The 72,089-nt window shown below is 30.6% G+C and overlaps 6 protein-coding genes and 1 pseudogene across 7 annotated transcripts; 4 read left to right on the forward strand and 3 right to left on the reverse strand.

The window, feature by feature from the left end:
* Window positions 1–10,370: 10,370 nt before the first annotated feature.
* Window positions 10,371–11,693, reverse strand: LOC124822879 (adenylate isopentenyltransferase 3, chloroplastic pseudogene; annotated as a pseudogene).
* A 6,610-nt stretch (window positions 11,694–18,303) lies between these two features.
* LOC124822881 (putative aspartic proteinase GIP1) lies at window positions 18,304–19,706 on the reverse strand. The gene has a single exon (XM_047294961.2). The coding sequence runs from the start codon at window positions 19,689–19,691 to the stop codon at window positions 18,408–18,410; it is 1,284 nt and encodes a 427-aa protein (XP_047150917.2). The 5' UTR covers window positions 19,692–19,706; the 3' UTR covers window positions 18,304–18,407.
* A 499-nt stretch (window positions 19,707–20,205) lies between these two features.
* Window positions 20,206–30,063, reverse strand: LOC124822880 (uncharacterized). The gene is made up of 17 exons (XM_088116116.1): window positions 29,852–30,063; window positions 29,038–29,155; window positions 27,325–27,473; window positions 26,348–26,431; window positions 26,210–26,272; window positions 25,879–26,010; window positions 25,580–25,780; window positions 24,975–25,094; window positions 24,380–24,429; window positions 23,116–23,278; window positions 22,850–22,987; window positions 22,057–22,179; window positions 21,864–21,962; window positions 21,455–21,544; window positions 21,271–21,352; window positions 20,891–21,021; window positions 20,206–20,768 (listed from the first exon to the last, which is right to left on the reverse strand). Exons 1-17 carry the CDS (start codon window positions 30,002–30,004, stop codon window positions 20,625–20,627), a joined length of 2,040 nt encoding a protein of 679 aa, XP_087972242.1. The 5' UTR covers window positions 30,005–30,063; the 3' UTR covers window positions 20,206–20,624.
* Window positions 30,064–39,265: 9,202 nt separating this feature from the next.
* Window positions 39,266–45,907, forward strand: LOC148197983 (uncharacterized). Its single transcript, XM_088115117.1, has 2 exons — window positions 39,266–39,690; window positions 45,701–45,907. The coding sequence occupies exons 1-2, from the start codon at window positions 39,294–39,296 to the stop codon at window positions 45,730–45,732; spliced, it is 429 nt and encodes a 142-aa protein (XP_087971243.1). The 5' UTR covers window positions 39,266–39,293; the 3' UTR covers window positions 45,733–45,907.
* A 2,345-nt stretch (window positions 45,908–48,252) lies between these two features.
* On the forward strand, window positions 48,253–51,582 carry LOC124820348 (small nuclear ribonucleoprotein SmD1b-like). The gene is made up of 4 exons (XM_047292018.2): window positions 48,253–48,391; window positions 48,504–48,580; window positions 50,929–51,120; window positions 51,239–51,582. The coding sequence occupies exons 1-4, from the start codon at window positions 48,378–48,380 to the stop codon at window positions 51,298–51,300; spliced, it is 345 nt and encodes a 114-aa protein (XP_047147974.1). The 5' UTR covers window positions 48,253–48,377; the 3' UTR covers window positions 51,301–51,582.
* A 1,504-nt stretch (window positions 51,583–53,086) lies between these two features.
* LOC124820349 (outer envelope membrane protein 7) lies at window positions 53,087–53,635 on the forward strand. Its single transcript, XM_047292019.2, has one exon. The coding sequence runs from the start codon at window positions 53,236–53,238 to the stop codon at window positions 53,452–53,454; it is 219 nt and encodes a 72-aa protein (XP_047147975.1). The 5' UTR covers window positions 53,087–53,235; the 3' UTR covers window positions 53,455–53,635.
* Window positions 53,636–57,057: 3,422 nt separating this feature from the next.
* LOC124820347 (F-box protein At2g27310-like) lies at window positions 57,058–60,449 on the forward strand. Of its 2 annotated transcripts, none has more exons than XM_088092108.1 (2): window positions 57,058–57,099; window positions 59,191–60,449. In XM_088092108.1, exon 2 carries the CDS (start codon window positions 59,207–59,209, stop codon window positions 60,326–60,328), a length of 1,122 nt encoding a protein of 373 aa, XP_087948234.1. In that variant the 5' UTR covers window positions 57,058–57,099; window positions 59,191–59,206; the 3' UTR covers window positions 60,329–60,449. The 2 variants fall into 2 exon arrangements, with proteins under 2 accessions (XP_087948234.1, XP_047147973.2); XM_047292017.2 differs by lacking the exon at window positions 57,058–57,099 and adding an exon at window positions 57,144–57,278.
* Window positions 60,450–72,089: the final 11,640 nt, after the last annotated feature.

A 72,089-nucleotide genomic window follows, 5' to 3' on the forward strand; every position in this document is an offset into this window, starting at 1 on the left:
TCAACAAATATCTTTTCCTTCAAAGAAATAATTATAGAAGTGGCTAATGATGCATGTATAGTTGAATAATAATCGAATAGAACAATATAAAAACTTGGTTATTATGTTTGACTTATTAAATTAATAAGTGTTAATTAAGATAAAAATCTCTCTTTGATTTTTTAGTGTATCTTTTGGTTTCTTCTGTTTTATTGTCTTGATTTCAACATGGATTAAGACTCCAAGAAATCATATACATCAAGAGTCCTTTTACATCTTTTTCTCTGTTCGCATATGTCGCATATTTCAAACTCATTGAACAAATCATCTTCTATGATCGATGACAGGATCACTACATGTTATTTAAAAGTTTTAGTAATTCAAAAAAAAATTCATCTATATTTTGCCTTTAAATTCATGTGTCCTGACGTAAACCCAACATATCGTATTTAGATAACATTTAAAAAATATTATATAATACCTTTTTAATGCATGACTGATGGTATTGTTAGATGATTTAAATAATCTTATAAACTGTACGAGTACCACGAACAACAGAAGAGTTGCTTCGAAATATAAAAATATTTTGAATTGTGTTTCAGTTATGTATCGAATTTATATGTTTATTATATAATTAATACTATATTTCCAAATTTTACAATGATTCTTTGATCAATACAAAAATTATTTCACCGTGTATTTCTTAACATATATAAATAATAAAAGAAACATCAATATAAGTATAAGTATCATCACTATTAAAGTCTTGATCATAAGTATTATTACCTCAATCTCAATGCTAAGATATCCTAGAATACGAGTTTGGCCTTTTATTAAAGTCAATCTAAATAGTCTCATTAATCAATTTCTTGAAAGTTGAGAGTCACTTGCACCCACCGCCCATTACACTCTCCGTAGTCAACAGTCGGCAAGCCCTTTTGTTGCTTAGAACATTCCCATGTGAATAAATCAAAATATGTAAAAGAACTTGCTTAAGTCTAAAAAAAAGGAGTAATAATACTACGGAGTACTATTAACAAAAATTCCAAAAGCTGGTTGGCGCTTTAGCAACAACATTCCCATACTATCCGCTTAATTCGTTTGCGTTTCAAGCATTTATGAAATTACACCGACAACCATTTTACAATTATGAGGTCGACACAACAACATTAATTACCTCTGTTTACATTAATATGGCGTTTTTCCTTTTGCAGCTTTGATGATGACAAAGGTGAAAAGCACTGGTGGCTCGTAATCTTAAATGGATCCTGTTTGGTTTCAATTGTTTCCAATTCTCTTTCGTTTCTTTTCTTCTTCACCATCATTCCTTGTCTACAAAAAATATGCAGTTATCTTGGTCAAAGTCCTCCAAGAATAGCAGTAATGTTTGACCACATCAAATTTTGTTCTAAATTTATTATATTATTAATGTCTGGATTTTAAATTTAACTTAATTTAAAAAATAATTTATAAATTAATATTTGTATTAATTATATAATATAATTTTTAATTATATTATATAATTTTATCATATTTTTAATTAATATGAGATATATAATATATTTTATTACATTAATACAAAAATGGCTATCACATTGGTAATTTTATTTTTAATGTCCAAAAATTACTCATCGAAAGTCATTAATTTATATTAAAATGACTATTTTGAGATATTAACGGTTGAAAATAACTATTTATAGACGTCAAAAAATGATTATCTTGGATCGTCTGAAAATGTTTATTTTTTTGTGTTAATTAATGTCTCAAAATTGTTATTTTAGATGTTAAATAAGTTCATAAAGGCACTTCGACATCATTTTCATTTTTTTTTTAATAAATAAATCATTTTTGAGTTTTATCAATCTGAAAAACATAAAACCAACAAATGTAGTCTGGTTTTGATGTCTAAAACTAAGGTTTCAACATCATATTGTCAGAAATTAGGAATTCTGACGCCAATTAATATTGTAATTTAATATTTATTTACAAAACTACCATCAGTCATATTTTTACGTTAATTACCATGTTGAACAAAAAAATCTTTTTAATACTAAGTTATCTTGAAATATATATTTTCATTACACAATAAATAAATAAATAAATAAATAAATAAATATATATATATATATATATATATATATATATATATATATATATATATATATATATATATACCTTTAGATAATTTAGATAATATTAAAATAATCACAAATATCAATTTTATATTATAACAAAAGAAACTATCTAGAAAAAGAGAAGAAACTAAAGTAGACAAAATTACTCATCTTTTCGCTTAGATAATATTTGTGGTGAATAATTGTGGATATATCATATGTGAATAATAAATATTTTAATACCGATTAATTGATGTATTAGAGTAGTATCATATTATCTGTACCTATAGATATTTGTTCTCCATAAAAATATAAATTTAAATTTAATTTAAATTTATTAAGTTAAATTTAATTAAAATTAAAAGTTAATTTATATTTTATTAGATTAAATATAATTTATATTATATTTTATATTTTTTAATTTCATTTATATTTTATTTTAAAAGTTTATAAAATGTCTTTTTTTAAATATTTACAAATATCTACATATATTTATGTTTTTAAAAAATTAAAGAATATTCTAATAAATAAAATATTTGGTAATATATTAATTTTTTTTACGAATCACGTAACATATGGACACTATCATACCATTGTCATCTCTAATTAAAATAATCAACCAACATTCTCATTATTAATTATAACGAAACTAACAAACTAAAAACTATAGAAATTATTAAGACTATTATTACACGAGTGATACATATTATACATTTTTTTCAGACTTTACATAAAAAAATTGCATCCCTTCAAAGTTCATGTTAGAAGAACAAAAAACTCGGAGAAGTTGAGGCATTCTTGTTTGGTTTCGTGAAACATAAGCTTATAAAACAAGAAAGAGAGACACCAAAACTTTTTGCAGAAAATATAAAAGAAATGCGTAAAAAGTGTTAACAATGGGATTAACACAATTCACTATATATATAATCATAATTCATTATATCTTATAATTGATTAACATTACTTTTTGGGGCCCTTTTAGAAAATGTTTTAAAATCCTCTTTACGTGTATTTATTCATCGAATGTCATTTGTAATCATTTTACACTTTCACTCTATTTATTTATTTTTCTCTAAGAAGAATATAAATGTAATTATGTAAAGATTAATTTCTTAGAATTAAGATGAAAATTTTGTGACAGAGCGGTTTGTAAGTTCAGCGGCACGGAAGTGGATGCAGTGTGCGGATGACCTCCCATCCCCGGAAGAGACCTATGTCATACGTTACATAAGAAGATCGTTGCTCCCTATACCTCACATCTCTCATCTCCACCTCCCAATTGACAGTTTTATTCTTCTTCATTTAATAAAATAATAATTTTTCAACCATCAACAATCCTTAACTCTGATGTTTTAATCCCTACATGCACCTCATCTTATTAACAAAATTAAATTTAATATACTAAAATAGTATTTCATACATATATTTTTTAAACAAAATTAATATTAAAAATAAATATAAAAAATACTAAATAATATATAATATCTAAAATACAAATTCTAAATTTAAAACAAATCAAATAAAAATTCAATTAAATATAACAAAGTAAAAAAAAAGAAAAGCAATAAAAAAACACTAAATTCCAATTCCAACTCCCAGTAGTAGCTCCAAGTGGAAGACAGACCGCAGCTCCAAGTTCGGAGAAGGAGAAGACGAACCGCAGCTCCAAAAGCGGAGAAGGAGAAGGCGAACCGCAGCTCCACGTGCGGTGAAGACGAACCGCAACCCTCTCAACCGCACTTCCCTGCGCACCACCTATATGCTCGATCTCTGCCGACACCTTCTACTGTTGAATTCGCATCTCCATCAACGCCCTATTCTCCTCCTCCAACCCCACCGCCTCTCTCCAGCACCCCACCCTCATAACCTGTTCCAAAAAAATCTCACCTTTAACAAAACATTTTAATTGTCTTCAAAATGCCACAAAGAAAAAACACTACAACAAGTTAATGGCGGAGTAGTAGGTTTCCATATGTCTGACTCAATAACCATAAAAAGAAATGGTCATGGAGGAGGGGAGGAAGGGAGAAGCCCCAGTAGAGAGAGAAAGAAAGGGGGTGTAGGGTTTCAGAGATGAAATGCGACAAAGAAGAGATGAGAAGAGAAAGGGGTGGAGGATTTTTACAATTATTATTTTATTAAATGAAGAAGGGCAAAACTGTGAATTGAGAGGTGCAGGGCGAGACAAGTGAGGTGCAGTGAGCACCGCTCTAAGAAGAATTTTAAAACCCTTACTAATGAACACATAAGTAATGGTCTTTTATATTATTATAGTAATGATAGTTAATAATTAAAATCAATATCCAATAATGAATGAACTATTTTACTTTTCTTTTTTATTTATTTAACCTAAACAATTTTAATTTTTATTATAATTATTTTTTACTTACAAAAGGTATTCTGCAAAGATTTTTTTTCCATTTTACAAACTTATCGTACTCAGTATTAGTCCTTCAAACTTTCCTCGTTATCTTGGTACTCGTTCGTTAAAGTCACAAACTTTTCTTACTCAATATTATCTTACAAACTTTATTCGTTCTTCCTTACTTGTCCTCTACAAGATGAGTAGGTAGAGTGCTCACATAAGATTTTCTTATGCTTAAATCAGTGTTTGGAGTTAAAGTATGATTAATGAAAAAATGAAGTCAAAACTTGATTAAAATAATATTTATAAGAATATTTCACTGACCATGGACCTTTACTTGGATGGGTCTCGAATATGGGCCCATTGTTCCAATGGTCATTTTACTTGTGGCGTTCTACAATCAGCTTTGACTAAGTTACATGGTATGTTGATGTCTTTGTAGGCAGAGATAAGTACCGGTAGCCAACACTCGACTCCGGTGAAAAGCACGTCGTCTATCAGCAGATGACACCTAGTCTTTGGTTGAGAACCTGACACTCAGTGTCTAGCCATCGATACGCGCTATAAGACATATTGAGCTTACTCTTTTAAAGTGAAGTTCCTCGTCTTCAATAGTAAGTTTATCCTTTATAGAGTATTTGGTAACCAGCATGCGGCCTTTATTGAATATAAAGTATCTGATAGAGGGTATTCAACATGAAGTATCTGATATGTATTTGGTTAGTCAATCATATTAAGGTCATAGTTAATAGGGTTGAGGGATATTTGACCACCTACACTACAATTTTTCTTGTTTTAATTTTTATTTTCTCACTTTTCATCATCTAAATTAAAGAAAAAAAAGTGAATGATCATACATAATTCAACTATACAATAATCAATCTTCTTTATATTCAGTCAAGAGTCACAATTTATGAAAAAAAGAAAGTCAAGAGTAATCAAGTAATAATCATCTTGACTGTATGTCCAAAATACTTTCACATATATTCTCTCTATCTTAATTCGTCGAAATTATAGTAACCACAAAGTAATCATATTTCAGGTACCACTACCTAAACCAGACGTCTAGTTAAAACAGTTTTGGGACATCAACATCATAACATGTAACCAGTTAGCCACTTTATACTAAACTGGTAAAAGGAACAAAAAGATACATGTTTCTTCATTTTAATTCCAAAATACTCAAAGCTTCATCCGATGGAAAATGTCCCAAAACACATAAATTTGTCACCCAGTTAAAAATCCTTTTCCATAAAAAGATGTACCTTAGTCACCTTTTATATCTATGACTTGGGAGACAAAGACACCTTTGATTTTACCTTTGTTGATCAGTTAAAAGAGTAATTAATTTTTAAGTTTTTGTGGGTTGATGAATTTAAATCTTAATAATGTTTTTGTTCACATGTTAATTATTACTATGATGTACTTGGTCTATTATTAAACAAACATTTAAAAACAAAACCTTTACATTCGGTCAAATTTCAACACAGAATATATATTAGGCCTTAAAAATTAATTGTTTAGGTAAACATAAATTCAGTTTAAATGTTTTGAAAAATAAATCAGGTGTAATTATTTCCGTTGAAAAGAATGAATTTTTGTAACCTTTTGCAGTGTAGAAATAACTAATATCATATTAAAATCCCATATATTTGCAGGCCTTTTTTTCTATTTTGTAAATAAATACGTTTTAATTAAAATATTATTAAATTATTTTATATTTACTCTTCAACTCATAAGAGAAAACAGTTCGAGGTATATTTTTTATTGGAAAAAAAATTCATTAAAATTACAATATTTGAATCAAGCACATGTTCCAGCACAAGATTCATATACACAAGAAGTGGCAGTTATATACCATAACAGATTGCTATTAATTATGACTATCAACATCAAGAGAGCCAAATTAAAATTAAAAACTTTTTTTAGTTTCCAAAATTAAATATTCATATATAAACTGATCGTATTAAGTTGACTTTAATTCTTAGACTAAGATATATTTGCCTGTATTTTGTGTGACACTAGTGGGTATACACCATATCATACATCATTTACATACAAAATTTATATTACACAACAATAAAATATAAAAGTTTCTAAAATGATGGCCTAAAAAATAAAAAGAAAAAACTCTTCACTACAACCTCTAAAATTATCTCTTCCTATATCGCATATAGGAATATAACAGTTCGCACAAACACATAAAGAGATGAAATAATTTAGAAAGAATTATCATATAATATGATACACATAAATCATACACATCATACCATTAACATACTATTTACACAACCCACCACATATACAAGCATGTTATGATAAGTAGATCAAATGTGCATCAAAATCCTTACTTTCAAAGTTCATACTTGGAGGATATCTCTGAAGAAGATAACAATCTTATATGTATACAATATTTTTAGATTGATTTATACATACGTTGGGGTGCCAAAAAAATGTAAAATAAAATAATAGTAATAGTTATTATTATTATATATTTGTTGATAAAAAAAACTCGGACTTTCCTTAATAAGGACACATGGTATGTTTTCTAATATGGAAAATTAGTGTAATGCTAAAAAAGAATAACTTTGTATTAATAAATTTAACAAATTGAGGATAATTAGAATTATTTACTGTAAATTACATTTGAATGTAAATTAATAACTAAATATAAGAAGAATAAAAAAAAAAAACAGAAAGTGGTCAATGGTCAGCTGCGGTAGATAATCCACGCCGATTTCTTTGTTTCTTCTTTTATTACCTTTTTACCCATTTTGTTGCTTTAAGTTACATGCATGCTATACTATCAATGTTCGAGCGTACATTTAAGTCTAAAAGTATTCTGTGACAGAACTTCTTTTCTAACTTTTCTTCTAAATATACTTTTTTACCGATTGTAAAAACCTTTCCAACATCTATTTTATTGGTAATTCAAAATAAAGACTAAACTTTCCCTGTCTTGTTTGAAATGTAAGCTATATGATTGAAACACCTTAGAAAACATTTTCCAAAGCGTGTTGGAAACTTAACCTCTTGTATATTATTCTTTTCTCAACTTTGGAAAAGACTCATCAAATTGTTATAAATATATAAAAAAATGTGAATAAAGAATAAAACTTATAAACTGATAGAAAATTGTTTATTTCAATGTGGTACGTAGTTCATTAAGCCAATGTTGTTTAGTCTATTAGGATCATTTTCAATTGGGTCATGAAGTTAATGATGAATGTTAAACTTTGTTAATGTTATGACGAAGGATCTAAGCAGAGTGTAACTTTACTTGTGAAATTCAAGTGAAACTTTCGATAGTTACTTGTAAAGATTCTCAATAAGATGCAACACATTTTTTAGAGACAAAAAATTGTGTTTTTCTTCCAAATTTGATAAAGATGTTTAAGACAATTAATTCAAGAATTTTCAAGATACAAAACTTGTTGGTTAAAAAAATATTATAAGGTTAGTATTATAACTTTATTATGTATATTATGAAACATTGATGGGTGTTTCCACTGGTGAAATTTCATAATTAATAGATGGGTAACATTTTAAATTCTTTAAGTGGAAATAATCTATTTTTTATAAGGTTTATATATTTATTTTGTAACCTTATAATGGACTAAGGATAAGAGGTTGTGTGAAAATAGGTAAAATGCCGATTGATTAATTAAACCCAATATTGTTTAGTGGATAATTTTCGATTGGTTCGTCAAGTTGATTCTAAATATTAACCTGAATTTTTTTATCTTCTTAAAGTTATGATAAATAGTGTAATTAATCTTAAAATAAAAAGAAAAAAATAATTTTAAAGACTCTTAAATTCTCACAAATTAAAAATTAAAGAGTCGGGATCACAGTGTAAACAAAGAAAAAGAAAAGTTTAAATTATTTTTTCTCTTTTCCCATGTCATATGATTTAGTTAAAAAAGAAAAAACATTTGCATGAAAACTTTGTAATATTAATTTGACCAATCAGGATTCCAGTAATCATACTTGGTACTCAAAGTCTAAAGGTTGAATTTTGCCGAAATGAATATACATTAATTTTCGTGCTACGAAACATTTTCCTCTCATTTACAGCATCTTTTTTTTTTTTCTAAAGAAAAAGCCATCGAATTAACATAGGAAAAGTAGAGTAAAATTATCAACTAGTTGATTAACTCCACCTCTAAAAAGCTAAATCATACGTGTTTTTCTCTGTTTGTTTGTCTGTTCGTTTAACTTTTTAAGTGATAATAAAACGAAAGGAGATTGTTAAATCACTTTTTTTCCTCATAATTATGAGTAAAATTGAAAAAGAAAACTTTAAATATACAAATTTATCGATCAACGCTATGTTATATACTTTTATGATGTTTTCTTATTATGATGTTTATAGAAGACTTAATCACATTTGTACCCATCAAATATTGAAATGATGGGATTTTCGTATTGTTTTAATTGTGTTAATAAAAAAATTTAATTATCTGAATTTATAATTACTTTTTGAGGATTTGATTCGATGCTTGTTTAGTGTATTTTTAGTGAACCAAATAACTTTGATGTGGATTTTTGTGATAATAGAACTGGCAAACAAACTGTTTTTTTAATCTCTAAATTAGAATATTTTAATTTAAGATTTTATAATTAACATAATTTAGGTGTAAAAACTATTTACATTATGGACAAATTTTAAGAATATACTTAATTCACTAAATTGTCTTTTTATATGAATATTAGTTTAGAATTTATGTATTTCTCACCGATAATTAATTGATGTGAATGAAAATATTGTCAAAGATGAACTAAAACATAATATGTTTAACGAGAAAATAAGTAAACCAAAAAGATAAATTCAAAAAAGGTAAAATGTAAGGAAAATAAATTGTCAAAAATTAAAAAAAGAAATTGATAAAAGAAATTAACCAAAACATTTGACTCAAATTGTTACAATTATCATGACTAGAGTTGTCATTATTCTTTGTGATCATTATCTTTGTGATGTTTTTAGAATATTTTTGTTATAAATATAATTTGTTATACTTTTTTTTATCATAACTAATAACTTATTTATATTTTCCTATCATTTCTTTTACAGTTAAGTCAAAATAAAATAAAAAAGAAATACATAATAATTAGAATAATTGAAAAAAAAACCATCCCGTTGCATCAGTTGCTTTTACTTAATATTTCCTCTTCCTTTGTGTAACTTCTTCAATTTTTGTCTCATGAATTTTTTTGATACACTTTGAGTTTTCAATTATCTCATAATTTCCACTCCTGACCTGTTTCAATATCCTATACACTCATCCATTCCTTACTCTTTTCTTTGATTTCTTTATTATTTCTCTTCTATTTAATTACTATTTTCTTAATTTCGATACCCTCAAGACTAGTTTTATCCCTTAGAGAATGTTTGTGTTCAAAATGTTATTATTTAAAATTTTGTTTTTAGCTAAATTTTAGAATAGTTGGTTAGATTTAAACATTTTGAAATTTTAAAACATTGAAAATATAATTAGTCACTAGAATGAAATTTACCAAGTGTCACCATTAGAACGAAATCGAAATAAATCTTGTTATAATCTCACTTTCTCGAGAATGACCATCACCCAAGAATATTTTCTTAGAACTCCAGACAAATTAAAGAGTACTACATTCTCAAATTTATATTCCTGGAATAATAGATTTGACCTTCATCAAACAAAAGCACCCTTAGATTCTAAAATGGCATGCGTGATCTAGACCAAAAGTACAATTATATTTATGAAACTGAAAGCAAAGTAAATATATTTATTATCTTAAAAAAAATTATAACAAGAGTTTTTCCAACAGATAAAACAAAAACAGATGAGTGGGAAGATGATATAACTTGAGACAACCATTCAATCCATTTTATATAATTGATTGACATGTTTTATGAACACAATAATATCTGGAGTATAAATAACAGAAGTGGTATTTTTTTCTTTTTTCTGAGATTAAATACAGAAGCAAAGACAAAAAATGACTAAATGATCCAGAGAAAATCTCAACAAAACACATAATCAACTGGTATGAATTTGGTTACGTGTGAAGTTGAGATCAACCAAGAACATGAACATGTGACAATCTCAGACTATCAAATAATTTCAACCGATACTCTTCGTACACACAAATATGAAGATTGAAACGTTGACGAAAGAAAATGATGCATTAGGTTTAACTGATTAGTTTGGTTGCATAGAAGGCGCGACTCTCCCAGAAGCAGAATTGGCAGAACTGTAGAGAAACTGAGAAACAATGGAGGCACAGGGTTTCGCCACCATGTTGTTCCAAGCCTCATTGGCGTCGCGGCCACGTTTCTGAAACACGGGCGTGGCGCAAACGCGGTGGATCTTCCACCCCTCACTTCGGAGCATGTGGATTCTCCCAAGTTGCTTGCGTGCCAAGTCGCACGTGTTCCCCTTCACGTCCCTCACCGCCTCCTGCAGCAGCCTCATCCTCGTCTCACCGCTTGCCGTCGTCTCCCGCCGGAAGTACGGGTGGAATTCAGAAACCCCAATTGCCTTCCTTATCCCACGCGTGTAATCGCCGTTCACGTTGAAGAACGGTCTCAACTCGTTCACCATTCCACATCGGAGCATGTGGTCCACGCGCTGCCCCACGTAGGAATAGAGCACTGGCACGGACACGTCGACCCACAGAAAGCACCACTCGAACCGCGGCCCGAACCTATCCACCAGGGCCTCCATGTACGAGTTGGATCCTCCCACCACTATCGGAACCTTGTCGCGGCGCGTTATAGACTCGATGGCGCGTGAAGCGGCGTCGCAGAAGTCGGAGGCCGTGAACTCGGTGTCGGGGTTCTGCGTCCCCAGGAGGTGATGTGGGACCCCACGCTGCTCCTCTTTGGTGGCCTTGTTGGTGACAATCTCAAGCCCTTCGTACACTTGCATTTTGTCAGAGTTTATGATTTCTGAGGGAAAACATGTTGCTAAGTCCACCGACAACCTGGTTTTCCCGCTCCCCGTTGCTCCCATGACCAGCACCACCTTCTCTTTTGGCCTCATCATCTGGCTTTGTCCACCGGAAGGAACGTTTTTCAGAGCCTGATGTGTTGGTCGACACATCACTGACATAGTCATGCTCGTAAAAGGGTCAGAAATTAAACTAAGTGAGAGTGAGAAAACAAGAAGAATAAATTTATTTAGTTTTATAATGCATATATCACGTATGTTTAAAGTTTTTGAAAAGAAACCTAGTCATGAAATGTGAGATTGAAAACATTGGTTGTTGCTTGTATTTATAGGTGTAAAAGGGATGAAATATCACTCTCTGCACCGATTTTTTGAAGATTGTAAAAGAAGGTCTAGGAATAATTATCAGTGAAGATATGGTGGTCATCACAATATATTCCAATGTTTAAATTCGTGGCGCGGTCTCTCGGGTCAAACCCATATCTTCCCTTTTCAACTGCATGTTGTTATCAGGTCAGAGATTTTCAAGCCTGATATTATTAGGTAAAAGTATTTATTTCCTGTTTTTTGAAAAACAAAGAGAGAGAGACATTGATTTGTGGTGAGATGAAAGAAACGAAACAAAACATGATGTTCTCTGAGGAGGAAGGTAGCTAATTAAGGTGTCTGCAAAAACATGAGTGGACCGTGAGAGCACAAGGTTCTTTTTCTTTCTTTCTATAGGGTGGGGCTGTATAAGTAGTAGAGCATAAAATTGTTGTGATAAGATCTTGGTATTCGCTTCTTTTATTATCTGGAGATTTTGTCTCTTATACACGTATAGGAGTTTGAGCTTGCTTAGCATCTTGCTCCTATCTCAAAAGATTATACCGAGATAGCCTTAAAATATATGGCCTTTTACTCGATCACGACACAGATTCGATAGACTTCAAAACACTGTGCGTTTGTATAAATCAGAAATACTTTAGTTACCACTTTTTTTGGGTGAATATGTCGGAAGAAACCTAGCTATAGCTCAAGTGATTTCAAGTAAAATTCAATGGTACGGATGGAATATTTATCTAAGGACATTCGTTTCTTTTATGATACATTTACGACGTTGATATTTTGAATAACTTTTAAACGATTAGGAACAGTGATCCAGTCAATTATTGAGCTACTATTACACACGTTATTGAATTCTTAAACCAGGTTAACTCAATTGTTACAAAATGAAATTTCTCTTCACATATATTTAGACACCAAATATGTGGTCCTGGGTTCATAAAAATGAGAAAACCCAAATGACTACTGCAGCAGGAAATTGCTTATGCAAGTTAATTAACTGTATTAAGAACAAGTTTTAATATACAAATGACTGAATTGATTGATCAGTGATCCTGTAAAACAAAACAATGGCCTTTGCAAGACTTTGTTCTGATCAAAGTACGATTACAATTAGGCTAGTCATCAAAATGGTACACAGAAAGTCCTAAATAGCCTTTGCAGTTGCAACTGTGATTTCATTACTTTACTACTTACAAGAAGTAGATACTTATCCGTGCAGAAATATTACAGGCAAAGACACACTTCATTCATCCATCTGCATTCTATATTCAGCACGTGAGCATGATTTTGGTATTAAATGAGACAATGTGAGTGGAACATGTTTTCTGTTTCGGGGAGATGCACTTTGGTTACCAAGGAAACCACAAGTTCATCAACCATCAAGTCTTTGGTTCTGATGTCGGGAAATTCAACACACATAGATATACGTGAGACCATGATTCATTTGGCTGAAAACATTGTCTATCATGAGTCAAGAGTTCACAGATTTACTTTTTAATACTATTTCAAAAAAAACCTTCTACCAATAAAAATATTTTATTTATATATAAATTTACGTGCATCTCTTATTTTTATCTAAGTTAGAACTTGTTTGTATTCTAACATCTAATATATATTTACTTATATCTTAGAAGTCTTTCAAAAAATAATGTATCGAAAAAATTAAAAACTATTAAAATTTAATAAAATTCATAAATAATTTTATCTTTAATCTAAAATTTTAAAACAATAAAATTTATAACTTTTTTCGTGCTTAACTTTTTCATCTTTTATCAAGTTGACTATTACTCAAATTTATGTTCCAACAATATCAACCAAATTTTGCGGTCTACAAGACATTTTTGGGACATAATCACATGTGTGTAAGGCTCGAAGTGAAGATGTGAACTTTTGCATGATGGCACCGAAATAGATAAATTGGGACAATAGCCTTTCATGTTACATTCCTATACATGGTGCCCCACAATTGTTTCAGGATGGCCCCAGTATTCCAACTGACAGAAGTGTAGTTTATAACAACACAACAACGTGGTTTGCTTCAACATTCTCTTCGACTCATTTTCTCACCTCAAACATATTCTTCATTTGACTCAGAGTATAACTGTTACATGGTTTGTCGCCGGAACAGGGGAAGAACAGAGATAGTAGCACCGCTTGTCTTGAGATGTTTGAAAACGCAGGATTTGGAAACAAGCACAAAATGTTACAAGCAAGATGATATTTTAACACCCTAAAGACTTTTACACTCATCTCAGACTATCTTTTAATTTCTCTTTTTCTTTATAAAAATAAAAATTTATTTTTTAAATCATTGCTTTACTCCTAAAAATAGTTTGTCAAATGAGTCACGTAAATGTCAAAATATCATTGTGCATGTTACAAACACAACTCAATGGACTACAAAATATAACCTTTTTCTAGTGCTTCATAAATAAACACATAACATATCACTTGTTACCATATTTCTTTACTCAACAAGATTAGATTTATAGGGATGGTCTAAAGTTGACAATATTTATGATGGATATTCATCAAAGTTATGCATTGATTAATAAAAGAAAAGAGAAAATAGAAAATTACTATTCAAACAAAAGTTAATTTGAATGTTATCATTACACTTTAATAAATTTCTTAATTATAAATATTTGAATATTAGTTGTGAGAAGATTTATTATTTTATGATTATGAATATTGTATAAAAGACTTAGTATTTTCTCTTAAAATTTCATGTTAAAATAGTTTTGCTGAGTCTTTTCAGACGATGTTAAATATACTTTTGCTAAAAAATTACTTTTCACTATGAGATCGCTACAATTTCTCACCATGTTATATATTCAGCCATAACTAATTAACTTTATTTATATAAATATGTAAAAAAATGGAAATAAGTTTAATTCAAACAGAACGTGAGTTAGATTTATTTTAAAATGAATTATAATTTTTCTTTATATTTAATCTATGACATAACTCCATTATATCTATTACATCGAATAGTAATATTTTGAGTAACATAATTTGAATGAAAATATTTTTATTTTTATTAACTTATATTTGTTAATATTTTCTATTTTTAAATTTAAAATAACTTAGATAAAAATAAGTAATAAAAAAATAGATAAAAATATGATGAATTTAAAATTATGAAATATTTGTACGAATTAAAATCATATAAAATAATAACACAAAGTAAGTGAGTGAATACAAATATTTTCCAAAACACATATAAACTTTAAAATGAGAGATTTGAATAGAATTTAAAAATTTTCCCAACTAAGTGTCATACACTAGAAAGTCTCCAAGTATTATTGAACACTTAAAGATTTTCATAAGTGTTTGAAAAGCTTTTTAAAAAGAAAACACGGATAAGACACATTTTTCTATTGGCTCACTTCAAACTGAGTTACGTCCAATTCTTTTTTAAGCATTCTTGAGAGGTTTTATTAATATTTAAAAGATTACAAACGAATTTGATCACTCTTGATTTTACAAACTAACCTAACTAGTTATGCGAGTTTCACCATTTCTGGTTTTATACTAATCCAACTGACTATATCGTTTAACTCCACTGAATTAAACTAACAAGTATTTTAATTCACTTATGAATATACAAACTAACATAGTGTTTTTGAAATACAAGACCAAATGATTACTCTCTTAGAGAAGATATAATTTTAATAGAATAAAAATTTGAAAACTTTGTAGCAAAAATTTTCTTTTTGCAAAACAAAAATCAAACTATGTAAGCTTGAGAGAAAATAAAGATTGTGTGAGAACAATAATAATTCTTGATTTTTGTTATCTTTTCTTCATGCAATCCTCTTTATGTAGACTTCTTCATAAAAGATTTATTACTCATAACATTGACTTTCTTATATATGTGTAGCTTTTTGGTGCGAAGTTAGATGTTATGTTACTTCTAGCAAGTCAATTGTGTTGCTTGTACGAAAGTGTCACATAAAAGGTATTAGGAAAAAATTCCCAACATATCTTCCTATCTCTTAATGTTCTTATGATCCAATGCAAAACTTTTAAGTAAAGATATCTACTTTATGATTTGCATAGAAAAGGAGAACACAACACAATAGCACAATAGACAATAAATTATTATATCGTACAGACATTAAAAACATTAGCGTTTAGATAAAATCTGATTGAATAACATTTAACGTCTAGAATAGCTTTTAACACACGCTTTATCATAGAAAGTTCATTTAATAGACTTATTTTATTAAGCAATTATGTTAAATTTCAAAACAATGTTTGTTTAGATAATATTATCTTAATATTGTTTAATAATCAATTTTACAATATTAAGATAATCAAATAGGAAGATAGTGTGTAAATATTTTAAAAGGTTAAGATAATCAAATAGTAAGATAATGTGTACAAATCCAGAAAATCCAATTCATAGGGTTAACAGAGTTTATTTTACTTTATAAAATTATATCAAAACTTATTTTAATATGATTAGTTGGACTCTAAACCATAAATCGTATCACCAATTACATTTATAGTAAATATTTAAATATATAAAAGAAATTTTATATATACATTTGTTTTGGTGATAGTTTGTGTGTCAGTAGAAATATGTGTTTGTATGTGTATATGTAAAAGTTTAGATTGACTACAAATAGGTATAAGTTGTATCACCCTTTTAAATTGAATCCACATGAAATTCTAAGAACATTTTCGTTATATCTCATCTCAATTTTAAATTATTGAAATGGACTTCGTTTATTTCAGTTTATTCTTTTGTAAATAAATTAATAATTACTAATATTCATTATTCACTTAATGAAATGAAACACAAATTTAACATTTATAAAATGTTAAAAAATCAATAAATATAAAATTTTAGGTTAAATAAGTTTTCTTTTCAATTTCAATGATGTTTTTTCAATTTTATCTGATTATTTTGAATGTTCTAATTATCTAGTTTAAAAATAAAAATTAAAAACCGTCCCTTCCATCAAATTGATAGTAATAATGTTACATGTAGGATATCATTAATTAAAGTTAATTTGCTAACATATGACATATTACACTAATGTCATTATCATGATTATAACAAAAGAAATTATGTTAACTTGATTTTTTTTAAAATAACTAAATTAAAAACATTAAGAGGGAAGAAATTGAAAATATAGTCATTAATAAGATTTTAAATAAAAAAAACTGCTTAACCAAACTTTTACTTAAAAAATGTAGTTAAGCCCACCTTCCTCTTGCCTTTTTGCGACTTGTTTCTGTCTTCTATTGTGATTAACAGATGGGTGTTCCGGAAGACACTCGTCTGATACCTATTCCGGATAAAAATTTCCGAAATCATGTGATGGGATGCAGAAACAAATTTAATGGGTACATAAAGAAACACACTTTTATGAGATATTTTGGGAAAACAAACCCACTACTTCCCAAGATTAAGGCTGTCTTCGTTTGAAGGTATTTCACTGTTTACGTGAAATACTGAAGACAGATTTGATACAGGGATGATATTCACTTGCGACGATTTGGACGGAGGGAAAAGCGAAGATTTGCGAGATTTACACATTATCATCATCCCGCTAATTTTAGAAGATTTGCGCTGATTTGGGCAAAAAAGATTGCTTTGCCCTGTACTGTTATCAAATTTCCAAGCACACTGTTCAGTCATGCTTAACATAAAAATGCACATTAATAACCGGTTACAGCAGAGTGTAACCGGTTACAGAGAAGAATGAATTTTGCTTGCACACGCGTAACCGGTTACGCGAACGTGTATATATTTTTTAGTTTTTTTAATAATTATTTTAATATTATAATTTAAAAATATATACATTTTAATAAAATTAGATATATTATATTTCCTAATTTATTAAAAATAAGTTGATTATTTAATTTTTATAATTTTTAAACATTAATTTTATAAATTGTTCATAATTTTTTTTATAAACATTTTTACAATTAAATATAGCATTTTATATTACTTTTATAACTAGGAGCATTTTGGTAATCTTTAATTTCTACCAATTAAACTAATTTTTGAAATCTACCACATCAATCAAATCCTACACTAATTCTCACGAACTTTACTTCCAAATTCACTTTCAATTACCCACAAATCCACTTAAAAAAACAACTAAAAAATTACCCTCAAATCCATTCAAATCATCTCCCCAAATCTACCCAAACGAACAAAGCGTAAAGCAAACCACTCTTTTGAGATGTCTCATCTTAAGCACTGAACGTGAATAATTGCTTCTATGATTGATGGAAGAGACACTATATAAAGAGGACCTAATCCTAAATCCTAAACTGTTCTCGCCATGCCCTTAGCTTCAGAGTAATTACTTCCCTGAAATATCGTCATTTTTGTTTTGGAAGCTAGGTAAGTATGGTAATCAATATGACTTGGTTACGGAGAAAAGCATGCTTAGAAGTTACTACGGAAAACTCGTTAATTCCCTGGGTTGAGATCAAATCGGAAAAATCTGTAGCAAGAACACAGCAACGTGAGGCAACAGGTAGATGATTAAACTGTTCCAGGCAGAAGAAATGTGTTATGAAGTTCTAAATGTTGCAACAAATAAAGAGAGAAGTTGCAAGCATGATAAAGAGCAGAGTTCCATTTTCAGAACCAATAAGCAATGCTTGAACATTGCAGTACAACATCCAATGAAGACGTTATTATGTACATTTTAAAAAGAACTAATTAATGGGATTGGTAAGATTAGTGAAATTGAGATTAGCACACTTAGCACCCTGGAGCAACAGAGATGAGGTGAAACCAAATCTATTTGAGTCAAGATCAAACTGCACTACATTATCCTCCATTTGATGTCCTCCAATCACAACCGCCGTCCTCCTACGAATCCCACCATCCACGAAACCCAAACACCACACATCCACTCCTCCCTTTTCAATCCTCACCATCGAATTCCCCCCAAAGATTCTCCAAAACACTTCCTCGCTGTGCATCACCAGATCAACGGTCGGAACAGCGGGTCCCACTCTTGTTTCCGTGAGGTCTCCCGCCGAGTAGCACACGCCAAAGGGCTCAACGGCCTCCGTCACCGTTAAGTTAAAAGCTGAGGCTTCGTTGACGAAAAACTGGACGAAGAGTTTGTAAATGGAACTTTCCAAAACGGTGTAGGGCTCCGCAGTGCTGATCTTGGTCCCACCGAAGCCGGTTTGATCAACGGTTAAGATGGAGGCGTCGATGGGAAGAGCCTTGCCGTTGATCTTGATGGAGGTGACGTTTATGAAATACTCATCAGAGGGTTGTGAGTTGTGGGTGACGACAGTTTCGGCGACGGGGTTAAGAACGAGTGGGGTGTAAGTGAGGTCAATTTTGGAAGAGAAAAAGTAAGAGATGGAGGTGGAGGCGAAGATAGCTGCGCCTGTGTTGGATGAAGCAGGCAAGCAGAGAGAGAAAGAATGAGGGGAACTCAATGCAATGCTTATTTGGGCCGGGAGGGAGTTATTGGACCGGCCCAAAGCGGCTAGTCCGGTCACATTGGTAGCGAGGCCTTGGAGCAAATGGGCGACGGCGCAGGAGAAGATGAAATCGGAAATGAGAACGAGTGGGCTCTGAGAGGAGGTGTCGTAGGTTGGAAGGGCGAGAGAATCGATGAGGGCGGTGTCGAGAAGGGTGGTTCTTGTGAGAGGGTTTTCAGGGAAGAGGGCGCATGTGTCGTTGGAGCAGGCGTTAGAGGGGAAGGAGTCGCATAGGGAGGTGTTGCAGGGGATGTGGTGGGAGGAGGAGGAGGTATAGGTGGAGTCGCAGAGGAGCCAGGTAAGGGAGGAACCGAGGTCGAGGTGGAGTGTGGTGTGCTGGAGTGGGGTTTTGAGGAAGAGAGAGAGTGTGTAGAGTTGGGTGGAAGGGTCTTTTGTGATTGGGGCTACCAAGGGGATTTGGAGTGTGGGTGTTAGAGACAAGAAAAGGGAGATGGACAAGAACGATAACCTGCTGCAGAAAGATGAAAGAGGCATTTTCGAAGGTTCCGTTGGGAGATGAAGACGCTGTGGTTGGTGATGGAACGTTGAGAACATAAATGCCATGAAATTCGTGGATAACACTGTTACTTACGTCCACCCATGTCAAGTGTTGTCGGTGCAATGCAATTTTTTATTGTTATTACATTTTCATATGCTGCATGCTAAAGTACACTTGTAAAGTGTGGCGCTAAACTACCTTCCTTATCAATAATTATAAAGATGTATGAACACCCTATCAAATTTGACATCTTTATAGATAAATAAATAAAAATATTGATTTAAAAATAACTGCATCAAAGAAACAGCACAGGATAAAAAAGATGAATGTCTCGCAAGTCTTTGCAATATCCATATATATATATAATGATGGCCATATATCTATATACGGTAGTTTAGCAAGTCTACTTACTTGAAGAAGCAATAAGGAAAATTAGGCTGGATTAGCCTCGTCAAGCCCAGTTAAAGAATTCCATTGCGTGCTTAAGATCTAAACAACAGCATCAGTATCTGTATCACAAACGTGTTATCTGTAGCACATCTATCAAGTGTCAAATATAATACAAGTTTCTTGAAAAAGAATACATAAACTAGTGAAATCTTGAGTTAGTGTCCTGTTAAAGCCGTTTCTGTTGAGCTTTTTCCATTATGATCTTGTGATATGCTGTAAATAAGAAATAAAAATAAAGGAAATAATAGGCAAAATTGATAATATACAACAGTGACCAAAGCCAAAATCTTGTAACCCAAACAAAATCATAGAACCTAAAGTTCTTTCCTATGTTATGCACGAGGTTGATGATGGGGCAGCACAAATACAATCTCTTGGCGACAAAAATGTACAGCTTCTGTGCTCGTACTTCAAAGTCTTGCTTGCTCTTTCAGTAAATACACAAAATTCGGCATTCTTAGTTTTTATTGTATAATAACTCACTTGCGCCTTGAGGAGACCATATGCTGATGAGCCTTGATATCCTTTTGTATTCTGTCTGCATACAAGGGTAGGCAAATTGTCTTATTGATCTCATTCAATAAGACTTCTTCAGTGATGTTATCCTTTATGCTTCGCATTACCTGTATTAAAAAATTTACAAAAACTGTTCAACAGGCATTTTACATGAACTAGTATATAAAAAACATAGACAATCAAAAGATGATTGCGTAACAGAATTGAAAAGTATAACAGGTTTTATAACCTTTCTATAGGTATTGATATCATTCGGAGTTGCTTTGTCTATTCTTATCCGCATACAGACCCAATGATGCTCCCCGGAATCCCAGTAGCATTCAATGATCTTTCCGGAATAGGAAGAAATGTCTGATGCATCTGAAAATCATTTGGAGCCAAAAATTAAAAACAAATTATGGCTTCACCTTTCCAGATATTAATTTATGTTATAGCTAGCTTAGACGGATTCAATTGTAAACGGAGTCTTGCCAATGGAATGAATACATTTCAATCGCAATTCAAATATGACCAAAATCGGTTAGTTCATGCAAATAACTGTCATCTAGACAAATAATGATGACATTATGATCGTGTAAAGTAATAATGATGGTCTATAAGTTGTACAACCTTTAAAAATAACATTCTCTTCCATGAACTTCTTCCGTCCACGTTCAAACAGAAAAAGCATGGGACGATCACCAGCTCCCACCTGTCAACAAAGGCATCGTCAACAAATTGTCATAATAGAAAAGAATATAACACCAAATAAACTAATTTAAATTTTGAACTTGGGAAGAAGTACTTGTACAACCTCACAGAGGAAATCAACAGAGTTCATCTCAGGGTATTTCCACTTCAGAAGACCTTCATGTGTGCGAGGGACATATGGATCATCCCAACCCTGACAGAACCATCACTATTAACAATGGACAAGTAGATAAACCAAAAAGCCTGTATGCACATTTATGATGATATGTTCTCAGCCAGTTAGTATTCGTTAAAAACCAAAACTTCTTCAGTATTAAAATTTCTCAAAATCCAATATTGACTCATGCGGCAAAAAAAGAACTAAGAAATATGAACTTCCCTAGTACAGCATGTTTTCAGTACATCATCCTTAAACAGATGGTGTTTCCTACAAGCCAAAGTGTTCGTCCAACTATCCTATACATCCAAGCTCAACTTGGGAAGTTCAGTCCTCTAGAGATACTAATTACTACCTGCAATACAAGACCGTCTGATGAATGCGATAGTTGTGGAATGAACTTATGTAGGAGCTTTGATACAGTGGATAGTAACCAAAATCCCTTCCTTCTCACCTAAAACAAAAATACGAAAGTATAAACAAAATAGCTTTTATCCCACTGGAAAATGATTCTGAAAATAGAATACTAAAATAATCATTATACATACACTAAATGGTTCCAAGTCATATCTATAATAAGGATCGGTATTTTTTGAAAGGCCCTCACGCTCCATGTTACGAGGTTCAATCACTTCTTTCTCCAGCAATCTCCACCTTTCATAAAACGGCAGCTGCATGTATTAAGACCAAATGGGCATGTCAAAAGTCAGCCAATCACAACTGTGAACATCAATCCAAGGACTTACAGGGTTCCAGGCGTACGTTATCTAGTATATTATGTCCTTTTTAATGTTTTACTAACTTTTCAAATACCCTCATTGGAATGATTACATAATTCACATTAGCAGCCAGACTTTATTGGAAATTAGAAACCCACTCCCAGAAATATTGAACAGTATCTGATATTTTATTGTACAGTAGTGAATTACAAGTTAATAAAATAGATACTGCTTCTCTGATGATAATGATGATGGCGCCTTATTATTTCACTATTTGCATTGTCTAGGCAGAACCAAAAAATAAGGATTACTGGTGATCAGGTATTTTCAAACTTCCTAAGAAAAGGACACAATTCAGAGGTAGTTTCAAATCCAACTAGAAGCTTACATGTGCTCATTTTACTTCATGATTGTTTGTAGATACTTTAGTTAACTGAAATACAAATACCTTAGGAATACATCTGGTTTTAGTAGAACCCGAATTACAACAACTAAAAATAGCAAGGGTAAACAAGAGTTAACCAGTTTAAATTTCTTTATTTTATATAATATAATAGGAGTAAAACAAGCCATCAAAGAAGTCAACAATATCTCAACACTGTAGTTGTCAATAAATGTGTACCTCTGTCAAAGAGACCTGATTGATTGCCATCAAATCATAGATGAGGTATCTTCTCTCTTGCTTATGTGTGTGTGGATCCCTGTCAATAATCATCTCCCCATCAAGTAATGTGTAGTGGTGATTCCTCTCAGGTGTACCCTTGAAAGCAATTGAGTTATCATTTAGATAACCTAAAAAAAATTTATAAAAGACGAGACACAGCTTCCAAATACCCAAGTCAGATAAAACTCACTTGACAACAAAGTAAATTGAATAAACATATATACCCCATTTGAATATCTGCAAGGAAATCGCATATTGATCCTGTGGAAGAGAAATTTTCTGTCAATCAAATAACATTCATCACAAGTAATCAGCATCATATAGCGTGTCCCATCAGCTTTCCATGTGGCATAGTAATATCGTTGCCTCAAGAGTTGCAGGTTGTCCCTGCAAAAGAAAAAACAATGATCTAAAGTAAGTTGTTAAAACCAAAGAAGATGATTAACAAAAATGAAGACTTAGATTTACAATCAAGTTTTAAAATTAATCTCCTCACTCAAACTCAACTGCATAAAATGAATATTTTGCTCATTTCTCATAAAAACAGAAAAAGGATAGAACTAAGAAATGTCTCACAGAACATCCATTAACTCAGCCAAATTTGTTTGCTAAGCCAAACAGCAATTTGAAGTTAATTTCAGCATTTTTTTTACTGGTAGGAATTGAACACATGTCAAGAAGTTTATAACAACTTAGTCAGGTCGCTTTGACAATTTGTAGAATATTTTGTAAATACAAAATAATATTCAAATAAAATCTTAAATATTCATAAAAGAAATTAAAAATAGATTTTAAATCTAACTCAACTTCACAAAATTAACCTACAAGATAAGATTTACACCTATTTATATACTATAATTTGACTAAATCTCTAGTCGATGTGATAACAAAAACCAAAAACTTGTCTATGTAAATGCAAAATGGATCAAAAAAATTTTCAATTGACAGAAGTTAAATTATAACATATACAGGGTGGAAATCTGGAATTTGAAGTTCCAAAATGTTTGAAAATTAGTCACAGAGGTTTTGACAAATGATCCAACCCAAATTAAACCAACAGAAAGTATGAAATCATGACTTCTCTATTGGCATCTCTGTATAAGAATTAATATATCATAAAGATCCTGTTATGTTGCACTTGGTTATTCTTCTCCATCAGCTCTACTAAACAATAGAAAAGATTTTTTTTAATGTAGTGAAAGAAATGTCAGCCAATTTGAAAATTTCTGAAATAAATAAGTATGTTAAACAAAATTTGCGAAAAGCACAAGATGAAAATGTCAATGAATATTGAAAACTTCCTGTTAAACAGTTGAAAGACGAGTGACGAAAGAGAACACATACTTTAGGTATTGTTAATTCCTAAGACCTAGTAGATTAGAAAAATCGTTAATGTCCATATCAGTAAAACAGAGAAGTCCTTTCTAAAGTTCCGTATAAATCTCAACGTAACAAAAACCAAAACGATCAAATGTATTAAGATTGGACCTGTTCAGAGAAACAGGGTGTGATCCAGGAAACTGCAATCGTCCTCTTCCCTAAAAAGAGATAATATTAAAAATAAAAACCAAAAATAATGCAATTAATTCATGGAATAAGAGTAATCACATGAAACTAATGTTTCCAAATAAAAAATTATTTGGATTCAAAGTTCCCCTGGAATTTTAATGAGATGCGTCATATACAACACATTGCTCTAGATAGCATAACTTTGTGTAAAATTGATAGAGCTATGTTGACTTTAAGGGGGAGATGACAAGAGAAATAGAGAGACAGGGAAATATTGCTAAATTGAAATTTATTTCCTAGACATTACAGTAGTTATATTATATACATTAAGACTCTTCGTAGACAAATATTGTGTAGGAAAAGAGTGAACGGGTGCTACTTCCAAAACACTATTTCCTATGAAAATTAAATCATATACGTGAAGCATGAATTTTGTTAACATGTGATACAAAAAAAAAAGGCATTCTTGATTATCTCAACTACGTTGAGTTTAAGTCATTTTCAAGAATATATATATATATATATATATATATATATATATATAATTCAACAAAAAGCCAATTCAGAAACCCACCCCTGTGTTCAACTTGAGCAGTTGATAACAAACTTCTTGCATCGCTCTTAGCTGATTTGGAGGAATTGGATCTCCCAAAACATCATCGGTTGTCAATACTTCATTTCTGACTATATTCTCCTAGAAGATAGAACCAAACATAAGCAAAATCCACATAAATATATAATTCCCAGAAGAAAAAAATTTGTGAACAGACTTAAGGTTCGTAAAAACACGTCATATTTTCTATTTCAACTGAGCACATAAATGAGAAAAAAAATGGAATTATATAAGGAAAACAATTCAATATTAAAGTGGCCACATATCTATCTAATAGCCACTTATTTAAAAAAAAAAAAGTTTTGTTATAAGCATATACAACTAAGTCTCGACAACGAAAGTAGAAAGATGCAAAAGATGAAGCCAATTCTATTTTTATGCCATATCAGATATTTTTCAACAAAAATAAAACAAATTAAATGGAAGACTCGTGTTCATACAAACTGGTTGGAAATAAGTTACACTTCAAGCCTCCATCGAAGTAAGGTGTTCCTTCAACCCAGTGGAACAACAGTAAATCGTATAACTAAGAAGTTAAGTAAACACAGTCAACAAAGTGGACATACCTGTTCTGGAATGTGCCCATAATTGTCCACAGCCGGGACAGTTGGGCCCCGATAATCAGGATCCGAAGTTCTCTTCCATTCAGGAGTTTGAGGACAAACAAGATCTTCAGGTTTCTTTTCACGATAAAACATGTACAGGGCGTCAATATAGTCCTGCTTGTAAATTCCTGGGTGACGTGCCAAAGCAAATTTATTTATCGCCTGGAAGATAGCAAGCACAAAATTGCATTACACGTTAATTACTCAATTCATGCAGGTATTGAAATCAAACCAATGAATTGTCCAATAAATTTACTCACCTCGGTAACAGACATAGATTTCGTACGCACAAGAAAGTGAACAATCATATAACCTGTGCGATTATGCCCATGGGTACAATGTACAAGTATATATTTCTTTTCATTTGTTCTTTGGGAGCAAAAATCTTGAACCTAAAATGAATATCTAACAAGTATAAATCATAAAACCTCAAGTAAGATATCAAGCACTGTACCACCATTGTTAGGAACACTAACAAGAAGACAATACTTGACTATCAATTTGTGAGCATTAATTAAAAAAAATCAGTAAAAGTAATGCTCGTGAATTCTAACAGTGAACAATACTATCAACACTGAAAAAAGGAGCTACCTCCTCACAGAAATTTTGTACAGATTGATCATCAGGTACAGCATCTCTTCCTTTGCATCTTATCTGCACAAACAAATAGAAAATCTAAAGTCAACTGCAATTAAAATTTCATAAACAATAGAATGAAGATATAGTTACCTTGACATGAGCAATTCCTTCTTTTGTCCAATCTGATAGAGGATAATAACGAGTAGTATTTGTCAGATCAATCACTAAACCAAGCTGCAAAAAACATAAAGTTAAGGACTATGAAGCTGATTGCAACACATTGTATACAACACTACAAAGAAAACAAGCATTCATTCATGGGACACAATGTAAAATCACAACAATGAAAGATACTCATTTTTTTAAGGATACTTTTAAATTGCTTGAAATTCGTTTTTCTTAGTCCCGCAATATTTGGTACAGCTATTCAGGTAACAGAGAACATTTAAAAGACCCCACAATATTTCCAATTTTCCTCTTTCCATGATTACTAATCTTTCTGTTTGCGCAAACAAAATATAAATACTAATATCCTCATTCATCCTGTTTCTACCTCTTTCTCCTCAAATCCTACACCGTAATCTAAGCTGTTTGGTGTCAATTTGCACCAAATCCTTGTAAAGCACATTACATTGAGTTGAAAATAAGACTTATTTTATTATTCTCAAATCATTAAAAATACATTCTCATACCCTCTATTTATAATAATCTAGTTCTCCTGAAAAGGGAAATAGGAAAACTAGGAAAACTAGGAAAAAAAAATAAAATAAAAGATTATGTATCTATTTCCTCTAATTAGGAAGATTCTAAAGATATTATCTCAAATTACAACACATTGTGTCATATATATGTGAACAATAGAAAGTTCCTTTAAATGTTGTGAGCAATAAAATGAAAATTTGCTTAACATGGCAAAATGAAAAGTTCAATCACACTAAAAAAGATGATAAAAAAGTCACATCAATAGATTCAAACAAATCCATCCTATGACTTATCTATTTATATTGGCAACTTGTGCACGTCAATCTACTATTGTCTCCCTTAATATACTTAAAAACATACTTATTTCCAAGCTGAATATATTAATCAGAGGAAATTGTTTATTACTGTGCATTTGATATACTTACTTCCCGACCTAAGACTCTTTGTTGATGAATCGCTTGTTTAGGAGTATATTTTTCACGTGGAATGTTATCATTGAAGGATTCACCAAGTGGAACCTTTGAAGGGATTATGCGTCCTAATTCTTGTCCATGTGCTGGGCAGTCAAACCAACCTGCAATATACAATCAACTAAAAATAAAAATCTATAAAAAATAAAGCACAGGATCATAGAGTAACGACATTACAAGAATGAAGAGCAGTAAAACAGAATTCAATTTTGTAAAGAAAATTGTAGACTAGTGTAATAAGTGGAAATGGGCATGACCATTAATTTTGTAAAGGATTGATGGGTTAGGAAGTTAGTTGTGATTAAAAGTTATATATAAGACCTTGATATGGAAATGGGATATCCATTAATAAAATTGTTGAGGAATGTTTTAATTCCTTGAGTGAGATCCTGGTGAGATATGTGTGTGTAATTTTGTATTCCAGTGTTTTCTAAGTAAAGGTGAGGAAGATAGTAAGACTGATATCCAACTCAATCTTTAACAGTGGTATCAGTTAGTGAACAGGTGGACAGAGATTGTGGTAGGAAAGCACAATCAAAAATTGAAGGTACCTCTAGACATATTAGACCAAAGGTTGATAAAAAAAGGCAATCAAGTTGTTACTGAACTACCAGTCCATTGGAATCATACGAGTCCAAAGGATGCTATTTGGCATGAGTCAATTGAAAAAGCAATTTCCAAATGTAAAATGGCAGGAAGTATTACGGAGCAGGGAGGAGCAAATGTCCTTGGGGCAAGGCCTTCACAAGATGGGGCCATTGTAACGGGTAGAAATAGGCATGATCATTAATTTTGTTAAGAATTGATACGATAGGTAGTTATTTATGATTAAAAGTTATATATAGGACCTCGATGTATGGAAATTGGATATCCATTAATAAAATTGTTGTGTATTCCAAGAGTGAGATCCTGGTGAGATCAGTGTGTAATTTTGAGAGCTAAGGTTATATGAGTAAAGGTGACGAAGAGAGTAAGATTGATGTCAAACTCAATCTTTAACACCTGGAGCCAACTATGACAAAAGAACTTAGTAGAAAACCATTCGTGCATAGTCTATTAGTTGCACACACAAAAAAATGGCAAATTAGTTAAAGAAACAGGTCTTGTTCGTGCAACAGTGACTTGTAATAGTGAGTTCAAACTATGTAATCAACTTTAATTTTCCAAGAAGAATAATGATTAACCAAAAGATAAAGTCTGCGTCTCTAGTAAAGGCCATGAAATATGCCCGTATGTCACAATGCCTACAGCTTATAATTAACACTTCACAAAAATAACAGACATTTAACATAGACAACCATCTTCCATATAGGCCCTCATTTGGTATAACCTTTTTGGAGGATTATAATTGTTCTCTTTAACTCAAAAAATCTCTTTCATGGAGCCGATATGAAGAAAAAACGAGTATCTCGCTATAATAAGTTGATCCAAACACGATAACTCTAGTTGGTGCAGGGAAAAAATAAGCCTCCAAAGCCAAAGGTAACTTATAGCTTCATTTATTTATAGCAACTCCATAATTTGTATAGTTAAGTTCCAAATAGAAAAATAGAAAATACGCTAGAATGAGATCGAAGTAGCGGGCAACATCTTCACAACATAATAGTCTATACTTGTCAACCAAATCCGTCTGAATTAAATGTAAGACAAACAAATACAAGAACCTACCATCAGGAACCATGTTCCTATCATAAGGTCTAGAATTCATATTGTACGGTCCCCGTTCATGCCCTTGATCCATGTATGGGGGCTTTCTTTTCAAACCTCTGCGTGTATCTTCATTATTCTGTTGCATAAAGAACTCACAATAAGAAATAGAATGGGAGGTATCTGAACAGAAATAAACGACAAAAGATAAACAAGTCAACACTAATCTAAGAAAATGCAGAACATAAAATTGCAAGTAGTAGAATCAGTTGAACAAATACAACTAAAGAGCAATAGCTACACTTCCACGCACACGTATATACCAGAACAACCAAAAGGTCGTTGTGCACGCAGTTTGCACAGTGAAATTCATTGGCACAAGACAAAACAGAAAAAACGTCACCTTAAAATACTTCCATAGGTACCATAATACTTTAAGACAAACGCTCACAAAGCAAAATTCAGAAAAGCATGATGAAGGTGGATACAGTTACTCATGCGTCACTGAATTTGGAAAACTGCTTATTTTAAATTGTGAAAACGTGACATTAGACGACGCATTACATCTACCGGTAGTATTAATCCACGAACAAAGAAAAAACAGATACAAAACATGTGCCTTGTATTCTTGAAAATGAAGACCGATGTTAAGCAGAAAAGAAATAAGTTGAATTGTTCTGGAGCGTTGGTTTTTGGTCCTAGTCGCAATCGTGGTGCTGGGTAAACCTAGATTATGTAGCGAGTAACTAATAAAGGGATGAAGTAGAGGAGTAGAAACAGAAAACATATGCAGAGAGTGAAGATTATGGTTGCGGAAAGGATGAATCGAATCTACCATGTGATAGCTCATGGGAGTAACAGATTGAGAAGAGTACGAGAGTGAGGTGAGAGAGAATGTGGTTAGGGTTTTTGATGGATGAAGAAACGGAAAATTGATCTTCGAAGGAGAAGAATTTAAAGATCTGCTGTGGTGTGCGCCACCATACATATCCGGGTCTTCGCCCCGTAGAGAACCGACATAACCACCTCTTTTTTCTCTCTTCTTTTTCTCACTTTATTTATTTATTTATTTATTTACACTTACCTCTCCTGCGTTCTTTTCAAACTTTATCCGACACCCCTGTATTTTTTTAAAAATAATAACTGAAATCATTTACTAAATGATGAAATTATTTAATTTAATAAAATTTAAAAATAACACCCAAAAGAAAACTTTACTAAGTTAAAATCGTAGAGATATTGCGTCGTGTTTGAGAAAAACTAAAACATATGGCTTAATAGTGTTTAGTGTATACATTGAAAAGATATAAGGAAAAAAAACATATCAATATATATAATTGCACGAGTGGTGAATGTTGACTAACAATTTTGGAAGTATTAAAATAATATATATGTAAAATTTATGTATTTGATTATTGTTATTAATATAAAAAAAAACTATAATTTGGTATTAATTTTTTTTTTATGTTTCTCTTCATAAAAGTGATAATTTTGAAGTTGAATTAATATAGATTTTATTTTTATATTTCATTTATTGAATATTTTTATATTTAAGTATATTTTTTATATTATATTTAAAAGAATTAATATATAATTTCTTGTTTATTATTTTTTTAATGTTAAGAAAATATTTTTTTAATTAAACAATTATATGATTAGTATTATATCTCAAAATAGAAGAACTTCAATCTGTATTACTTTCATATGTACACATAAAAAAAAACTGTACTATGAAAATAATATTTCATTATCAAAGCAGAATTACCTCAATATAACAAATGAGAAATAAAAAGAGAATAATGAATTTATATTTAACTCTCTCTTTTTTCCTCTAAGTAAAAAAAGAGCATAGGAAAGGGTGGAAATCATCACCACAAAATTTAGAAGTTGTCTGATCTAGTAAATTAAGAAAAATATATATACTTCTTTGGTAAAAAAAATTGACATAAACTAAGTTGTAATCATAATTACTTAATTTTAGTTCTAAAACACTTCTCATTTTTAATCAAATCAAATATACAAGTAAATTAATTCAAATGAACATTAAAAATTTAGGAAAATACAAATATTAAAACATAAAGATGAATAACTTAGAACACATGTACACAAGAATTTATTGAATTGCATCTAACACAAGAAATTAGCTCTTCGTAAATATATGAATAGCCAAAAGACCCAAAAAAGATGATTCAATAAGTCATGAGAAGAGTTTTAAATACTACAATCTATGTTTTAGGTTAAAGGGAAATTTTACGTATAAACCTTTCAGTTTTTCCCCAGTCTTTCAAAACTTAATGAAAATTTAATATTTTTACTTCTTTTATTAATTTATTCTAAATTATTGTATAGTTTAAAATAAAAATATTATTTTATTAATGTTGGATAAAAATAAAATAAAAAATATGATATTTTTGTATCGTTACACTAAGACAAAATAGTCTTCAAAAATGATATGATTGATAAAAGTCCCAAAATTTCCTTTTATCTCTAATTTTATTTGTTTATGTGGTGATACCAAAACTTAACATAAGTAATTTATTTTAATAAATGATGACACGTTTTAAAAGCCAATTTATTTTTATATTATAGTTTGAAACGTACAACTAAGGCTAAGTTCGTTGATCATTAGTTGAATAAGTGAATCTATAATTGCAAAAAAAAAAAGTAATCTCTCAACTCACTTATTATAAACTTTTTCATCTTTATATCAATATGCTCATTGTTCTTTTTCATTTTTAAGTGAAATTATTTCAAGAATTAATATTTATATGATCTTGTTTCGGAAAAAGTAAGATAGTTTATAAATTTAAATTTTTTTAGAGACATAATAAAAATAAATCAGAAAATAATACAAAATAAAATCATGATGAGACACCATAATTTAACATATTGATAAGTTAAGTGAAGATTCATTACAAAATCTTAATATTTGATAAAAATAAAAGTTCAAAACCAAAAGAATCTTCTATCAAATAATATAAATGCATATAATATGACCCAAAGTGTTTACATCGTTTTGATACATGTACAGGTACATAAGTTTAAGAAAACATTGAAACCCTAAAATAAAGACCAACACATAAAAATAACAAAAAACGAAAATTATATATGTAAATAATCACCCCACAAAACACAAACTAGCTCGCCTACAAATTTAACATCATGTAAAATTAAAATAAAATTACAATTTATTTAATTTTCTAAATTATTCTTCAATTGTATTCATGATTGTTCCTTCCTTTCATAAAAACTATAAGATTTAGGGAGACGTGTTTTGATCTTTGACATTTTCATATATCATTTGAATTGCAAATACTCTTCTTCAAGTTCTTCTCATACATGTTCGAGATAGTCCTCTATTATATCCTATTTTTTGAAAAAAAAAATGTTTTCAAATTCGTATCACTTGAAGATTCCTTATCGTTTCCCTTAGGCCTTGTTCACTTGAGTGGATTTGAGGGAGAGTAATTGAGGGGATTTGAGAGGATTTGAAAATAAATTTTTTTGTTGTTTATTTGAGTCAATTTGGAGATAAGTGAGAATGAATTTGGAAGTAAAGATTGTGACAATTAGTGTAGGATTAGATTGACGTGATAGATTAAAAAAATTTACTTCCAAATCCAATCTCATTTACCTCCAAATTCATTCAAATAATCAACAAAAAAATTATTTTCAAATCCTCTCAAATCTCCTCAATTACTCTCCCTCAAATCCACTCAAGTGAACAAGGCCTTAGAGAAAATTCAACCTGAATTCTAGAATTTGAAAATTCTCCTTATGTTTGGTAGTGTTAGAAGTAACTCCCTCCTTCTTAAATTTCTCCTTATCCCTCCATGATGTGGATGATTTATTCAGTAGCTCCTTATAGATGATTTTTGGAGTAGCTCCCCCCTTCTTAAATTTTTTTCTTACCATGTCCTTTTTGGAGAAAATTCAACCATGAATTCTAGAAGATCCTACACATAAAACAAACATGAATAAAAAAACACAAATCTAAAATAATCTAAAAGAAAAATTATACTAAAATGATATTTGGATCTTGTAAGGTCAATATCTTATTATCAAAGATTTTGAAGGTATGGTCAATTGTTTTTGGCCATATATTCTTGAAGGATTAACCTCAGAGTGTGGTAATTGATGTGGAAGAGTTATTGTTGTGCCACCTCCAGGGTAAGAGTCCTTATAGTTCGATATTAATACATGTATTTGGATGGTCATTCTAGAGTTAAATAGTGAGATGTATATCAACCTTATTAGTTGTTGATAATTAAATTATAAGTTGATGTTTGTAAAAAATTATGTTCATTCTCTGATAACATTAGCTTACCATTTTGTGTTTGATTGTTCTTTTGTTTGCAACGATCATTTGTATGATGTGAGCATATGAAGAACCTTTTTTGGATCAGCTGTTAGGTGGTAAAGATGAAGCAGAGGAATGACTTCTTTTACATTTAGTTATATATATATATATATTCTTTTGACAAACCTCGTCCTGCACTTTAGTTTAAGTATATAAGATTTGTTGGGTTTTTCTTCTCTTGTGTATATCTTACTATTAAAGTTATATTTGGATAATTTTAATAGTTTCATATACGCATTATATTTCTAATTTTATTAAATATGTGGTGAATCCTACAATAATGATAATACTATTAAAAATATGGAATTCTACTGTTCTCATTCAAAATAGTAATTTTAATCTATATACACAGAAATTTTATAACTTATAAAAAACATTATAAGTTAAAACGAAGAATAATATTATAATACAAATTAAATTACTTAAGATGAATTCAAAACATTTATTTATTTATTTATTAAAAGATCTTGATAGATGATGAATTTAGTTCATTTTATTAGGATACAAACAAAGTCATGATAAAACATTACGTGGACATAAGTTTATATACACATAAGATATCTTTTCTATTTGGTAAGAGGTCTTTCAGAGGGGTACTAAAAGCAAATTTGTGAGGGCTTGACTCAAAGTAGACAATATCTTACCTGTAGAGTCCTATGTATATGTCGAATCTCCCTACAATTTGTTTTATATTATTTTTTTTAAAACTTTTTCTTAGTGCATGTCAATGCGAGTCTCAAGTAAGTGCATGTCAATGCGAGTCTCAAGTCAATGTCACGTATTAGTGTCTTATATTTAATTTAGTCACAATTTTCCTTTGTTTTGTTCAATTTAGTCTCAATTTTTGTTAATTTTTTTCAGTTTAGTTCCAACCTTGTTCCTCCCTAAATTAAGACCAAATTTAATTTTTATTAAAATTCACATTTTTGTTAAATATTTCTTTCATTATTTTTAATCCAATCCTAACTATATTATTGCAATATAATTATTAGATTTGTCTTGATTTTTTTTACACGTAAAAAATAGGATTAGAGTTAGTTTATAAATAATGATTTTTTTTTCTAACTTTAAAAATGATAACAAATTTTCCTTATAATTTTAAAAATAAATTAGGATTTTCTACTAATTTTTGAAATTAATGAATTTTTCCCCTTATAATTTTAGAACTAATGAAGATTTCCTTCTAATTTTAAAAATAGTGAAGTATTTTTCTTCTAATTTTAAAACTAATGAACAATTTTTGTTCTAATTTGAAAAATAAAAAAGAATTTTTCTTCTAATTTTAAAAATAATGAAGAATTTTCCTTCTAATTTTAAAAATAATGAAGAATTTTTGTTATAATTTCAAAAATAAAGAAGATTTTTCCTTCTAACTTTAAAATAATGAAGAATTTTTGTTATAATTTCAAAAATAATGAAGATTTTTCCTTCTAATTTTAAAGAAAATGAAGAATTTCCCTTCTAATTAAAAAAAATGAAGAATTTTGTCAGAATCCTTAAATTCTGTAGAGTAGTGGAAGCCAGGAGGAGGGGTGAGAATTTAGAAATTCAGAAAGTGGAAGACAGGTGTGAGCAGCAGAGTGGACCGATCGGTTTTTTACGGTAGTATTTAAGGGAAAATTTCAAATCAGGTGCCACTTTCTACATGCAATTTCTTCCCTAACTTTCTAAAAACTCATTTTTCTCCTCTTCTCTCTAACTTCTCTCTAAAAATATCATACTTTCCTCCACTGATTTCACGTTTTCCTTCATCTGATCATTCATCAGAGGGTGTTTGAGGTTTGCTGGTGGCAAAGGTTCTCTTTTCAATCGGTCAAGTGGTGCTTTGAGCTGGTAGGTCTTTCTACTTTTAAGAAAGTTTAATTTTGGGCACATGCAAACCAAGTTTCTGTTTGCATGTGTTTATCTTCTTCTTCTTCGTCATCTCTGATCAAGTTTATGAACTTGTGGGTGATCCGTTTTCTTCAAAACAGTGAATCTTAGCTTTTGAGAGTTTGGTGTTGGGCAAAGGAATTTTGTGTTGTGAGCGTTCTTCTGTTACGAGGTAAGGGAAGCTATTCAATTTGATTGTTGTTGTGATGATTATGTGTATGTGTGATATTGAATGATTTGATGATTTGTATATGTTGTATGAAGTATTCCATTCATGGGTTTTGGGTGGTTCTGTATAAGTCTGTAGGGATTTTGCAGAATTATGCAAAAAAGCTATGTGTTCGGTCTCGACCGTTCGATCATGGTCAGTTAATAAATTATCAATAGAGTTAGCATTTTAGCCTTACCAGTGCATGACCGCTCGATTTTTAGGGAGTGATTGATATATCAAGTGTTGATGGTTATGTCTTTATGATCAGTCTTATTAGATTAGGTATTTTGGTTAGTGATAGTTCATATATTATTAGTAGATCTTGTAAGATCCTTGAAAATATTTGTATGTTAAAATGTAAGATCCATGAAAAAAAAAATATTTATAATAGTAAATTTTAACATTTTATTAGTAATAATAATTTTAATGGATAGAAAAATGTAAATTTTTGGATATAAAGTTATAGTAATTTTAGAGGGAGAGCTTCAAATTTTTGATAACTTATTTAGGATTTTTTTTTTTTTTTTTTTTTTTAGAAATGTGAATAGTGAATAGTAAATAGTAAATAGTAAATAGTGAATAGTGAATAGTGAATAGTTAAAAAAAAAATATTAAAATAAATTATGGAAGAGAACACTCCACGTAGAAGTAATCATTTAGAGATAAGAATGGTGAATAAAAAATAATTTTTGAATAGTAAAAATGAATAGTAAAAGTGAATAGTAAAAATGAATAGTAAAAATGAATAGTAAAATTTTTGGCTATAAATAGCCAAGGGGGGGAGGCTGAAGATTTACACCAAAATTCTAGAGAAATTGTGAGAGAAGAGAGTTAGAGGAAATTCTAGTTAAAGAGGGGAAATTCTGGAAGTTTCCGGAGAACGGTTTGAGAAGAGGAAACTAAGTCTGGAATAGAGGTAAGGGAAGCTAAGTTTGAGTATTTCTTTTTGTATTATCTTGAGTCTTGAATATGCTATATTTTTCTTTTGTCTGATTTTAAATCTTAAATATGGAGTATTTTGTTTCTGTATGATTTTGAATTTTAAATGAGAATATGTTTTTTTGTGTGTTAATATCCAAGTGTGAAAATTTTAAAATGTGATATTGATTATGTTATGTCAATTGTATGTTATTAGTGGTTTATTTTTTTTTTGGAAGGATTAGAAATTGTCTAACCGGCTCTGCCAGATTCAATTTCTTGTTTCCCCAAACATTTTATTGTTTTCCTTATTTATTTTTATTGTATTTTGGAAGGATTAGAAATTGTCTAACCGGCTCTGCCAGATTCAATTTCTTGATTCCCCAAATTTTTTTTATTTCCTTCCGTATTTATTTTATTACATTTTTGGAAGGATTAGAAGTTGTCTAACCGGCTCTGCCAGATTCAACTTCTTGTTTCCCCAAACTATTTATTTCTTTACTTATTTATTTTATTGCATTTTTGGAAGGATTAGAAGTTGTCTAACCGGCTCTGCCAGATTCAACTTCTTATTTCCCCAGACATGTATTGTTCTTGTTATTTAATTATATTGTATTGATGGATGGATTAGAAGTTGTCTAACCGACTCTGCCAGATTCAACTTCTTGTTTCCCCATGAATTTTTATATTAAGATTATTGTTATGATTGTCAAATATTGTATTCTTCTATGACCATTTATAGTAATGTTTTATTATTGTTAATTGTTTATAATTATCTTGTATGAATTCTATTATGGATGTTTATTGTAATGATTTTATTGAATGAGTTTGTTGGCTGAAATTAATCTTGTTGGAAGGTTTGGAATAAGGGTTCTGTAATAGCTTGTATATTGGTATTAAATATATATACAGTGTTTGAGGTTGTTGTGAGAGGAAGTAAAATTAGGCATTTTAAGATTTAGAGCATAAGAAAACAAGGTAGATAAATTAAATAAATAAATTGTTAATTATTGAAGGCCTCCCTTTGTTGGTAGGATAGAGGAACCTTAAAAACCTGAGTTGGCACATCCCTGATCATAGAGCAGCCCTGGCCTGGTCCAGTCAGTTGTGACTAGTCATATGTGCTGGCGTCGAAGGTGAGTTTGATGCGTTCAGACATCTGGGTCCTCTCCGGTGACCAATTGGGGTAAAGAAAAATCTCTACTAGTATGAAAATAAAATAAAACAAGTTGATTGTAGATGCATAATATTATCATGATAAAAATTTCATATATATTTTATTTATCATTACATTGAGCCCAGACTTTAATATGTAGTTCCTAAGATATGTTGATGTATTTTGGTTGATCCATGATCTTTGTTCGGTGAAAATATGTTGAGTTATACTCGTTATGGGCAAAATGAGTTTATAATATGAAGCATGATATCTGGCAATGTGTTTAATTTATCGATACCAAAACGGGTTATTATGAATTCATGATTAAAGAATGAACATGATTGAGTTAGGTGGATAAGAGGGTATGAATTGTTGGTTTTTATGAAATGTTGGAGTGGATATGAGAAATCATTACTTATAAAATGATGTTTACTACCGGGAGTAGTATGTTCGAGTTATACCATGAGAGTTTGGTATGAGCAAAGTAACACCTGAGATTTTTGGAAGCAGGCAGAGAGGGGTCTGACCATAAGGCTTCAGAAAGTAAGACATAGTATGTAAGTGAGGCTTAAGGAAGCAGGCAGAGAGCGGTCTGACCATAAGGCTTCATGAGTAAGCATGGTACACTTGTAAGATTTATGGAAATGAGAAAGATGATTTTGATAATGATGAATTAATGACATCGGAATAATGATATTTTATCAATTGCAGAAATACCTGATTTTAATATTTTTGTTACAAGTTTAATGATTTTATGATATGGTTGGCTTACCCTTATTTGTTTGTACTATGATCATATAACTCATGTTATATGTGATTAGATAATGTTGCAGATGCGGTTGAAAAAGCTTAGAGATGAGAGAGATGCGGGGAAAAACTTTCAGGGATTTTTGTAAAAAGAATAAATTTGTATTGGGAAGATTATGTTGTGTAAAATTTATAAGTTGAAATTTCAATGGTGAAGACTATATTGTTTAAAGTTTGTAAGTTTGGTATTGTACTTTGAAGTAATTGAAATAAGGTTTGATTGTTTATATGAGATATCAAATTAATTTAGTCTCTACTATCAGTAATACCCTTTAAAATATTCGGGTGTTACATTATGGTATCAGAGCAATGGTTTTCGAAAGTATTTTGGGACTATGGGGAGTGAAATTATTATTCTTAGTAAAACTATTAATGGTTATGATGAAAATGACTATTTGGAGGAAATTGATATCATATGCTAAATTGTATTGTTATCTTTTTGAAGAAATCATTTAAACTCGACAAAGATGCAGCAACAACAAGTTGATCAAGTACCTCAAAATCATTCTAGCTTGAATGACTTCTTAAGGCATGATCCAACTAAATTTAATGGGGAGGCTACTCCTGATGAGGCTGACTCTTGGCTAAGGCAGAACGAGAAGATTTTTCGGGTAATAACTTGCTCAGAAGAACAAAAATTAACTTATGCATCATTTCTTTTGGTGGGTGAGGCTGAATATTGGTGGGAAAGTATGCAACAGTTGATGACGGTTCGTGGTAAGACTGTGAATTGGGAGAACTTTAAGATAAGGTTCTTGGAAAAATATTTTCCAAACAGTGCAAAATTTGCAAGGGAGGCGGAGTTTCTGACCTTACAACAAAGAAGGTTATCAGTACAAGAGTACGTAGTAAAATTTAACTATCTCTCGAGGTTTTATACTCAGAATATCACAGAAGAATGGAGATGTCGAAAATTCGAGGGAGGACTAAGGCATGAACTGAAGAAGGTACTTATGCCATTGGAAATACAAGAGTTTCCAGCATTGGTAGAGAAAGCCAGAATGATAGAATTGTTGGAGTTTGATCCAAGTAGAGTTTCCAGACTTGCAAAGGGAGAATCTTCAATGAAATTCAACAAGAAACCTTATGAAAAACCACAATTATCATATCGAGGAACAGTGAAGTGTTTTGAGTGTGGAGGGGCACATTTCAGACGTGACTGCCCTAAACTTACTGGGGAAAGAATTGAAGGGAAGAGATGTTTCATCTGCAATGATCCGGGACACTTTGCTAATGTCTGTCCAAAGAAAAAGAAGGTGGGAGAACCACAACAACAAGATTCTGCTGAAGTAAAGCCCCGGGCAACAGGAAGAGTATTCGCAATGTCTGCAGAAGAGGCTACTAAGCCAGGTACATTAATCTTACACACCTGTATGCTGTTAGGAGAATGCGTATATGTTTTGTTTGACTCTGGAGCCACACACTCCTTTATATCCCTAGCATGTCTAGAAAGACTCGGATTACCGATGCTTGATCTAGGGTGTGAATTAGTAGTTTCTACACCAGCATCGGGACCAGTTACGACCAGTTCAGTCTGTGTCGGATGCCCGATCCAAATTGCAGGACGCAAGTTCAAAGTGAACTTGATCTGCTTACCCCTTCAAAATCTAGACATTATTTTAGGAATGGATTGGTTGACTGCCAATCACGTTCTTATTGATTGTGGGAAACAAAAGATAGAGTTTCTAAATTTGAACAATTTAGAACTAAGCTCAACTCGAGTCGCTGCGAAGGATATCAAAGATGGAGCTACCTGCTATGTGGTGTTAGCTCAGGAGAAAAGAGAGAATACTGAAGAACAAATCATCGGAATACCTGTGGTAGAAGAATATGTTGATGTTTTTCCAGAAGAAGTGCCAGGTTTACCACCTAGTCGAGAGATCGATTTCACAATAGATCTAGTGCCCGGAGCTGGCCCGGTTTCTATGGCTCCATACAGAATGGCTCCTGCCGAACTAGCAGAGTTGAAAAAGCAAATCGAAGATCTGTTGGAGAAGAAGTTTATCCGTCCAAGTGTGTCTCCATGGGGAGCTCCTGTATTGATGGTGAAGAAGAAGGATGGAAGTTCAAGGTTGTGCGTGGATTATCGACAGTTGAACAAGGTTACAATAAAGAACAAGTATCCTTTGCCAAGAATCGATGATCTATTAGATCAGTTGAGAGGAGCAGAGGTGTTTTCAAAAATTGATCTCAGATCTGGTTACCATCAGATTCTTGTCAAGACGGAAGATGTACAAAAGACGGCTTTCAGATCTCGCTATGGACACTTTGAGTACGTGGTAATGCCGTTTGGTGTGACGAATGCCCCAGCGATTTTTATGGACTACATGAACAGAATATTTCGGTCATGTTTAGATAAGTTCGTGGTAGTATTTATCGACGATATTCTTATCTATTCAGAGAATAAGGAAAAGCATGCAGAACACTTGAGGGTGGCGTTGGAAATTTTAAGAAAACATCAACTGTATGGGAAACTATCAAAGTGTGAGTTCTGGATAGAGAAAGTACAATTTTTGGGTCATGTGATTTCTGCTCAAGGAATCTCAGTGGATCCAGCAAAAGTGGAAGCTGTGCTAAAGTGGGAGCGGCCGAAAACTGTAACTGAAGTACGAAGTTTTGTAGGATTAGCCGGTTATTACCGACGTTTTGTCGAAGGGTTTTCCAAGATTGTAGGTCCTCTAACTCAGTTAACTCGTAAAGATCAACCATTTCTGTGGACTGACAAGTGCGAAGCCAGTTTTGAAAATATGAAGCAACGACTAACGTCAGCACCAGTATTAATCATTCCAGACTCTAGCAAATCTTTTGAGGTGTACTGCGATGCATCATATCAAGGATTGGGGTGCGTTCTAATGCAAGGAAGGAGACCTGTAGCTTATGCATCTAGGCAGTTAAAAGCGCATGAGAAGAACTACCCAACGCATGACATCGAACTTGCAGCAGTAGTATTTGCATTAAAGACATGGAGACACTACCTCTATGGGGCAAGTTTCCAAGTTTTTAGTGACCATAAGAGTCTAAAGTATTTGTTCGATCAAAAGGAATTGAACATGCGACAAAGAAGATGGATGGAATATATGAAGGACTATGACTTCGAGCTTTTATATCACCCAGGAAAAGCCAATGTGGTGGCAGATGCATTGAGTAGGAGACAAGCTCAGATAACAACGATGATGGTGAAGGAATTAGAACTGTTAGAAAAGTTACGTGATATGAACTTGGGGTTGCAGTTAAACCCAGATCACATATGGTGTAGTCATTTAGTAATCACTAGTGACTTCTTAGAACAAGTGAAGGTTGAGCAGTCGATGGATCAAGAGTTGCAGCAAAAGATCAGGTTGTTGGACACCGATCAAGCTAAGGAGTTCGTTCTAAGTAAAGATGGCATACTTCGATTTAAAAACAGAGTGTGTATCCCTGCAAAGAGTGAATTAAAACATTTAATTTTAGACGAAGGCCATAAAAGTCGTCTTAGCATACATCCAGGTATGACTAAGATGTATAAGGACCTGAAAGAGTCATTTTGGTGGAATGGAATGAAGAGGGATGTGGCCGAGTTTGTAGCAGCCTGCTTGGTGTGTCAAAAAGCAAAAGTGGAGCATCAAAAACCGGGAGGGATGTTACGACAGTTAGACATTCCTCAATGGAAGTGGGACAGTATCTCGATGGACTTTGTAACACATTTACCAAAATCATCAAAAGGTCACGATTCTATCTGGGTTATCGTTGATAGACTAACCAAGAGCGCTCACTTTTTGCCTATTAATCAACGTATGTCACTAGAAAAGCTGACGGAGTTATACATCGGGGAAGTAGTGAGGTTGCATGGCATACCTACAAGCATTGTGTCAGACAGAGATCCAAGGTTTACTTCAAGGTTTTGGCAGACGCTACAGAAGGCTCTGGGAACACAGTTGAAGATGAGTTCGGCTTATCACCCTCAGACTGATGGTCAAACAGAAAGGACTATTCAATCTTTGGAGGATTTGCTGAGAACTTGTGTATTAGATCATCTTGGAAGTTGGAATGAGATACTACCATTAGTAGAATTTACTTACAACAACAGTTATCATTCCAGTATTGGTATGCCACCATATGAAGCTTTATATGGAAGAAGATGTAGAACACCGTTGTGTTGGTTTCAAGATGGGGAAGCACTGACAGTGGGACCCGAGCTATTACAACAAACCACAGAAAAAATAAAATTAGTCCAAGATCGGATGAAAGCAACTCAAAGTAGACAAAAGTCATATGCCGACAAAAGAAGAAGACCGTTAGAATTTGAAGAAGGAGATCATGTATTCTTACGAGTAACGCCAACTACAGGAGTCGGGAGAGCTATCAAGATGAGGAAACTGACACCAAAATTTCTCGGACCGTATCAAATTCTCAAAAAGATTGGGCCAGTGGCTTATGAGATAGCACTACCACCTCGATTGACATATTTGCATAACGTTTTTCATGTATCCCAACTGAGGAAGTATATTCCAGATCCAAAGCATGTGTTAGAAGTTGATGAAATTCAGGTCAAGGAAAATTTAACAATGGAAGTTGGCCCAGTGCGTATACTAGATGTTCAAATGAAAAAGTTAAGAGGGAAGGATATTCGCACGGTAAAGGTACTTTGGAATGAAGACACACAGGAAATGACTTGGGAATTGGAAGAATTTATGATAAAGGAATATCCATATCTCTTTTGTAAGTAATTTTTTTTTTTTGTTAAATAGTCTTTGTTTAAATAAATAATTTTCGAGGGCGAAAATAATTGTTGTTGGGGAGATTGTAAGATCCTTGAAAATATTTGTATGTTAAAATGTAAGATCCATGAAAAAAAAAATATTTATAATAGTAAATTTTAACATTTTATTAGTAATAATAATTTTAATGGATAGAAAAATGTAAATTTTTGGATATAAAGTTATAGTAATTTTAGAGGGAGAGCTTCAAATTTTTGATAACTTATTTAGGATTTTTTTTTTTTTTTTTTTTTTTTTTTTTTAGAAATGTGAATAGTGAATAGTAAATAGTAAATAGTAAATAGTGAATAGTGAATAGTGAATAGTTAAAAAAAAAATATTAAAATAAATTATGGAAGAGAACACTCCACGTAGAAGTAATCATTTAGAGATAAGAATGGTGAATAAAAAATAATTTTTGAATAGTAAAAATGAATAGTAAAAGTGAATAGTAAAAATGAATAGTAAAAATGAATAGTAAAATTTTTGGCTATAAATAGCCAAGGGGGGGAGGCTGAAGATTTACACCAAAATTCTAGAGAAATTGTGAGAGAAGAGAGTTAGAGGAAATTCTAGTTAAAGAGGGGAAATTCTGGAAGTTTCCGGAGAACGGTTTGAGAAGAGGAAACTAAGTCTGGAATAGAGGTAAGGGAAGCTAACTTTGAGTATTTCTTTTTGTATTATCTTGAGTCTTGAATATGCTATATTTTTCTTTTGTCTGATTTTAAATCTTAAATATGGAGTATTTTGTTTCTGTATGATTTTGAATTTTAAATGAGAATATGTTTTTTTGTGTGTTAATATCCAAGTGTGAAAATTTTAAAATGTGATATTGATTATGTTATGTCAATTGTATGTTATTAGTGGTTTATTTTTTTTTTGGAAGGATTAGAAATTGTCTAACCGGCTCTGCCAGATTCAATTTCTTGTTTCCCCAAACATTTTACTGTTTTCCTTATTTATTTTTATTGTATTTTGGAAGGATTAGAAATTGTCTAACCGGCTCTGCCAGATTCAATTTCTTGATTCCCCAAATTTTTTTTATTTCCTTCCGTATTTATTTTATTACATTTTTGGAAGGATTAGAAGTTGTCTAACCGGCTCTGCCAGATTCAACTTCTTGTTTCCCCAAACTATTTATTTCTTTACTTATTTATTTTATTGCATTTTTGGAAGGATTAGAAGTTGTCTAACCGGCTCTGCCAGATTCAACTTCTTATTTCCCCAGACATGTATTGTTCTTGTTATTTAATTATATTGTATTGATGGATGGATTAGAAGTTGTCTAACCGGCTCTGCCAGATTCAACTTCTTGTTTCCCCATGAATTTTTATATTAAGATTATTGTTATGATTGTCAAATATTGTATTCTTCTATGACCATTTATAGTAATGTTTTATTATTGTTAATTGTTTATAATTATCTTGTATGAATTCTATTATGGATGTTTATTGTAATGATTTTATTGAATGAGTTTGTTGGCTGAAATTAATCTTGTTGGAAGGTTTGGAATAAGGGTTCTGTAATAGCTTGTATATTGGTATTAAATATATATACAGTGTTTGAGGTTGTTGTGAGAGGAAGTAAAATTAGGCATTTTAAGATTTAGAGCATAAGAAAACAAGGTAGATAAATTAAATAAATAAATTGTTAATTATTGAAGGCCTCCCTTTGTTGGTAGGATAGAGGAACCTTAAAAACCTGAGTTGGCACATCCCTGATCATAGAGCAGCCCTGGCCTGGTCCAGTCAGTTGTGACTAGTCATATGTGCTGGCGTCGAAGGTGAGTTTGATGCGTTCAGACATTTGGGTCCTCTCCGGTGACCAATTGGGGTAAAGAAAAATCTCTACTAGTATGAAAATAAAATAAAACAAGTTGATTGTAGATGCATAATATTATCATGATAAAAATTTCATATATATTTTATTTATCATTACATTGAGCCCAGACTTTAATATGTAGTTCCTAAGATATGTTGATGTATTTTGGTTGATCCATGATCTTTGTTCGGTGAAAATATGTTGAGTTATACTCGTTATGGGCAAAATGAGTTTATAATATGAAGCATGATATCTGGCAATGTGTTTAATTTATCGATACCAAAACGGGTTATTATGAATTCATGATTAAAGAATGAACATGATTGAGTTAGGTGGATAAGAGGGTATGAATTGTTGGTTTTTATGAAATGTTGGAGTGGATATGAGAAATCATTACTTATAAAATGATGTTTACTACCGGGAGTAGTATGTTCGAGTTATACCATGAGAGTTTGGTATGAGCAAAGTAACACCTGAGATTTTTGGAAGCAGGCAGAGAGGGGTCTGACCATAAGGCTTCAGAAAGTAAGACATAGTATGTAAGTGAGGCTTAAGGAAGCAGGCAGAGAGCGGTCTGACCATAAGGCTTCATGAGTAAGCATGGTACACTTGTAAGATTTATGGAAATGAGAAAGATGATTTTGATAATGATGAATTAATGACATCGGAATAATGATATTTTATCAATTGCAGAAATACCTGATTTTAATATTTTTGTTACAAGTTTAATGATTTTATGATATGGTTGGCTTACCCTTATTTGTTTGTACTATGATCATATAACTCATGTTATATGTGATTAGATAATGTTGCAGATGCGGTTGAAAAAGCTTAGAGATGAGAGAGATGCGGGGAAAAACTTTCAGGGATTTTTGTAAAAAGAATAAATTTGTATTGGGAAGATTATGTTGTGTAAAATTTATAAGTTGAAATTTCAATGGTGAAGACTATATTGTTTAAAGTTTGTAAGTTTGGTATTGTACTTTGAAGTAATTGAAATAAAGTTTGATTGTTTATATGAGATATCAAATTAATTTAGTCTCTACTATCAGTAATACCCTTTAAAATATTCGGGTGTTACAGATCTCGTACTTGTAATAGGCTTAAAATATGTTTGTTTATAATTGGATACAAGTTTATGTATGATTCAGCCATAATGTCTTAACGTTCGGTTTCTTTAAAAGTATTAAGTTTGAGGAATAGTTTGTAGGAGTAATTATAAGTGTTCGGATTAAGTTGTAAGTATTCGTCTTAGGAAATACCGTTCGGTTTTACATCAATAGTTCAGTTAATTATAAAGGTTCGGTCTTAGTTCTAGTGTTTGGTTTCGTAAGTTAGGGAGTTTCCGTTTGGTAGTATTCAGGGATTTTTGTAGTTACCATTTGGTCTTACACCAAGGGTCCAGTAATTATAAGTGTTCGGTATAAGCTCTAGGTGTTCGGTTTTGTCATAGTTAGTGAGTTTTCGTTCGATTGTACTCAAGGGCTGGTTGTTATCGTTCGGTCTTACTTTATGAATGATTATTTGGTCTTTAAATGTTAGTTTTCACTAGTTGATTCTGATTTATTCAAATGGTTGTATTGATCAATTGAGTATGAAAATTATGTTGATATTCAAATAAGGTATGTGTTTCAAGTAACATGGAAGAGAATTCCAAGAAGGAATGTCTCAGTGAAAGGTGTATTGAAGTGGTAAAGTATGAATGTGGATAGTGAAATCCACGGAGTTCATCATGATATTCTAATGATTACCAATTCTCAAGTAGAGATGGGTAATGCATTGTGTGAGAATGGCAGGAGGTCCTAGCTCATAGGTTCTTGGGTGAGTTATAACGAACTAACATCGGGTGACAGCTGATGGTTTTCCAGTTACTACACCACCCGAGTGCATGAACAACCTCAAGCTACATATTCATACAATCTTGATGGTCAAGTCAAGTGTTCGGTTTATGCATGTATTATGGGGTTAAATTTGTATATGTCTATTTGCATTGATTTTGGTATGCTATAGTATTCGGCTTTGTATTGTTTGTACTTGAATGAATTGTATGTATGCATGCCCAATTAAATTGCAGTAGCTTACCCTTATTTCCTGTTTTGTCCATGTTATCGTTCGGTTTATCTTGCGATGATCATCCTTTTTGGATGTGAGCAGAGGGGGAAGATTTTACGTTGGAACAGGAGCTGGATGGCGAGACTCCTGCTGAATAGGTCATGATCGTTCAGTCATAGTTGTGTTAATAGTTTTGGGTGAATCGTTCGGTCACCATTTTCATTCTGTAAATATAATCATTCGATTATGTATATAGTTTTGTAGTAGTATAAGGTGTGTTTATAAAGGTTTAAATTTTATGATTATTTGTAATAATTGAAAGTTTAACTTTATCAATGGAGTATTGTTCTATCATATTGTTAAATGATGACACATATACATAGTTTTGTATGCTATATTTTTGGGATGTTACAATTTTCCTTCTAATTTTAAAAGTTTATGAAAAATTCCTCTTCTAATTTTAGAAATAACGAAGAATTTTTCTTTTAATTTAAAAAATAACGAAGACTTGTTTTTATCTAATTTTAAAAATATTTAAGAATTTTTTTTTAAAATTTAAAGTTGGGATTGAATTAAACAAAACTACCGAAATTTTGGACAAAATTGATGAAAATTGTGATTCAATTAAACATAAGCCAGTAACATGTGATATTGATACTGACACAGTTACTTAACACGTGACATTTACACTGATTTGACACATGACACTAATATTGTCACGTGACACAATGTTGTAGACAATTTTTTTAAATTAAATTTTTTAAAGTATGTTAATAAAAATTTTAAAAAATTACGTGTGATCTACATTGTATTAATAATTTAGGTTAAATATGTTTTTAGTCCCTAAACTATTGACCGTTTCTGGTTTTCGTCCCTCTTCCAAAGTAAGGTACAATTTAGTCCTCAATCTTTAAAAAACGTTCGTTTTAGTCGAAAAAACGAACGTTTTGAGGACTAAAACGAGGACTAAAAACAAAATTTTGAGGACTAAAACGAACGTTTTTCTAAAGAATGAGGACCAAATTGTACCTTACTTTCGAAGAGGGACGAAAACCAGAAACGGCCAATAGTTTAGGGACTAAAAACATATTTAACCCTAATAATTTAGATGAGGTTAAAAATAATCAAATTGAATAAAATTTACTAAAATAAGAATTACATTAAACATCAATAAAAAAAATCTGAAAACAAAATGGACAAAAATAGAATGAAATAGTATTTAAGCCTAATTTATATTTTTAAAAAAATATTTATTTTACATTTTTGTTATTTACCATTTTGTTTGAATAAGGATTGTGGGCAATGCACTAAGCTGTTTGCATCTTCTACTTGTTTGTTTTTTAGAATCTATATCAAAAAGAAACACAGTGCAGCTACGCGCGACTCGTGTTTCAAAACCCTCACTCACTCATCGTCTTTCCTTCCACCATGAAGCTCGTCAGGTCTTACCTCTTCGTTCTCGTTTTCACTTCTCTCTCTCTCTCTCTCTCTTCTCTCTCTCTCTCTCTCTCTCCGTTTCAATTTGATGCTAAAAGGCGTGTGAAACTGGAACAGGTTTCTAATGAAGCTGAACAACGAAACCGTTTCGATTGAGCTTAAGAATGGCACTGTTGTTCACGGCACCATTACAGGTACTCTTCCGCTCTTTTCGATTGGTTTTCCTCTCCACTGCCTGATTTTGCTGCTGCCTTTGTTAAACCCTAGTTTTGCTTCGCTCTTAAACCTGTATATTAAGATTTAGCGTAAAAGCTTTCGATCTTGGATATTTATTGCGAATGGAATTCTGCAGGGATGCTCGCTTGTTTTCTCAATTCATAAATCTAATGTAGATTTCCATTGCACTCTTTAATCGTTGCCCTGATTTTTTTTTTTTTTGTGTATTTTGGGAACTAGTTCTGAGTAGCCTTTAGATGACGAGATTTGACATGTCCAAACCTTGTGCTCAAAGAACTTCACCGATGCCATTCTGTTATTGTGGAAAAAAAGTGAAGCAGAGGCAGTTTGGTTCTCTGTATGTAAATAAGATGCGCATTCTTTTGAGATGTTAGATAGCATGTGTGCATTCCACAGTAAGTGTCTGTAATTATGGTTGCGATGCTACAATTTAACACCCACCCACCCTAGCTCTCTCTCTTTTGTATATAGAAGACCACATTTCCATATAATATATCAATGTAAACTGCAGAGATTCTTATTAGTTATTCTTAGGTTGATCAGTTTGAAGATGCTATGTTATTAATAATTTCATGTACGTATCAAATGGCTATGTTTTATCATAACGGACAATCTCTCATGCCAGGCCAAAAAAATAAAATCATAATCATGTATTACTTGCAAAGCATTACTGGCAATGCTAAACTAAGATCCATTTCTTCACTTATGTTCAACATTTTTTTTTTCAGTCTGAGTTAGATTTTATAATTGGTATATGACTTTTTTAACTTGTGATTCCTTTGTTAACATTTTCATGTCTTGTCAGAGTGAATGGCTATTTTTCTGAGTCAATAAGATGGAAACTCTGTCATCAGCCTGATAGGTTGCAACTTACTGCATAGCTAATATGATCTGGAATTTTTAAGTTTGAAATCTCTCTGTTCTCCTTGCTCCCAAACTTACTGTAAGGCAGACCATTTTTTGGTTGCATGCTGTGGCTTCTTCTGCATTCATGATTTTTCATGTTATACTTTGTTCTTTTTACTGTTACACCTTATGTTATGAATTAAAACTTTTGTTGTCTTTTTCTGTAGTGTAATGTCCTCTAAGAAGCTCAAACACTTATAGATGGTAACCGTGTCATGTAATATTTTTCTATGTTGGGTAAATGCAGACACTTTCAAAACTATTAGTTTTATTTTTATAATTTTTCTACTTTTAAAGTTTTTTTTATACTAATATTGTTTGAAATAATACATTAAGTAAGTAGATAATTTTTAACATCATACTCCATCTATAATAACCCATTCTCATTTTTTAAACATAAATTCCCTTCTTCAATTTAAAATCAATATTAAATTTCAAGTAGTTTTTCTGTTGTATTATATCCATGTTGTGTCCTATAATTTTTAAAATTGGGTGAATCTCTGTCCGTATTACACCTCTATTATATTTCTGTCCTGTATTGTATCCATGATTTCCAGCCTGTCCTCTTATTTTTATTGACACTTTTTGCTCCTTTATAAATTTCATTAAAATGTCTGATGTAAAAGAAGTAATTAATTACTTTTTTATGTTTAAACTCTTAACTTGGAACAGTGGGAAGATATGTGTTGCTTATGAAATTTTTGTAAGAAGCATCGTGAACTATGGACTCCACCTCACTTTTGAGGCAAATCTATTTAAACTTCATTTATTCCATAACAGTAATTATTAACCTTGTAGCCTCTGGAGTAAGTTTGCATAATGCTGTAATTTAGTTAGCTATATTGTATCTGCATTTTAGTTTTGTCCTTTACTATTTTTTGATGGTATGATACGCAACTCCTTTATTGCCTTACCTATACCAAATTTGGCTGACATATACCATTCTCTTCGTTCTTTGAGTTTAATTTAGACCCCCTGCAGTTTGTTGTGTGAATTTTTCTTTTGAACAAGCTTCTCGTGGATTTAGTTTGGCTTAGTCACACGCACACGCATAGAAAACTCTATAAATTATATCACAATTTTTGTCTTTAGGTTCAACTCAATAAGTCAAGACTACCTTCTACACCTGTTTTTATGATGAAACGAGATCAGCCATGTTTCATAAGGATAGTGAATCCTTATATTATAATAGGACAATGCATTAGTACATATTCCCAAACGCAATCAAATTAAGCATCAAGGAATTTCCTTCTCTTTACTTGCAACTAATGAGTACCTATCAGCTCATTTCTAATTTTGAGTTTACCGTTTTGATGCCCTTAATTCTTATTTGGGATTGCATGAGAAGTATTTTGTAGCTTTAGTTGTGCTTACCCATGGGTTTGTCTATATATTACAGGTGTTGATATCAGTATGAATACACATTTAAAAACAGTTAAACTAACTCTGAAAGGGAAAAACCCAGTTACTTTGGATCATCTGAGTGTGAGAGGCAACAACATTCGTTATTATATCCTTCCTGATAGCTTGAATCTTGAGACATTACTGGTTGAAGAGGCTCCTAGGATCAAGCCTAAGAAGCCAACTGCTGGTACTGTATCTTATTTGACTGACTCCAGAAGTAGATTGTTTTTCTCACAGGTCCATTATGTTCAGGTTTACTGTTATCTTTGGATTTCTGGTTTTCAATGTTCTGATTTTATATGCAGGGAAGCCTTTGGGGAGAGGTCGGGGACGAGGGCGTGGACGCGGACGTGGTCGTGGCCGTTAAATTGCAAATTAACTGAATTTGTGGCCTTTGGTTGTACCTTTATTGTAGGAAATTTTTCTAATGAGTTTAAAGACGTTGTAGCAGTGCTGTTGACCAGTTAAGTTAGTCATGCAGACTTTGTTCACGTTGCCATTTTCTTGCATCAATGCTTTGAAGTTCCCTTGTATAATTCTCCCTGTTGGATCATTGTCATATTTCAACTGAGAATCTGCTGCTTACATATGTGTAGTTTTATGGGGCAAGGTGAACCAATAGGAATTCGTAGAGGTGATTTTATGTCAATGGGTGACTTTAGACGTAGTATATTAAAATCGAGTTGTCATGTCAAAACGCACCAAAAACAACTAATGATTACTTATTTGATCCATATTAAAAAGCTAAACAAGATAAATTCTATGTATTACTTACATAGATTTTTATCCAATGAATCTAAAATAGTTTAATTTATAGATTCCTTTACGAAGGTTTTTGTTAACTTGAGTTAATTTGAAATGTGACTTTAAAAGTATTATGAAAATAAACCTTGTTATCATATATGACAGTTTAGGGATGAAATGTGCATTAGTTTTTTTTTAATTGCATGTAACATTTATTAGACGTATCAAAAAGTCTTTGTGAATTTAATTAAATCTAGTAGTAGTGTAAATACGGGTTGTGGAAACACCTACAGGATGCCGAGAGTATATTCCATGATCTTAGATTTTTTTTTTTTAAAAGGAGGCGGATAGGAAATCCAAACATGAGAAAAGAAAAATAATGAGATGTTATAGTAAGTTATTGGCTTAATTAAGCTTTAATTATTTGTAAATATAAATATTTTTAATTGAGTTTTTATTAAACAAAGTTTTTGTTAATTAAATTAAGTGATTGTAAATAAATGAATTGTTATAGTTAATATAAAATGTTATTATAATTAATATAAAATAATAAATTACTATTATTGTTTTTTTGTTAAAATATATTATATTTAATGAAAAACGATAAATAATAATTAAAGATATCTTGATTTTGAAAGGGGTTATTGTTGGCTATATCATAGTGATGATATGAAGATATCTTAGTAATAAATAATAACGTGAATGCTAAAAAGATAACATGACGTTGGTACTCAAAAAATCTTATCTTTTAATACTGAGATAAAATAAAATATTTAGATATATAAAATTTTTAAAAATATAGAAATTTTAATTAAAATTACTCAAATTTATGAAAACTTAAAAGGTTATTTAGTTGAACTCAATCATGAAAATAAAAGTTGTGTGTTTAGTTATATCCCCTAAAATTTTTAATTCCATATTTTATTTATTGATTATCACTTGTTTTCATAATATTTTTTATAAATTTAATCAATAATTAAGTTGCTTTAAAAATATATACTATTAACGCTATCCAGTAAGGAAAAACTTTTATTGTTTATTTAATATTATAAATATTTTTTCTTATGATTATTGTTATTAGTAAAAGTAAAGTTTTTGTCGTATTTTTATGCTGACATTTTTGTTGTGTGAAAACAAATTTTAGATAGATTAATAAAAAAAATTTAATAATTTTTTAACAATAAATGATGTATTATTATTTTATTCGTTCATATATTTAAAACATATATCACATGTTATAAAAAAAGTTAGTGAAAAAAATTAAAAAAAAAACATTTTCTACTGATATTTTTTACATAAAGAAATAGCAATCACTTTGATTAAAAAAAATTTAGAATAATAAAAATATATTAGTATAAATTGGTAAAAAATGGTTGTTAGGTGGGAAAGAAAGATAGAAAGGGGAAGGAGGAGGAGAAGTTGTCTGTAGTGCAGAAGAAGCTAAGGTTTTGAAAATTGTGGTGGTAAGTAAACAGTGTGAGCACGCAACCTTACAATAACAATCGAGAGGAGAGAGAGATAAGAGAATATTGTCAGAATCAGCAACAGTATCATCAGGATGGGGAAGGCCAAAGAAGCGGTGGTGGTTGCTGGAGCCCTAGCATTTGCGTGGCTCGCCATAGAGCTCGCTCTCAAACCCTTCCTCTCCAAGGCACGTGACTCCGTCGATAAGTCCGACCCTGCTCGTGACCCCGACGACGTTTCCGCTGCCGATGTTCCTATACCCACAACCGACGACCTGCCGGATGTCTCTGCTTCTCAAACGGCGGACGCCTGAACTTTTCCTATTCATGTATTTTCAATTTCGTCACATCTCAAAATTCTCCAAATCGAATAACCTCCTTGCTTTCTGTTCAATTTGTATATTGTGTTCTGTCTTGTTGTAGGATCCAAAAAATATCAGGTTCTTTTGTTCCCTTTCTTTTGGGTATAAACAACGGACAACTGGTATTTTCGTATTTTCCGTTTTAGCTTCTCTAATCATGCTGTGCCTGCCTCACTACTGCCTGTAACTATTTTAAGAACACTAGGATGTAGTACAGCACTCAACACCTTAAAGTTTAGGATAAGGGATACTAGATACTGTTTGATGAAATGCTTGAACAAACAAATTTCTCAGTAATAGCATAGGAGAATTAGAAGAAATATAAAATAAAGTTATTCATACAAGAAATTAAAAATCAGAGAAATTCTACACTAAAAAATTCATGAATTAATTTTGGTTTATGAAGAAACTTAGTTTATTTATTTTTATTTATGTGTACTCCTTTATAAATCTTTGTAGAATTTGTCCAAACATTTCATCACTTGGTGAGGCATCATTAGTGGTGTTCTTTATAGTTGTTTTCAAGGACACATCTGCTAGGTTTATATGGGTCCTGCCATGTTCTGAGGATATCGATTTACAAAGAGCCTCGTTTTATCCTCGTGATTTTTGACTTGAGAACTCACAACAGTTGTGTTCAGAGAATTTTGTGAACTCCTTCAGGGGATGTAAGGCTGTCACATATCCAGGGAATGAAACAGATGCACATATCACTTTTTTTTTCTAACTAGTTTAGGTGAATTGAATCTAAAGTCTTCACTAGGGAGAAATTGTCTCCAAACTCTGAGCATATACAGAAGTATTTATAGATTATCTATCTATAAGATCTTCACACTAACAATGAAAATTCAAACTCAAGTCCTTGTCTATATTGCTAGTTAAATATTCTTAATATTCTACTCAGAATTTCTGTATTGAAAATCGATTCTCTTTCTGGTTATACCTGTGATCTTTTATAGACTACTATATTCATACCATAAAAATTACAAAACGGTGTGATGCTGGCTTGGTAGGATTCAATAATATCAATTTTTTTAAGGCTAGACCATCTTGTTCTCGAAGTGAGCAAATATTGTCTGTGTATGTGTTAAAAGATGATTTTTTTTTTCCATCATGCAGAATCCCAGATAAAACTCTGCACAAGTTTTCAATTATCAGTGATACTCAGCAAACATATGGTGGGGTCTCACTATAATTTTATATTGGGGTTTTAGAAAATAGGAAAATAAATTGAGTTGATTGCACTTTTCATTCTTATATTTTATTTCATGATTCTTTTTCCTCTTAGATACAGTATACTAGTGGTCTAAAATGTTGCCTTAAACTAATTTCACTCTATTCAGAAGTGAGTAAAATTTGATTAATCTGTCAATAATCAAAATTGAGCAGTGCTTGAAGAATTTGACTTTTGCCCTAGTATATTAACTAACCACTTTATCAAGTTTCCGGGTTAGACACTTTATTTTCAACACTTAATAAAGAAAATATCATAAAATATTTTTCACAAATTTTACAATATAACTTTATCTTTATCTTTAGAAATTAGAATTTAGTTTTTAATTATACTTAATTTAATATTAAATTGATTTTCTCCTCATAAAAATTTAAAAAACTAAATATATTTTTAGTTTCTAAATTTAGAAGTGAAATTATGAAATTGAAATTCTTCTTTATTGTATATTTTGATATGTTTTTATTTTTAAGCTTTAAAAATAAATAAATATAATATTTTTAATCTATATTTTTTTAAATATTAAATTATGTTAGAGACTTGCATATAAGTTATATATATTATTTGAAACTTTTAACTCGATTTAGAATATTGGTTAGAATAATTTTAAAATAATTTTAAAAGTGAATAAATAAAGTTTTTTTAGTCTGGTTAATTTTTTTTAACTATGTTAATTTTCTTTCAAAAATGTTAAATTATGTTAGAGACTTGTATTTAAGTTATATATATTATTTAACACTTTCAATTCAAATATCAATTTAAAATATTGATTAAAAAGTTAATGCAGTTGGTTAAAAGATTATATATATATATATATATATATATATATATATATATATATCATATTAAAATTTAAAATAAAAATAAATTCTAACTTCACATATAGAGAATTAGATCAATGTGGTGTGGAGGAAAAGGGTGACCTGTTTTAATTATAGAGAATTAGATGAATGGGTGGTGCATGTAGATAGCAACGTTGGTGTCAGATTGTGTCACCTCTCATTTGTCATATAATAAGCATTTGTCTTTCGCAGCTGCAACCTAATAAAGGAAGTAACACGTGAACATGAGATAAGAAAGAAAAAGAGATAATATATGAACTAAAAAATTGACAAAAGAGATTCAGGATATCTCATTTTTTGTTTGCTTAACTCTAGCATTCTTTGAACAAAACTCTTATAATATTATATGTAAATTTTCTTTTACTCTATTGTTTTTCACTGGACACAAAGAAATTTGAAAAAGTATTAATATTTTATATTTTATATTACAAATTAGTTTTCTGAAATTATCACACTACGAATGAGATTTATAAAGTTTTATCTGTATGGTTTAATGGCTCCGAGTAAATTTCACTAACAATGAAAACAAAAAATTTAATGAATACCTTTATTTTAAAACAATAGATTAGGATTAATACATCTTTGCAGTGGTTCTCAATACATTTTCACATTAATTTTAATTAAAAATATATTTATTCATTTTTTAATTAACACCAGAAAAGTCACTAGTGCTGTGCAAATATTTTAAAATAAATATCAATAATTGTGTTCATAATTGTACAAACTAGAATATTTTTAATGAAAGTTTTATCATGAGTTTTTATCAATAAAAAATGTTTTAACATAAATTTTGCAAATTTAAATGGAGATGTTGTTGGCAAAATTTGGGGAAGAGAATATATATTTTATACATTCTTTATAGTAAGACAAGTATTTATCTTTTCAGCTTGTTTGGTTGATGGACCCAAACCACGTGACCAAACACGACTAAAATATGGGTGTCTAGTTGAAAATGTTATATATAATAGGTTGTCTAATTATTCAAGTACGTGAGTAAATTATGGCAAGAGGACTTAAATATGTATTTAAATATTATTACATATTTATATAAATAATTTCATCGTCTTTAATATTTTCGTCTTATTAAAACAATGCTCTTCTATATAGAAAAAGAGAAAATAAAAGAGCCAAGGGATTGTTTGAAAATGGTACAGTAAAATACAATATTATTTTATAAATTAAATTAATCAATAAGCAAATTAAAATAATAATTTATGTGAATAAAATAAATTGTATAAGTAATAACTAGTTTTACTTTGTAAAAAATATTTTCTCCTTTCTGCGGCAAAAAAAGAACCTTGTGATAACATTAGGATATACTATAATATTAAAAGAAGGAAGAAGAGAACATTAAGTTGTTTAAATTAGGAGGAGAAGATAAATTTAAAGTTTTGTTGTTTGGATTAAAATTATTGTAAGATAATATATTTATTTATTCATGATGCATTATTAGGTGGCAAAGTTTGTGTGGTGATGTGATGAGGCAGTTCAGATCCCTTGATGCTGGTGAGGCATAGTAAATTGGTACCCCACCCTCTCTCTCACCTCTTTCTCTGCACAACCCGTGTTTTCAGAATCATTGCAAACGCCCAAATCAAAATCTTCACACAATCTTTCATCTATCTATCTCTCATTTCCTTCAATCTTGCATGTTATTTCCACTTCCTCTTCTTCTTTCATGTCGTTCTTCTCTCTTATCTGAGGTCACAACTCCCTTTTCCTTCTCTCTCTGTTTTTTTTTTCTTTATTACTTTTGGGTTTTTATTTCTTATACATTATATCCATGTTTCTGCTAGAGGGTATTTTTATGCTTTAATTGTGTGAGGCGCTACCAGTTATTTGTGTCATTGGTAACTACTGAAGTCTACATAATAGGATCTTTTAAATTTTCCTTGAAATTAGTGATATGAATTGAAAGCCTTCTATTATTAGAGCTCTGTGACAGTCTTTTTAGGATATTTAAATCATAAGCTGTTGTTGTGAGAGCTTACTCTTGTTTTGTACTATGATTCATGTGTAAGTTATTGATGAAGCAACTTGTGTAGAGAGACTTTCTAAATTGCTTACCTCTTGGGGGTTCTGTACTGCATTGGTCTGCATTACGCAGTTACAGAAATGTTTGCTTAGAGTGAAAGGGCATGTGGTGCCTTGGATGTTTATTGAGACTTTATTGTTGGCTTGCTAACTGCTGGTCTAGTATTGGGTTCCATTTAATTTGACAAGAATATTGGGATTGGGAGAATCACACACCATTGTAACCTCACACCAAAATTCACTTCCAATGTGGAACTCAAGCCTCTATCCTGCAATTGGATGCTAACAATCCACCATGATCCACTGCCATAGTGCCTGTGCTGGTCACCTTTTCCTTGTCACTTTAGCTAATCCTTTGCAAACATTGCAATGCTAAGGTTGCAGCACGTTTGCAACTAAGACTTGGTGATAAACTTCATTATTAATTGATAAGAACCTTTGGAGAATGACACCATTAGAGTTAGCTGTTAGTGATCTGATGGAACTCATTTCTCATTTCTTGCAATTGTATCCCAACATCTCTATGTCCTGTTGCCCATGCCCGCTGGTTCTGCACTAGACCTTTCAGTAGTTTCTAATGAAAATTCTGAGGTCACCCACCCTGTCGTTTGTGGCTGAGAGACATGGTGAAAATTTTGATGCCCATTAGTAGAAAGTGATGGAAGAAATACACCACAAGAGTTAGTTTTAGACCCTTCACTAAAATCCCATATTCTAATGTGGGACTCAGGTCCAATAGCATGCTCCAGTTAGATCCTAACAGAAACAACTGCATGTAATAATTTGATTGTTTCCTGTATGTATAGGATGAAGTTCTAGAAGAGGTCCGTTTATTTATTTGTCTATAATAGGCACTTTTGACTGCAACGTCCACATGTATTATCTGTAATTGCGTTATACGTTACTACTTGCTAACATTTACCTCGTTGCAGCATAGGATTGGAACTGAATTTCAACCTTCTATTTTGCAAATGATCCTTTTAAACTACGTGTGACTTTTTATTGCAACTTAAGAAAGTTCTGTAGATTCAACATTCTGCTTTACAAAATTGTTGAAATCCGAATTAGTGTATTAATTGTTCCATTTGATCATCATCCTATGGCCCATTTCCCTTGCCAGACATTTCTTTATGAGTAGTGATTTACTATATAGGTAGTAGGTCTTAGAAATTACCTAGTAGACATCTACCATAGGTTGTTTTTATACCAGGGCTTTCAATGTGTTAAGCTTGTTATGGAATACCATCTAACTGTTCAGTGTTTTTTGTTCAAATGAGGTTTGCTTCCATGGATAGTCTTAAAATATAGGAAAAAAAATAGTACCATTTGAGATTGAATTCTAATGGGGTCTTGGACTCTGGATTTTATGGAAAACTGATCTCACACACACACACACACTCAGACACAGACTCAAGTCCTAGAGAGCACTATGAGACACTACATATTTTTGTGTTGACCAAATTAGCCAAACATTATATTCATCACTACTACTTTCTGGGAAAAAAAAATTGCTTTCTTGTACTAAAAAAGAATGCAGGTTTCTTCATTTGTTTTTTTATTTGAATTATGTTTGCTTGGCAGTCAAAGGATTCTCGCCATGTCAGTGGCACCAGTTGAAAGTATTCCCGCATTAAGCAGTGATGTCTTCTATGATATATTTCGTCGACTTGATGGTGCAACATTGGCCAGTGCAGCATGTACTTGTGCAACGTTGTGTTCCATCTCTAAAGAAGAGAGTTTATGGGAGAACGTATGTTCATCTATGTGGCCTTCAACCAACAGAGAGGATGTCAAAAGTTTGATATCTTCTATCGGTGGATTCCGGAAATTTTATGCAGACTGTTTCCCGATTGTTGTAAACAAGGAGGTTGTAGAGTATCAACCGAACAACTATCATGAGTACCCGGACAATTGGACCGAAGCTGAGTATTACGGAGACATGAATGAATCGGAAAACATCTGTCCATCAGATTTTGTTTCTATAATAGATATTAGGTTCAAGGGAAAACCGGTCTGTTCCAAAGTTCTTTGGGGAATCCCAAATGCAAATAGCTATGATGGCTGGTTCTATAACTGCCCTTTCCGGATTGATTTTCTCACTTATGCAGATAGAGATGATAACAACGATGGATCTGTTCATCTTTCTGTATCTGATGGTCTGCCACGTGTGACATCCATGGAGAGGGAAAGGAAAGATGGGAAGCTGTGGCGGGAGCTCTGCGAAGGGCTCCAGCTCAGTTGGATTATAGTAAACAAGAAAATGAAACAAGCTGCAAATCTTGCTAGCTGGAGCCCTCTTGGTGGGCAACGACACTGGCCAACAGATAGGGATTTTGTCATCCGCTTTGGATCAGTTCTGCCTGCCAAGGACATTCTTCCTTGTCCAGTAGTGGAGTGTATCCTAATTATGAAGTTTAGAGTGGTTCACACCGAAGAAGAAGGTGTCCAAACAAGCCTTAAATTAACAGAGCTGAGCATGCAGTTGGAAGACATGGAAGGTGCTCATGTTAATGGAAGAAACAGTTTGCATATACTTAAGGATGCACTTAGCAGCAGAAGGAGCAAAAACTACGGCGAAGTACTTGAGTCTTGCCACATGTATTCGAAAGTACAGAATGAGTTGAAAGAGGAGAAGATGAGAAACGAAAGTAGGTTGGATAGACTTTGTATTCTGAGTGGCATTGCGGCATTTATGACGTTCTGGTACTGCGTTTTATAAAATGGTAGTGTATAGTCATTTAATGGAATAAGCTAATATAGCTCTAACAAATGTTGGACCTTGGCACTACCATGTAAGATATGATTTTGCTTACCATAATAAAGAGATCATTAAACAGAAACACCCCTGCTTTTAGAGTTATAATTCTCCCTCAATGCAAATTCAGTACAAGGTATAACACAGACGTTTCTGTTAATTCCACTCTGCCTGCAAACTAGGAATATATTTTATATGAAGATATCTTATATTAAGATATGCTAGAACCATTACAAGAGCTCAAAAATTTACTTGAAAGATTCATTTTATTAAATTTATTTAATCTTCCTCTATAATTGTTTGTTTCACTGAAATTATTAATTCTGAATTTGTTTTCCTGCCAAGAGATTCCTTCCTTACTTTTAAGAATGCCTCTAATTGAAGTAAAAGTGTCATATTTTGTGGGTAACCAAATATTCCTAATTAGTTAATTTATATCGGCATTCTAGAAAATGCAAACAATATATCTTAATAATTATAACATATACAACTCAGGCTAACACGTACTCATGCTAATGAAGGGAACACAGTATTTTAAAGTGATAATTCAGCTTTTGGTTTAGCAACTCAGATGTTTATGGAACAGAATACATTGATTTTTTTTTTCGAAATTAGAAACTAAATTAAAACTTTTAATATTGATGAGACAAAATTTTAAAAAAATAAACAAATAATAGGAAAAATCAGTTCTTAAGTCCAAAACTATTATCATATATAATAAAGCATGTTTGTTTATATGATTTAAATGAATCCCAGTCACCATTTGAATATGTTCTCCTCCCATTAACAAACCATGCACCTCTCTCACTTTCTTTCACCCTGTCCTTTAGTATTCAAATTTTTGGTATTTTAAAATCAATGGTAGCATTTTTTTATCTCTCTACATTCAAATCTCCTTTTCATTTTAACACTTCTTATCCTATACAATCAGTTTATAATTAAATCATTCTTCTTATAACTTATTTAAGTATAATATTTAGTGATTAAAAAGAAATTGTCATATATTTCTCTAGAAAAATATATTGGTCAAAATATAATATTATTTCTCGAAATAATATTTACCTTAAATATATAAAAATATAATAATTAAAATTGTCGATTAATTATAATATGTAGTTATTGTGCAATAAATTTGGACTACTCCAAAATAAAAATGTTTAATAAACTTTATCAAAATATTTTTTAATATATTTATTGGACCTTATAAAAATAATTTCTTTAATTTTTCTATTCAATTGTGGGCATATTGATTAATTGGGATATGGGCAGAGAGGGTAGGTTATGATAAGTTAATTGGGATATGGGCAGAGAGATTAGTTTATGATAAGTTGTAAAATGTTTACTTCCTGATTTTGTTATATGGTTTGGAGTTGGAAAAATAATAAATGCTACATGACGAAGAAAATGCGTGGTATCAAAATGAATTAAAATATGAGAATTAATCACTAACTTAGCTCTGGGTTAAAATAAATTATTATTTTAAACATAAGTTAAATTGAATTTAACTTATTTAATCTTTGTAATTATGTCTATGCCACTCAACTTTTTTATTTATAATTAACACAAGATTTTTAATTCATACCTAATTCTCAGTACTTTATCACAATGTAACTATGACTTATGGAAAGAATTTTTGTACGGTAGTACATTTAGCATATATGGGGTTCGTCATGTTACATTTTCTATACCTGTTTTCATGTGTCCTTGATTTATGGGTTTGTGGGGATCGATTATGCCGAATAAAAATTAATAAAAAAACATGAAAATTCAGGTGGAGTTGTAGAATATCATATGTTTCCCACAATATTTTTTATAAAAAACTGAAATTTGGGAAAATCGTGGGCCAACTTTGTACCCTTTTGGTCTGGTTTAATAAATTATTTTAGTGTCATAATTTTCGATTTAAAATTTGTCTTTTACTAAATGTGAAGTGATGGATTTTCCTTCAATAATATTTTTATTGTCCAAAATTTTGATTTAATAAAATAACTATAAAAAAGATATACCACTGTTAAGAAACTGAATTGGGTGGGGTGGTGCCTATTTTCTCTAACCTCATTTAATGGTCAACATTTAATACATTAATGAAATTTCATATAATAAAATTATTATTTTTCCTGTTGAAATCACCCTGCAACTCTTCTCCTGCAAGCATCTTTTGATAGGATATCACGCAATTGAAATATAATGTATAAAAGACAATAATAAAATGTATTTTTTCTTATTTTATATTTGCGTATTAATTCTGTGTAGTAACCGTAAAAGCAAATTGGACGGTGAAATGTGTACTTTTACTAAATTAACTCTCTTCCTTCTCTTATTTCAATGATCTGCCATACACGACTTATGAGAGTGAATTTGGTATTATATATCAACTTTAAATTTTAATTAAAGTATGGTTTATTTTAAAATATAGTGATTAACATAATTTTAAATTAAAATAGTAATTATATGGAAAATATTAAGTTAAAATAAATTAAACTTCTCTCCCAAACAAATTAAAATTTAAATCAACTTATAGAATTTTACTTTCAGAAAGCTATTCATCTATCTTCTCCAAAAGTTGATGTTATAAACTATGGTTTTAACTTATGAGATAAACTTAATTTACTTTTTTCTAACTTTCATCTTATAATTTTCTTAGAGTTCCATATAAAATTTTAATTTTTTTTTGTTTTAATAATATGTTTCTTACAAATATGATTACATTCAATATTTATAAACTGCCATGTAGATTAGTGAATATTCTTTTATTAAATTACCTCTTTCGTCCTTATTTTTATATAAAAATTTTAAATAAGTTTTCTTATTTTTATTTTTTGTGTCTTGATTTTTATTTTAGAAAATTTGATTGAATTAGACTTTTTTTTTGTGAGTATTGTACTACCAGATTAAGTTAAATATGTGTTATGTGTCAATTCATATATTTTTTTATTTTTTTTAAATAAAAAATTTGTTACATGTTAAGCTACTGTTATATGGTCATAATAGTATATGGAATAATGGCATATCAAATGCCACGTGTTAATATTATGTAAAATATTATTGTCTTAATTTAAATTTGATTTCTAAATTTGTTATTATTATTTTTTAAGTCTTTTTATTTTTTAAATTGAGTAATTTAACTTTTTTTTAAAAAAGACTAAATTTAATTTTTATATAAATATCAATATTTTAATTAAATTTTTTTATTAGATATTTTTAAAAATTTTAAATTTGTTTAAGTTTATATTTTATATTGAACTTTATTTAAAATTATTTAAAATTGTTATAAAATTGTTTTAAAACTTTATATTTGAATTTATAAAACTTTTATTAAACCAATTCTAATATTTATATAAAAATTATTAAATTTTACACATTTTAAAATATATAATTATTTAAAATATAAATTTAAATAAAAACAATATTAAAGTATCCCATAATAAAATATTAATACAAATAAAGTTTAATATAAAATAGTAATTTTCAAACCAATTCATACATGACACTCTTTCTTCATTATTTCCTACTCTTAAGAACTTATTTTTAAAAATATTTGATAAAATATAAAGGAAGTCCGAATGTGTATGTAAAAATAACGTGAGTATTTTTCAAACAGAAAAAAATGTATACAAATATGTCAATTTAAGTTATTTTTGTTAAAAAAATGTCTTTTTTTTTATCTTTTCAGGAAATTTATTTAAATTGGGAGCGGGGATGTGAAAATTCAAGAGGAATTAATTTAGGAATTTTTACGTTTCAATTCTTTTAAGATGTTTTTATTTAAAACTATTATAAATTTGGTTTTAGTTTACATTGGAGATAAAATTTAAAATAAATTTAAATTCAATATAAAATATAAATTTAATATATATATAATTTTTTTTAAAATTAACAATTAAAAATTTTAAAAATTACAAATTGACATGTGATATATTAAAAATATTATTAATACAATAATAACTAAATCAATCTGACTATATCAAAATTTTGTCAGTTAAAAATAAAAAAATATTTAAAATTTTCTTTAAAAAATGGAAATGAAAGATATAATATAATTAAATTAAAACTAAGACAATTTGACTATGAGACGTAATTACATGATACTAATTTAACGTGTGATAAAATATTTATTTTTTAAATTAAAAAATAAAATAAAAATTAGAAATTGATATATATATATATATATATATATATATATCTTTAATATTATTAATATAATAATAACTAAAACAACATGACTATATCAAATTTTTTAAAATAAAAACTGTCAGAACCATTTAAAACCACTAAAAACCCCATTTAAGTGAAAGCCAAATGTCAAGAAATAGAGCTGGAAATCAGAGAGTGAAAAACAGGTGGCAGCAGGAGGTTGGCCGTTCAAAAGTTCACGCCACTTCTGCATGCACCCTTCTTCCCCAAAGCTCTGAACTTTCATTTTCTCATCCTTCTCTCTAAGATTTCTTCATCCCCCTCTACAAAATCTTACTCTTTTTTTCCTCTGATCATCAAACAAACCACACTTGAGTACTCCCGGCGTCGATAGCGTTCGTTTGAACCGATCAGTTTTTGATTCCGAGCTGGCAAGTTCATCTCCCCCTCAGCCGTGTGTTTTCTGTCGCATGCAAACCCATATTTTTGGTTGCATGAGTTGATCCTCTCATTCTGAGTATTTCTGGTCTTGTGTTTGATTTAGTTTCTTAAGGCGTGACTGTAGAATGCTAAGGTCTCTGGTAGAGGCGAACCATATTTTGCATTTGTGAACGTTCGGTTACGCTTAGAGGTAAGGGAATCTTATTTAATTTAATTTTATTCTTACTTGGAATGATGACATGTTTGTGTGAATATTGGATGAAATATGAAGTATGATTGTTACTATGTTTTGGTTGTATGTATGTATAGAGATAAATGTTGAGAAATGTATTAATAATAGTATGAATTATGAGTATGTATTTCCGTATGAAAATTGATGTTCGTCACTGAATGTCATTGACCATTCAATTATACAAGCGTTCGTTCTCAGTAGCTTCGTTCTTAATAAGTATTTGGTATTAGACCACTGCTCGTTCGATATAGTGTTCGGTTTTCTTGTGGACTTTGTTGGAACTGGATTCTTTCATTTGGAGAGAATTCTAGTTGAAGGCTAGCGTCTTCGTTTCGTTTTGTAATATTTGTTCTTAAGCGTTCAACCAAGGATATTCATTCCTTGGTATTTGATTATAAACTTCAGTATATCTATATGTATTGGTATATTTTGTTCGTTCTTGAACATTCGTTGAATGATATCTTATATTTATCAAGCCTTTATTCTATAAGTTAAGTAGTGCTCGGTTTTACACCAAGCGCTCGTATTAAGTAGTGCTCGGTCTTACACCAAGCGTTCGTACTAAGTAAGTGCTCGGTCTTACATCAGGCACTCGTTCTCATTTTCGAAATCTATCTTTATAATAAGAGCGTTCGTCCAAACTCAATAGTGTTCGCTCTCTATAGTGCCCATCTTAATTGGGTTCGGCCTAGAGTCTTAGTACTCGGCCTAGGCTTTACCGTGTTCGGTTTGAACTCTCAAGAGTCAGTTCATTAAATTGGCTCACTTGGAAAATAACGTTTGATTCTATTAGTCTCTGAGAAGTATTATTGTATTCGGCCCCTTTCACAACAAGTGAGTAACTTTCTCGATTTGATCTGTTTTGAGTTGGAGACATCTCAGTCTCACTCTAAGTTTTCAGTCTTGTTCTGGGTTAAAAACTAACGTTCGGTATTTGGTATCCTATGGGATCTTTATTCAAATTGGTTAAGTTGAGGTTTTAATAATGAAAGATGATGGAATATGATATGGATGAAATGACTTTGGTTATGAAAGAGTATTCCGGGGAGGAATATCTCATGAATGGATATTGGAATTGGTAAATGAATGTGAATAAAGCTAAGCTGGCGGTTCATCCTGATATTCCGTGATTACTCGTTTCTCACGTAGAGAAGGGTAAGTCATGTGTGGGAATGACAGGTGGTCCTAGTCCTTATGGTTAATTTGGACAGATAGGACTAACCTCGGATGACAGCTGTTGAGGGTATCCTAGTTACTACATCACCCGGGTAGACGAATGTCGTAGCTACACAGAATTCATACAGTTCGGACAGTCAGAGTCTAGTATTAGGCTTTGCATGAAAGAGTTAATGATTTATCTAGTTTAATTGATTGTGTGAAATATATGCTGATACATGAATTAAATTACATAAACTTATTCCATTTCCCGTCTTGTCATGTATTTTTGTTCGTTCGTCCCTCTCGAGACACGTGAATAAAAACTATTTCAAGTTTTCCCAAAAAAACATAAACGAAAGAGCTAATATAACTTCATACGTGACAATCGTCAATACGAAAAGTATCTTCAGAGTAATTTAATTAAATATGATAGTTATTTTTTCTTACGTCAGAGAGAGGAGAAAGAACAATTTCATTTAGGGGAACTTTTTGAGCTTTAATGCCTCCCTTAGTAATCATTAGATTCGGTGGATTTTTAATTTTTAAAATTCGTGTCTATTATTATTATTATTATTATTATTATTATTTTAAAAAATTGTCTGTTTTTCAAACTTAGCAGCAAAATTTGGCTGTTTTAATAATAAAAAGTATTAATCGAAAGAAAAAAAACACGTGGGGAATCCACACACAAGAGATGGAAAAACGTCAACAATTTCCGCAACGTTCATAATCTCTACGAATGTTTAAAATGATCTTTTTTCCCTCACACACTTAAGTGTTCTAACTTAATGTTTATGACACGAAAGTGATCCAATTAAGCCGAACTATTTTGCCTTTGAACTTAATCATCATGCCCAAGAGCTCCATAACTTACTAAAACAAGCTTCATTGTGTTTAAAGTTATTCAAGAAACAAGTAGAATTAAATCATAACATGTTAATTACCTGTTTCTATTGATCATTGGTTTACTTTTTTTCTTCTTCAAAGTTTGATAAAAAAAATAGTATTAAGTAATTCATGTAGTTTTGGTTTGGATAAAATCAAACATTGAAAATATTAGACTCTAGGTTGCATTTTATATCAATATAATTTCCTTTAGGTATGAAAGAGTAATAAAAATTAGATAAAGTATGATGAAGTTAGAAGAAAGTGTCTTAAAAGAAAGAAAGAAAAAAAGAGAAAATTATAAAGTGTATCAACGTAGCTTAAAAGAAAGAATGAAAACAAATATACGTTAAGACAAAATCATCTAATGCATTAAGATAAAATGAATAAATAAACTTTGTTTTGAAATTTAATAAAATGTTTAAACAAAATAGTAATTAATAACATGAGTTGTCTAGGATAAAACCGTAAAGTGCTAAAAGATATACATAAAACTTACACAAATATTGTGTTACTCAAACAGATAATGCTTAAAAAGTTTAGTCAATTAAACTAGTGCATACCAAGAACAAATACTCATTCTAACCAATTTGATTAGTTGTAATACTAGAAATGATTAAATTCGTGTATAATCTTTTGAAATTAATAGAATCTCTTAAAAATGTTTAAGAAAGAAATGAACTTAACTTAATTAGAAATGGACCAATATAAAAATAAGCTTGTTTTAGTATTTTTGTTTTTAAAGGTTTTCCTAAACAATTTCAAATTATTTAAGTGTTTAACCTTGTTGCAGACCATTTAATCCTCCTAAATAAAATTTAAACACTTACTTAGTAAATGTTTTAAAACCTCTATTAAGAACTCCTTTTATATCCTATATTTTAATATGTATGCTTGCAGGTTATAGAGCTGCTTTCAACCAGAAAAAGAAAAGAGCTTTTAAAGTTCCAACATCAGACACTTGGCAAGCCATTGAAGCAACATGTGTAACAACTTTATTAGGGAAAGATAATGGTATTGATACTCATGCAAAGAGTAGAGCAATATAACATAACAATGCATGTTAGTACCATATGAGATATAAATATTTTAACAACATTTTAATATTGTTTATGTGTCATTTCGTGATTGGTCTATATTAGTGTTTATGATTATTATTATTGATTGTGGAATAATTTTGAATCAATCACAGAATGACACGTAAACAGTGTTAAAATATTGTCAAAGTATCATTATCCATAAAACAATACCAGAATTCTACTCCTATATTTTTTTAGGACTTAATGAGTCCAATATTTATGTTTGTTTATTTAATTAATAAGACAAATCAAGTCTCATCTTATATTTTTATTTACATGCATTTTATTTTTTTTCTCTATAGTGTACTTAATTGTTGTGAATTTAATATGATTTTCTACTTTGTGCATTTTAAAATCAATACAAAATGTTAAAAAAAACATTATAAAAATAAGAAATGAAAATTTTTCAATACATATTACTCGAGTATATATAGAAAATAGAAAATTGTCTTTTTTAATATAAACATCATTCATAACAAAATGAGGTTTAAGTTTAAAATCACATTGATGAAGTTTTATAAATGCAAGTTTGAAGTTCGTGTATGAAAAATACAAGAATGGAGTGAACATCTTTTTCTAATTTGCCAAATGAAATTGACATAGTATTGATAAAAAAAAATTTGTCATTTATGTATTACTTGTGTGAATGTGCAAGTAGAAATTGTAAACATAATATGTTACCCTTATTTGTTATGAATTTTTAAATAATTATATGACATGGAAATGACATAATAAAATGATTGATATTTTAAAAGTATCTTAAACTAAAAAAGATAATACTACTATGAAAAAGTTCATAAAGAAGGTTTAGATAACCATACGGGTCTTTGTATCCATTAATGATTTGAAGTTAGTGAAACATATTAAGGGATTTTAATATATTTTCTTTAACTATTACAACTTAATGTTATTTCATACTATTGTTTATACTGATATTCATTATTTATGACAAATTTAGGATCTTCAACAATGAAAGAAATTGACTAAACGTGTTCATGATTAGTCATCAAATTTGGATTTGCAAAAATATAAATTTTTAGTTTTCTCTTGATCTACAAGTTTACATTAGATCTTATCAAATTAATTGAGATCCAAGAACTTTGGGTAGACAATTATAAAACCTTACCTTTTACATTGTAAACATTATTTTCTTATATTGTGTCCGTCTTTATCATCTCGACATAAAACTTAGACATCCAACATGTAATTGATTCTTCCTTGTTCATTGCATTATAAAACCAATACTAACATAAAAAAAAATAATAAATAAGTATATATTTATCATTTATCAATTATATTTTTTAATTATTAGTTTTCGATTATACTAATATTTTGTCGTGTTTTTATTTGTTAACGTTTTCAAAGCTTACAATATATTTGATAAAAAAAATACACAAGGTCATGAATTGTGACATAGGTAGGTAATTTATATTTTTCATGTGTTAATTTTAATAGGCATGTATTTTAAATAACTAATTGACACATATAATACTTGATTTGAGTGTAGCAAACAACTTAGTAGCTATAAACATGATATCATATAAACTTATAGTGTTAGACCATATTAAAATTTACTACAATTAGGTAAAATATATTTTATTACTACTTTAACAACTTACATGTACAATATCACATTATATTCATAATTCAAATCATTTACATATATTTAGAAAATAAATATATGTCTAAATAGACAATTGAAGATTCTAAAAGTAGATACATAGTCAAACTTTGTTTCTTTCGGTTACGGAGTGTGAATGACCTAATCACTTATTTAGGTTTTAATATTTATTTTCCAATTTAAACTATATGATGGTGTGTTTGGGAATGGTTTTTCCATTTTAAAGTTAAGAATTCTCCCAAAATAAACAACATACTAAAATAATACTAACTTTCCACATTAATTATAGTGATAACGGATACGTAATTTTAATATTGATTAAGACTTTATGACCAACAAAGAAGGTGTGTATCATATTCTAAATATACATGATAATTCAATATTTTGAAACATGTTACTTTCAATTATATTTCTATTAAAACTAATGTAGAATCATTTCCGATATATTGTTGAATGATCATGCTAGTAGTAGACAAAGGGTTCTTCATGCAGGAAAATGTATCTAAATTCATAATTTTGTATTTTTAGAAATAAATTTTCTCTCTTTATAAGTTTTCTTAATGAGTTTTAGTCTAATTTCGACATTTTTATGACGTTTTCAATTATTTTAATAGTATTTGGAGCGGTGCAAATTATTTTTATTACTTGGAAATTTAATATAGTTGTGATGTGAAATAACTAAACTGAACTTCCATCTTTTGAAATAAAAATACAACTAAAGTTATGTTTTTAAAAAAACTTTGTTTATAAAGACTTTTTGGAAAATAAATAAAATAATATTTTCTTTATCTTTCATATACTTTAAAAAAAATATCTCTTATTATGTTGTGTTTTAAACTGAATGTTTTGTGTAAAAAGTTTTTAAGCTTTGCTAAAAAGCATGACTTTGTTAACTTTTTTTATTTATGCTATCGAAACATGCAATTTGTCTTGAAATATTGATAAATTTAGTATATATATAAGTTCTTATAAAGTGTAACTTCTTATCCAACATTTATTCTAATTATCATGTTATTTGTTGAATCTCAATCATTTATTAATATTCCATCTCACATTCAATATATATATATATATGAGGTTTGCTAAGCCGCGTAGGCCTGTTTTTCAGTTGATACATTTTAGTAATGTGTACCGGGTTTTAGTAGACAAAAATATCCTTATATACCATGGATTCTAAGTTCTAAGGTTAAGGGTATTTTAATAATTTTCATTCTCAAAACTAAAAAAAAGAAAAAATAAACCCCCAAACCCTTACTCACCTCTCTCGTTACTGTTAACCCTTTCTCTTTCATCTTTCTCACTCCAATCTTTTCTCTGTCATCCTACTGTAGCCCCAATTGAAAAAATCAGAAACACCCTACTGTAGCCCCAATTGAAAAAATCAGAAACACTTGCCGTTAAACAATCTTACAAAAAAATGATTTTATAATGAGTTTTGATCTTATAATTTTTGTCTTATCTAATTTTATCCAATTTTCACAAGCATAAAGGAATTGGTAATTGACCTGGAAAAAATCAGAAATACTTCTTGTTAAACAATTTCTTACAAAAAATGATTTTATAATGAGTTTTTATTTTATAATTTTTGTCTTATCTAATTTTATTTAATTTTCACAAGCATAATGACATTCGAAAGAATTGGTAATTGGCCTGGAAGGTTTTTTTAGAGATGATGATTCAACATATGCAGATGATGAAATTAGAGAAATTAGTGAAGATGGTGAAATTGAAGAGATCTTGAATGAACCTTTGCCTCAAGGTGAATATGTCAATGACTCAACTTAACTCTTTAGAAAGACAAATTGTTTAAAGGCAAGTGTTTCTGATTTTTTCGATTGGGGCTACAGTAGGATGACAGAGAAAAGATTGGAGTGAGAGAGATGAAAGATAAAGGATTGAGAGGAATGAGAGAGGTGAGTAAGGGTTTGGGGGGTTTCTGTTTTTTTTTTTAAGTTTTGAGAATGAAAATTATTAAAATACCCTTAACCTTAAAATTTAGAATCCATGATATATAAGGGTATTTTTGTCTACTAAAATCAGGTACGCTAAAATGTACCAACTGAAAAACAGGCGTACGCGCGTTAGCAAACCCCTATATATATATATATATATATATATATATATATATATCAAAATAATGATGTGTTAAATATATCGAACAAACGGGATAAATTT

This window comes from Vigna umbellata, chromosome 5 (assembly GCF_029865625.1).
Source record: "Vigna umbellata cultivar VRB3 chromosome 5, Vumbellata_1.0, whole genome shotgun sequence".
Classification (NCBI taxonomy): domain Eukaryota; kingdom Viridiplantae; phylum Streptophyta; class Magnoliopsida; order Fabales; family Fabaceae; genus Vigna; species Vigna umbellata.

Coding starts and splice junctions, on each gene's coding strand:
- LOC124820349 (XM_047292019.2), top strand. CDS start 53,236: ATGGGGAAGGCCAAAGAAGCGGTGGTGGTTGCTGGAGCCCTAGCATTT.
- LOC148197983 (XM_088115117.1), top strand. CDS start 39,294: ATGCCATTGGAAATACAAGAGTTTCCAGCATTGGTAGAGAAAGCCAGA. Junction 39,691..45,700: donor AGAAGAGGCTACTAAGCCAG/GTACATTAATCT, acceptor ATATGTGATTAG/ATAATGTTGCAGATGCGGTT.
- LOC124822880 (XM_088116116.1), bottom strand. CDS start 30,004: ATGTATGGTGGCGCACACCACAGCAGATCTTTAAATTCTTCTCCTTCG. Junction 22,988..23,115: donor CTTGCAGATATTCAAATGGG/GTATATATGTTT, acceptor ATTGCTTTCAAG/GGTACACCTGAGAGGAATCA. Junction 21,545..21,863: donor CAGACGGTCTTGTATTGCAG/GTAGTAATTAGT, acceptor TGGTTCTGTCAG/GGTTGGGATGATCCATATGT.
- LOC124820348 (XM_047292018.2), top strand. Junction 48,581..50,928: donor TGTTCACGGCACCATTACAG/GTACTCTTCCGC, acceptor TATATATTACAG/GTGTTGATATCAGTATGAAT. Junction 51,121..51,238: donor GCCTAAGAAGCCAACTGCTG/GTACTGTATCTT, acceptor TTTTATATGCAG/GGAAGCCTTTGGGGAGAGGT.
- LOC124820347 (XM_088092108.1), top strand. CDS start 59,207: ATGTCAGTGGCACCAGTTGAAAGTATTCCCGCATTAAGCAGTGATGTC.
- LOC124822881 (XM_047294961.2), bottom strand. CDS start 19,691: ATGCCTCTTTCATCTTTCTGCAGCAGGTTATCGTTCTTGTCCATCTCC.